This window comes from Salmo salar, chromosome ssa28 (assembly GCF_905237065.1).
Source record: "Salmo salar chromosome ssa28, Ssal_v3.1, whole genome shotgun sequence".
NCBI lineage: Eukaryota > Metazoa > Chordata > Actinopteri > Salmoniformes > Salmonidae > Salmo > Salmo salar.
The window spans coordinates 4,614,755-4,675,866 of record NC_059469.1 but is presented as its reverse complement, the minus strand read 5'-3'; the positions used below and the strand labels follow the sequence as shown (position 1 = coordinate 4,675,866).

At 43.2% G+C, this 61,112-nt stretch overlaps 1 protein-coding gene and 2 long non-coding RNA genes across 5 annotated transcripts; 1 reads left to right on the top strand and 2 right to left on the bottom strand.

Annotated features, from left to right (window-relative positions):
- Window positions 1-4,214: 4,214 nt before the first annotated feature.
- Window positions 4,215-7,725, bottom strand: LOC106589223 (uncharacterized). Its single transcript, XR_001324803.2, has 5 exons — window positions 7,458-7,725; window positions 5,526-5,579; window positions 4,855-4,965; window positions 4,719-4,746; window positions 4,215-4,594 (listed from the first exon to the last, which is right to left on the bottom strand). It is a non-coding gene; the product is annotated as an uncharacterized lncRNA (long non-coding RNA).
- A 24,455-nt stretch (window positions 7,726-32,180) lies between these two features.
- On the top strand, window positions 32,181-45,920 carry LOC106589344 (uncharacterized). 2 transcript variants are annotated; one of them, XM_014179188.2, is made up of 3 exons: window positions 32,181-32,316; window positions 32,414-32,466; window positions 38,298-45,920. In XM_014179188.2, the coding sequence occupies exon 3, from the start codon at window positions 38,389-38,391 to the stop codon at window positions 45,148-45,150; it is 6,762 nt and encodes a 2,253-aa protein (XP_014034663.2). In that variant the 5' UTR covers window positions 32,181-32,316; window positions 32,414-32,466; window positions 38,298-38,388; the 3' UTR covers window positions 45,151-45,920. The 2 variants fall into 2 exon arrangements, with proteins under 2 accessions (XP_014034663.2, XP_014034662.2); XM_014179187.2 differs by having other exon boundaries at window positions 38,294-45,920.
- Window positions 45,921-46,960: 1,040 nt separating this feature from the next.
- LOC123731470 (uncharacterized) lies at window positions 46,961-47,983 on the bottom strand. 2 transcript variants are annotated; one of them, XR_006762614.1, is made up of 2 exons: window positions 47,753-47,983; window positions 46,961-47,405 (listed from the first exon to the last, which is right to left on the bottom strand). It is a non-coding gene; the product is annotated as an uncharacterized lncRNA (long non-coding RNA). The 2 variants fall into 2 exon arrangements; XR_006762613.1 differs by having other exon boundaries at window positions 47,865-47,983.
- Window positions 47,984-61,112: the final 13,129 nt, after the last annotated feature.

The following is a 61,112-nucleotide window of genomic DNA, read 5'->3' as shown; positions in this document are numbered from 1 at the left end:
CTAACCTCTGACCCCTGACACTGGACGTACTCATTGGTCCTGTCTATAGGCCAAGGTCGATTCCATATGTGGCTAAGAAGGTAGAGTACCAGGTCACATAAATGCTACCAAGTGTTTAGTAACAGTGCACATACTGGAAATAGTGAAGGTACTTGTATACATATTGTAAATGCTGCTGCAAGTTTGGCATAATGTTCTGGAATAAGGGAATAACCATGGAAACCCAGTGCCATAATCCCAGTCATTATGTTGTGGCCCCGCCCACCTTGGGGGAAAACAATCTGTGGTTAGCTTGGTTACCCGATTGGCTCACAGCAAAAACTTAACCTTTTTCAAACGCAATGGTACTTCTTATCTGTTTGTTTTAGTCAATTCCAAAACAAAATGTAAGAAAAGTACAACATATATGAAGATGATTTTTCAACATTGCCTGCTCCCGAGTGTTCTCGCTACTTAGAAAAAACGTACTAGAGTAGGGCTTCCCTAATGCCCCTTCAACCTGCCAGAAACGAGCTGGACTAATGACCCCACCAAGTGGCCAGAAGTCTCATATACCCCAACATCTACTCCTACCTGATATATCCAGGCCTTATATAATTGTAGGCAGCGGCTGGGGAACAGATCGTTTCGATTTCAGTCATTTTTCATGATGGTGCTAGCTACCGAGTGAGTGCTAGCTAGCTAGCCAAGACCAACAACACTTCAATGGATTATACAGCTACAAGTAGTGAGTAAAATAACAAACAGACTATACTAAACAAGTAAAACGTCTTATCTGGGAATAAATGTTTCCTGCACAGACGTGTACTTGGACACCGGGTCCCACAATTTCCCACTCTCCTCACGCCTGGTAATAGCCTGAAGCTAGGCTTTATTTCCCTACTTGGGAGCATTGCAAACCGTAGATCGTGATTTTTTTTTACCTGGTTTGATGTACATTGTATAACACAGCAGCTTTTCGGCATAGTTTTTAATTTCTGTATATAACAAAAAATCTACGAAGTAGTTGGCTCTTTTTCAATAGGGAAGATGGTTTGTTTTCCCCAATTTGTTGGCGTGGTTAAGGGAATTTCTTCTTATGCCCTGAATATTGACTAGAGCAGGCCTGGGCAATTATTTTCCATGGAGGGCCACATTACAATATATTTTTGCCATCGCGGGGCAGAATCATATTACAGGATTATACATCATGTGTATGACGGTGTAGACAGATATATCTACTGTAAATCACGTCCAGATATGCTACTTATTTTCATTTTTTAACATGCACAGAAACAAACCACATCCATGTTCTCCTTTTGGTAGGTATTTTCATTACTAAACATGCAATGAACTACACGAGGGGAAAAGTACACTGTGTATTCAGCACCACGGACAGAACTATTGTTAATGGGTATGCACAAGAACACAAGAAAGAGAGAGAGCTCAACATTACATTTAAACTACTCAATCAATGTGAGGAGTGAAGTCTCTGATGGGCATTGACTAGAGCAGTGAAGTCAGGTATAGTTTCTGACATCGCTATGCGCAGGATTGCTGAGAGGTGAAAATCAGTAAGAGATGATCTGTGCCTTGAATTGTTATATTTCATCACTGAAAATGTATGTTCACATACATAGGTTGACCCAAACAGTACAAACATCTTCTGCGCTTGACTCCTAATCTTTGGAAAGTTTTCTTCATCGAGAGATGCATAGAACCTCATCAGTGACATTGTTTTGAATAGTTCTCCAATCACTGCATCAGACTGAAGATCGATAAGCTCAAGTTGCAGGTCAGTGGGAGTGTTATCCACATTGAAAGTGAAAGAAGAGGAAACCAACAGCATGTCATTTTCCAACACTTTAAAATCCTCAAAACGATGAGAAAACTGACTGTTCAAAGCACACAGCAGCAGCGATGTATACTTCTCCTGCTGGTCATCTGATAGGGAACAGACTAGTAGTGTTGGGAAGGTGGGTGTCACGGTTGTCGTATGATGAAGGAGCGGACCAAAACGCAGCGTGTGTATCGTTCCACATTTTCTTTATTTAAACTGTGAAACTATGCAATGCATACAAATAAACTAAAGAACAAAAAAACGTGACGCAGAGGTTAAACATACACTAACTCAAAAACAATCTCCCACAAACCCAGGTGGGAAAAACACCTACTTAAGTCTGATCTCCGGTTAGAGACAACGATGACAAGCTGCCTCTAATTGGAGATCATCCCAAACAAAACCCAACATAGAAATACAAAACTAGAACGTAACAACATAGAAAATCTAAACTAGAAAACCCCCCTGTCACGCCCTGACCTACTCTACCATAGAAAATAACAGCTTTCTATGGTCAGGACGTGACAGTGGGTGAGATTGTTGGCATCTACTCGGCAGGTCAGGAAGAGTAATTTCCCGTTGAAGGCTTTGACAAGGCTGTACATCTGATGTGCAAAAAGGCCCTTCCCTTGTAGTTTGGAATTCAATTCATCAATAAGTGCCATGATGTCCACGGTGGAGACAGAATCAGTCAACCATTGTTTATCTTGCATTTGGGGGAAATCCACATATTTTCCTCCTTTCATTTTCAAAAACTCAGCAATCCTCCGACTTCAGGTCCCATAACCCTTTAAGCACCTTCCTCAAACTCAGCCATCTCACGTTTGTGTGGTAGGGGAGATCTGCATGACCCGACTCTGTCTGGTCATGCAGTTTGTCTCAGTGAGACAAACTGCCTGTGGTTTAAAGATTTTGCTCTTATTTCCACTTTAGTCACTATATTCACAACTTGGCTCATTTTCAGAACACATTTGCAGAGCATTTCCTGATGAATAATGCAATTGTCACGTCCTGGCCAGTATAAGGGTTAATTGTTATTGTAGTTTGGTCAGGACGTGGCAGAGAGTATTTGTTTTATGTGGTTCAGGGTGGTGTGTTAGTTAGGAGGGCGTTTGATTTATTATTTCCGGGTTTTGAGTTATGGTCTATGTTTATGTATTTCTATGTGTAGTCTAGTGAGTGTTTCTATGTTGAGTTAATTGGGGTGGACTTCCAATTGAAGGCAGCTGGTTGGTGTTGCCTTTGATTGGAAGTCCTATATTAGTTGGGTGTGTTTGTCTTGTATTTGTGGGAGATTGTTCTTGGATTGCTGTGTTGCCTTCAAGACTGTCATTTTGTCGTTCATCGGTTTGTTATTTTTGTATACGTGTGTGTTTGTTTGGTTTTTCCTTCTTTTCCCGTAAATAAAGAAGATGAGTATACACATACCTGCTGCGTTTTGGTCCTCCATTTCTAACGACGAGCGTGACAGCAATGCAGGAAAATAATTTTCTGATCTGGGTTCAGCTCAGCTACTTGATCTTGTATCCTTTTGAAAAGGCCAAGTTTTTTCCTGTCAGGTTTGGGCACCCATCAGTGGTCACACTGGAGAACTTTTCAAAACTCAGTCCCAGCTTTGCCACACTTATTAACCTCCTCCAATAAATCTTTCCCTGTGGTTGTGCTCTTCATTGACTACACTGAAGCAAGCTCCTCTGTCATTTCAAAGTCTGGGGTTATGCCTTGTAAGAATATCAACAACTGCCCCATGTCATGTGCATCACTGCTCTCATCCAGGGCCAAGGAGAAGTAGGTGAAATCCTTTACCTTGTATTTCAAGTGTTGTGCCATTATTCTCTGCGATGTCCTCAACTCACTGTTCATCTTGACAGGGAAACATTTTCAAACAGCTCTTTCTTGTCGGGGCAAAGTATTGCTGCAGAGTCAATTTAAAAATTCTTTAATGAATTTGACCTCGGCGAATGGCTTACTATGTTTAGCAATTGGCAAGCTCTCACAATTCAATCGTTTGCTGAATGCAGTTTTGTGAAAAGTCCTTACTGCTTTTGCAACTGAGAAAGCAACTCTTTCGATGCACTTGCCTTCTGCTCAGAAGACATATTCCTATATTTCTCTGCATGCTTTGTCTGGAAGTGTGCTCTTTGCACACAGCTTTCCCTGATACGTCAAAGAAATATTTCTTGCTGGAACACCCTACGTTCATGGTCTACTTTCCTTTTCTTTGAAATCTTTGAAAAACAAATTTTTGGAGCAAATTTCTAGCTAGCTACTATTTGTAACTGTGACGTGTGTGTCAGCCTGTCAGTCACTGTCTGTCCTCATGCAGATGTTATTTATACGTGCCTTCAAAATACATGTCCCTCAAGCGGTGGGAGTTAAATCATTACACAAAGGCGAGTCTTCATTGGACTTTTAATTTGAATAACAACTACGTTTTAAAAAACTTTACCATTTCAAATTCTTTATGTGATCTGAGCATGATTCCACGGGCCGCATTGAATCAGATCGCTGGCCGCGTATGGCCCCCGGGCCGGCCATTGCCCAGGCCTGGACTGCAGTATACTGTATAGCTATCCTTGACCACAGGCACACCAAACACTAATGTCTAGACTCCACTTTCACATGTTTATAGACACTTCCAATACACACATCATGCAATTGTTATTTACATTTCCATGCCCAAAACATTTAAATTTATCTTCAAATTCTTTGGTATCCTTGCCACTTCATGCATCGCTTACTCTTCTTAAGTCCTTCATGTCCACAAAAGCAGTTCTATTAGCAAAGGGAATAAAACCACACATTGTAAGTTTAGTACAAATTTGTATATCGATACCACAATCATGTCAGATTTTTTTATATGACAACACCGAAGGACTACTTATTTCCAAGTACTTACTGATGAGATGGAGTTTTTACGGTTTCCTCTAAAAAAAAGTAAAGAATACTTTTCAGTTTCACAAATATCATGAATTCATGTTCATTGTAGAAATGTGGAAAAGTATGTAGGTATGCTACTATGCTTGTGCACTTACCTGAAGCTTCAATATCAAGCATGTATTTTTTTATAATGTAGAGCTTGCTGCCAATAAAACATATGGCAAAGAAGAGCCCAATTCCTGCTCCAATCAAAGCATACGTAGCATCTAAGAAACCAAACACAAAGTATAAGCCACCAACAAGCCACCAACAGCCTGTTGTGAAAGCAGCAATAGACAGTACATATCCAGTTCCCTGTTTTGCTCAATAGGCCAGTTCACACGTGAGAATTGTTTGATGCAATCTATTGCAATGTGTTGACTCGTTCCTCAGGCTGATGAAAAATATGTCCAGTCATGTCCCCACCCACTGGGCACAGACGTCAATTCAATGTCTATTCCACGTGGTTTAATGTAATATTGTTGAAATGACGTGGAAACAGCACTGATTTAAACAGTGTGTGCCCAGTTGGCAGTCTCTGTCTGGATCTGTGTTGACTTGAAATATTGCAGTTGCATTAGTTATGCTTGGAATGGAATTGTAAGGCCTTGGATTGTAATAAGTGTGTGGCTTGGTTGACATGTCAGTGTTTGAGCTGCATCAGTCACTTACAGAAGGAGCCTTTTACATTTTCTCAACTGACAGTCTACTGAAAGTCAAAGGACTCAATATCGTAATAGATATGATGACTTTGAGGTAGCAACATATTTCATAACTACTTTTTTACCTGGTTCATCATTGCTTTCCAGGTCATTTCCTCTCACATTTGTCAACATACACTCTGAAACACAGGGATCATCTTTGTTATAGAACAAGCTAATGCACATCTCTAATATGTCTTAGACAGTCACCACAACTTCCTGTAAGTATGAAACTGATCTTTGAAAATAGGACGCTCGTGTAGACAAGACAGATAAGACCAATGAATTCGCACCCAAAATGAAACAGAGCAGACAAACGCTTGCACTGTATGCTTCTTTGTAGCTTGAACTTGATGATGTCTGTAGTAGTAGGTAGCTTAGCGGTTAGAAGTGTTGGTCCAGTAACCAAAATGTCACCAGTTCGAATCCCCAAGCCAACTAGGTGAAAAATGTGTTGATGTGCCCTTGAGCAAGGCACCTAACCCTAATTTCTCCAGAGAAGAGTATCTTCTAAATGACAAACTTTTAAATTAAGTAGTAGTAGCACTTAAAAGTTAAATTGTTACATTTAACTCCAATATTTGATCAAAAAATAATCACAAAAATAATGAATATATCTACTCAACTGCTAACTGCTTCAAGATCTCTCAACACATACACTATATATAGAAAAGTATGTGGACACCTTTCCAACAAGTCAGTTCGTAAAAATTGTGCCCTTCTAGAGCTGCCCCGGTCAACTGTAAGTAGCTGTTACTATGAAGTGGAAACATCTAGGAGCAACAATGGCTCAGCCGCGGAGTGGTAGGCTACACAAGCTCACAGAACGGGACCACCGAGTGCTGAAGCGCGTAGAACGTAAAAATCGTGTTTCCTCGGTTGCAACACTCACTACTGAGTTCCAAACTGCCTCTAGAAGCAACATCAGCACAAGAACTGTACGTCGGGAGCTTCATGAAATGGGTTTCCATGGCCGAGCAGCTGCACACAAGCCTAAGATCACCCTGCGCAATGCCAAGCATCGGCTGGAGTGGTGTAAAGCTCTCCACCATTGGACTCAGTGGAAATGCATTCTCAGTGGAAATGCATTCTCTGGAGTGATTAATCACGCTTCACCACCTAGCAGTCCGACGGACGAAACTGGGTTTGGCGTATTCCAGGAGCACGCTACCTGCCCGAATGCATAGTGCCAATTGTAATGTTTGGTGGAGGAGGAATAATGGTCTGGGGCTGTTTTTCTTGGTTCGGACTAGGCCCCTTAGTTCCAATGAAGGGAAATGTATAAACAGAGCTCTAATTTAGAGCCTTGTTGAGGCCGAATCTGTTGACAGCTTGTGATTGCCAGATAGATTGAACAATAATCTTGCAACATGGGGCACATGACAATACTCCACCACCCAACACCAGACACACAGACCCAACGCTGTCACTGTCACACCACTAGCACTGGGAGACTGGATAGTCAATACCGCATACAGCAGACTCTCCTTGGTCACATTCTATTGGCAGCCATGAGAGGACCAAGATCTCTGACATAACATGCTCACTGCAGCTGAGATTAGTGGTACTTAACGCTCATGGAAAGTGCATGCCGTAGATCGACCATTACCACAAGGAAACAAAGCCTTGTTTAAAATCACTCTCAGAGCTTGTTAAGGCAATGCACGTCTCAAGAATTATGGAAGGCAATCACATTATGAAGATATTTGTTATCAATCTGAGGGTGGTGGTAGTTGATTCTCTCTGCTCAAAAGACAAGTCAATGCAAGAAGTGTCTGTCGCAAATCGAACAAAACAACAACAAGGCTGTTTTAAAAGCACTCTCCAACCTTGATCATTTAGGCTAATTTACTCTAAAAATATTCAAGACACCCATATTAAAGTTATTTGCTATCAATAAATTATGCAAATACGGTTATCCAGTTATTGAATCATATAATATTTTTCATACATTTTAGAACACGTTTTTTCAGTGATTCGAAATACAATCATACAGTATTTAAATATACAGAACTCACCAATTGTAAAGATAATTGTGATGACAGACAAACATCGACTGTTCTGAAGCATCTTCATCTCATTTGTCTTTCTTTACCATTTTCTCTTGTTCATTCTGATAGCTGCTTGGAAGGCGCTGTCACACTGAAAAATAAACATTTCCTGTATCTGGCTCAGAACGTGGTTGATAATGAGATGAGATAATACGCCTGCAGCTCAGCACATTTTATTGCATCCAATTATCACTTGCACTAAGTATTTGAGTGTAAGCCAGTGGTTGAACGTCAGGATATGGCAGTCTGTTTCTGTTTGTCTTTCTCTTTCCAAACAAGGCAAGGTGGGGTTTCAAGTTTCAAAGTTTATTCGCCACGAGCACTGGATACAACAGGTTTAAAACAATACAGTGAAATTCTTACCCTGTGAACTCTTTCCCAACAATGCAGTGATCATAATAATATGAATAATATTGTTAATAATAGAAAATGTAACAAACAAAATAGAAAGGGAAAGTGGGATATCTAGTCAGTTGTACAACTGAATGCATTAAACTGAAATGTGTCTTCCGCATTTAACCCAACACCTTTGAATCAGAGAGGTGCGTGGGGCTGCCTTAATCGACATACACGTCATCGGTGCCCTGGTAAAATAGTAACTGGTAGCAGGAATATATAAATACTTATGGTCCTCTACCAATGGCAGGATAAACAGATAAATCAAAAATCAATGGACAGCAGGGAAATGGAGTAATACATCAAATCAATAATCATTTTAGCATAGAGTCAGTGCGGATAGTCTGTGGGAGGGGAGAGCAGTAGTTGTTAGCAGTCTTATGGCCAGGGGATAGAAGCTGTTTCGGAGTCTGTTTGTCTGAGTCTTGATGCACCGGCACCTGCAGGGCGGGAGCATGGAGAACAGCTCCCTTCTGGGTCTCCAAAACAAGCTCAAATCAATCTTCACCCTCTAGTTTTCCACATCAACCAGTTACATGATTAAAACTGGGAAGTGGATTTCTGGGTCAAGCCTAATGCATTCATTTGATTCAATGAACTGTTATCAGTGATCTACTAACCGAAGAAGCATCTCTGAAACCCAATGAGTTTCAGTAGCTAATGCATTAGGCTTGACCCAGAATTTCACTTCATTTATGCTTGATAATGGCAAGTTTGTTTAGAAATATAATGCTGCGTATGATTATGAAAATACAGGCGATGATCTTGTTTGTAATTCTTGGCTAGCCTGTAATGTGTGATGCAAGACCTTGACAGAGCTCCCAGCTGCATGTTATGTAACAAAGCAGTCAATGCAGGGATATAGATTCATGTTAGCCAACGGATCATCAAGTTACATCTTGACATCTGTTGTGAAATAACATTGGTTCATACTGGTGTGGTGCAAAGGAGGTTGGTGACACCTTAATTAGAGAAGGCAGGCTCTTGGAAATGTCTGCAGCCAATGAGTGGAATGGTATCAAATACATCAAACACATGGTTTCCCATGTGTTTGATCAAATTTTATTCGCTCCGTTACAGCCAATATTATGAGCCGTCCTCCCCTCAGCAGTCTCCTGCGGTGTGGTGTATATTGCAATAATATGGGTTAGTGTTTAACTGGATCAAAATCTACATGCCTAGCCAACAATTGTCAAGTCTTGCCATAGATTTTTATGCAGATGTTAGTCAAAACTGTAACATTGGCCACGTCGTTTCAATGTAATTATGTTGAACCAAAGTGGAATAGACGTTCCTCTAGGATTTTGCCTGTGCTGAGCTCCTTCCCGTTTCTTTTTTATCCTGAAAAACTCCCCCGTCTTTGCCGACTTCAAGCACACCCATACCGTGATGGCGCCACCACCATGCTTGAAAATAAGGAGGCAATTACTCAGTGATGTGTTGTGTTGGATTTGCCCCAAACATACTGTAAGGCTTTGCATTTAGGCCAAAACAAAATATTCCTTACATGTGTTTTTTTTGTTGCAGTATTACTTTAGTGCCTTGTTGCATACAGGATTCATGTTTCTGTATATTTGTATTCTTTTTGTACTCTGTCATTTAGGTCATTATTGTGGAGTCAATGTTTCCTTCCTGTCCTATAGCTCAGTTCAGAAGGATGGACTGTATCTTTGATGTGTCTGGGTGGTTTAATACATTATCCACAGCATGATTATTAACTTGACCATGCTTAGAGATATTTAATGTCTGATTTGTTATTGATACCCATCTACCAATCACTGCCCTTCGTTATGAGGCTTTCCAAATCTCTGGTCTTTGTATTTATTTTATTTATTTAAACTTTATTTAACTAGGCAAGTAAGTTAAGAACAAATTCTTATTTACAATGACGGCCTACCCCGGCAACGCTGGGCTAATTGTGTGACGCCCTATGGGACTCCCAATCCCGGCCGGTTGTGATACAGCCTGGAATAGAACCAGGGTCTGTAGTGATGCCTCTAGCACTGAGATTCAGTGCCTTAGACTGCAGATGTTAGGTGTTGTAGGTCTGGGGGACAGAGGAAGGGGTAGTCATTAAAACATTTGTTAAACCACATTTTACTCCTGAACAAATTTAGGCTACTTAGCCAACCTCTATATTTTTGTTATTTAATTTAATTTGTAAACATTTGTATAATTTTCTTTTCACTTTGACATAATGGAGTATTTTGTGTAAATCAATGACAAAAAAAAAAATCACAATTAAATCTATTTCAATCCCACTTTGTAACGCAACAAAATGTGATACATCCAAGGTAGGTGAATATTTATGATACCCACTGTAGCTGATATGGTCTGTCATAAACACAAATTAGGCTGTTAGTAGGTTAATTCATCACTAATTTATTTATCACATGCATAGACCGAAAGAGCCTATTTTGAGCCCGAATGCCACCTGTGGCGCAGCAAGAGCTCACAGCTCATCAAACATCCCTTTTACCCTATAAAAGGTCAGACGCAGCATCTGGGAGTCATTCAAAAAAAGTACATCCTCTTCCTCGCTCAATGCAAGGAGGGTGGTGTGGTGAAATAACTAACTCATACTATCAGAGAACCGGGGTTACGATGGTAACCTAAAGTTCTCTTTCAAGTATTCGTTTCGGTATTTCACTTATGGGATATATTGACTCCCTTGTTGTCAGACAAGCTTATCCTGACGACTGACTGCCCTGTGCGATTTATCACACAAATGGGCCCTGCCCCTCAGAAGATCTGGGGTCGTTGCAGTGAGAAGCCCAACTCGTTGCTGAGCAAATATCTTGGATAGATGCCCTTAAATAAATCCCAGGACGTAGCCATTCCTCTAGTTGAATGAACCTGTACGCCAGCAGGAGACTGAAGACCCTTACTTGTGTAGGGCAAAGTGATAGCCCCCACTTTCCAGCGGAAGAGGCGTTGTTTAGTGAGCGCTTTACCCGTGTAAGTTTTTGCCCAGGCAACAAACAACTTAACACATTATCTAAACCCCTTAGTCTTGTCCATTTAGATATGAAGAGTGCATATTGGACACAACATATGCAACTGTTGATGTTCCCGGAGAGAAAAATGGTGGGGGATGAAAAGCTATCAGCTCAAGGGGAACTCACATCAAAGATGGCTTAATCACTTTAGGGATAAAGGCAGGGTTAGGCCGCAATGATACCCTATCGTTACCGGGTGCAAACTGTGCACATGACGAGTGCAGTTAGAGTGAGTGAATGTCACTTACACACTTGGCGGAGGCCATTGCAAGTAATGGCGCTGTCTTAAATGAAAGCATCTTAAGATCCACCTGATCCAAGGGCTCAAAAGGTTTTTGGCATAGAACATCCAAAACAACTGGTAAGTCCCATGACGGGGCAAGCTGTTTGGACGCCGGATGCAAAAGATGTACTCCCTTCATAAAACGGGTGACAAGGGGGTGTTGCCGCGCTGTCGTGCTCCCAAAACCCACATGACAAGCCGAAATAGCTGCCAGATATACCTTAATAGTAGAAAAGGCCTTTCCTTTGTCTAATATTTCCTGTAGAAACAAAAGGGTTATCGGGACAGAGCACTGGAATTACACTGCCTGTGACTTAATGCACCGTTCCTCAAACACATGCGATTTACAATCATAAATTGACCAAGTGGATGTGGCTCTGGCACTCTGAATATTCGAAATTACATTTTGGGGAATCCCCGCAGTGTATAAATTGAACCCTTCACGGACCGAGCCCAGTGTGCCAATCGTTCCGGGTGAGGGTGGCACAGTAGGTTCAGACACAGAGGGAGGGTCCACCGTTGACTGCATAGTAGTAGAATGATCTCAGCTAGCCAGTGTTTCTCTGGCCAATGCGGCGCTATTAGTATGAGAGAGACCCTTCTCCTGCACCCTGGCTAGGGTAGGGGATATCAGGGCCAGTGGGGGGGAATGCATAAAGGCCAACTCGTGGCCAATAGTACGCCAACATGTCCACACCCATCGTTGCATTCCAATCCCTCAGGGAAATAAACAGTGGACACAGTTTATTCTCCATCGATGCATAAAAATCCACTGCTAGAATGCCGAAGTGCATTCAAACCTGATTTGGTACCTCTGGGTGGAGCTTCCACTACCCATATAGAGGGTTTCCCCTGAAGAGTAAATCTACCCCTAGATTCAACTCCCCGTACATGACTAGCTCTCAGTGACTGGGTATACACACTGCTCTACACAATCAGTCTGTGTGCCAGTTTGTGTAAGTGAGGGGATCGCAGTCCCCCTTGTCTGTTTATGTAAGCCACAACGCTGGCATTGTCTAATCTGACTAGAACATGACGAGAAACAACTTTAATGCTAGGGACACTGCAAGCCTTTCAAGGCTGTTTATATGAGTAGAACGGAGATGGGGGTTCCCACAGAGATGTGTCTGTTGTGACTACTTTTCTAGCTAAAACAGTGCCCATCTGGACACGCTGTGAGTGAAGTGCTACCATGCAATCTATGGAGATTTGTACCCAATGATGTTTGTGACGTATTGGGCTCAGGCCTAGAGAAGAGACCCAGCGTTGGAACCCTCTCATGTTCAAGCGTCCTAATGAAATGACTACTAAAGCCGGTGCCATCAAACCTAGCAGCCTTAGGCATGTTTTAAAAGAGACCAGGTTCCCTCTGTGAAAACAGTGCTTGGCAATTCTGGAATGTTCTTAAATACGTTCTACTGAGAGGCGAGCTTTGAATGATACTGAATCTAAGGTTAGACTTAGGAAAGAGATTGTCTCCTTGGGAATCAGAACGCTCTTTATTGTGTTTATTCTGAAACCTAGAAATGTCAGGTGTTCCAAGAGCAGCTGACTGTGTTCTAAGACATCCTGTCTCGATTGAGTGCATAGCAGCCAATCGTCTATTAGTGGGGCTATGGCTACCTCGGTACACTTCGTAAAAACCTGATTGACAGTGAGAGGCCGAAAGGGAAATAACGCCTTGAAAAGCGAATCTGAGAAATTTCCTGTGAGGAGGGTATATTGAGATGTGAAAGGAAGCGTTCTTCAGGTCGACGGACACGAACCGATCGCCTTGGTGCACAAAACGTAACAGAACAGTGTGTGTCCAAATTCTGAACTTGAACTTTTTCATGTGCCTGTTCAAAGCACGTAGATCTAGGATCGGGCGTATGCAGCCCCCCTTTTTTGGAACCAGGAAATATCGGGTAAAAACCACAATGGCTTTGCTCAGGAGGAACAATTCTTATTGCCCCTTTTCCCTATTAGCGATGTGATTTCCTCCCGGAAGCCACACACTGATTTCCCCTGAGCCTGAGTATGTATGATTCACTTGAATCGAGGCGGGGTGACAGCGAATTGTAGTCTGCATCCCATGTCTATTGTGCCCTGCATTCAGTTTGACACTGCATATACCTGGCTTCCCCCCCTCTGTTGGGGGGAGTGTGTACTACAATCCACGATGTACTGCGCATGCGCACTGGCCCGCACCGAAAGAGTGCTTATGTGGCCTATCACCACCAGAAGTAGTGGTGGCTTCCTCTGGTGGCGATATAGGGAGGTACCCTGTTTGTTTTGATTTTGTGAGAAACAACATGTCTGACTACACCTGGTTTTGCTAGTGGTAACATTTTTAATGTGAACTGTCATTGTCTCTTCTCCTCTTTGGCTGTACTCTGTGACCACTGACTTGGGTCCGGTACGCAGAAAAGAACACTGAGGTGCCTGGGAACTTGCACCCTGGAACAGGCACAGGATTGGCGCAAGAGATAGAACGGCACTTGGGGGAGGCCGTTCTCGCCTCTCTGGCAATGGGGACACTGCTAGGCGATCAGTTTCTTCCTCCTTACCCCCTGGGTGGGGTTAGGGGCCAAATGGCTCCTTGGGACCATGGGTGGGAAGGGAGGCTTCTTAGACCAGGAGCCTTTAGGGTCTGAGGTTCTCTGCTGCCTTGGGCTCGCAGCCTGGGGGCCTGGGCATTTTAAATGTTGAGGGAGGTTGACCTGCTGCAGCCTGGGTGAAGAGCTGGAGGGTTTCACCCTCCCTCTTCTTCTCCCCGCACTGTTTCTGCATCATCTCGACTGTGGGACCTAATAGGCCTTTTGGGTCTACCGCAGCATCCAGGGTGTTCAGCTTCTCACTGTCAGACACTGTGGGAGATGCTTTTGTCACCATAGCTGGGATGCTATGTTTTTAGCTGTCCGAAAATCTAGTGTGGTAGGCTAGTCAGGTAGCTAGCGATTAGTGGGTTATCCTCGACGGTGTCAGTCTGTGTTATGGCCGGATACCATTTCGGAAAAGACTGATTATAAAAGATAGCTTGTGTAGTTAGTAAAACACTTTTCTTGTCAAAGTTAAACCACAGAAGCTAGCTAGAGTGGTGGCTAACTTGCTAATGACTAGTCACTGTTTGGATACAGCTAACTTGGTTGTGAAATGAGTTAGTCATGTCAAAGCTGTACCTGTTCCTCCCTTGAATAATATTTGAATGTATCGAATAACAGCTTGCCCCATCATGGGACTTGCCAGTTGTTTTGAATGCTCTATGCCAAAAGCCTTTTGAGCCCTTATGGTGAAGGAAAAGGACAATTACCACAATGTACAGTTCAGAGAATAATGCCCAGCGAGTGAGTTGTAAGCTCACGTCTGTGGACAGCTAGCTAATTCCAGAAAATGCAGTTGTGTCGAGGTAAGCTTTCTGATGAAAAGTTAGAAGAGGTGTTTGAAAGACTCTGCACCTTTTATAGGGTAGGAGGGACGCCCCTCCCCGACTTACACGTCTCGACGTCCAGCCAATCAAACCAGCATTTCTCTCTTGTTCTTTTAATTTTCATATCAACTTTCTTTCATTGTCCAGAAGCCAAAGGCACAATCCTAGTCATATTAGCAACCCATCCTACTTGTTGCATCTTTAGATTCCTCCTCTTTCTAAGTTTCTAACAGGGATTTTCACCTCTATCACATGTAACCGCTTGCATCAGTTGCACTTTAAAACGGTGTTTTCCCGCTAATTGCATTTTGGAAAATGTTTGAAAATGACGTAGCTTATGTTTGCCTGCTTCATTACAGTACTTACATGTTCAACAATGGCCTATAATAGCTTCTTGGCTGTGAAACGGATGAACATTGAAAAGGCTTGGCTAAACAATCTGCTTAATTTCTTTTATAATTTTCTGGAAAATGATTTAATCTTGCTTTGATACTGTATGAAGTAGGCTATTAGTAAGACACCAAAAGTAGTTTAAGTTTTAAGTAAAATAACAAACTTACTAAATAAATAAATCATGATTTTGAAGACCCTGGTCCCTAACAGCAGCAACAGACAAAATAAGCAACACCAGCTCAGACCAATTCCAGGATTTAATGAAATTATATGATATATCGTATTATATATACATTTTGCCATGGCCCTCGCACTAGCTCCGCTTCTGGTTCAACCATAACATACGTACATAAAACCCAAAGGCTAACACAACTGTGGAACATGCCACCCACCAGAACAAACCTCCTTGGCACTAAACAATTTTCTGAGCTGTTTGCTTGTGTTATGCTAAACAACAACCAGACCGGCAGACAATCCACCTGGGGGGGGGGTTATAGTGTTAGGTTCTAATTTTCAGAGTAAATAAATCACAGACACTAGAGAAGCTTAACCAAGTTTATTTCTTCCCAAAGGGTCGATACAGCTGCATTCAGACAAACAACTTTTCACACAAGCACTGATATTAAACTGTTCCTCATATGCTGAGTCTCCTTCTATAGTTTCTTACGAAAGTATTCACCCCTTTGGCATTTTTCCTATTATGTTGCCTTACAATCTGGAATAAAAATAGATTTTTGGGGGGTTTGTATCATTTGATTTACACAACATGCCTACCTCTTTGAAGACGCAAAATATTTTTTATTGTGAAACATACAAGAAATAAGACAAAAAAACGGAAAACTTGAGCATGCATAACTATTCACCCCCCCAAAGTCAATACTTTGTAGAGCCACCTTTTGTAGCAATTACAGCTGCAAGCCTCTCGGGGTATGTCTCTATAAGCTTGGCACATCTAGCCACTGGGATTTTTGCCTATTCTTCAAGGCAATACTGCTCTATTTCCTTCAAGTTGGATGGGTTCCGCTGGTGTACAACAATCTTTAAGTCATACCACAGATTTTCAATTGGATTTAGATCTGGGCTTTGACTAGGCCATTCCAAGACATGTGAATGTTTCCCCTTAAACCACCCGAGTGTTGCTTTAGCAGTATGCTTAGGGTAATTGTCCTGCTGGAAGGTGAACCTCTGTCCCAGTCTCAAATCTCTGGAAGACTGAAACAGGTTTCTTTCAAGAATTTTCCTGTATTTAGTGCCATCATTCCTTCAATTCTGACCAGTTTGCCAGTCCCTGCCGATGAAAAACATCGGCAGGGTGTTGTCGGGGTGATGAGAGGTGTTGGGTTTGCACCAGACATATCGTTTGCATGGATGGACAAAAAGCTCATTTTTAGTCTCATCTGACCAGAGTACCTTCTTCCATATGTTTGGGGAGTCTCCCACATGCCTTTTGGCGAAGACCAAACATGTTTGCTTATTTCTTTCTTTAAGCAATGGATTTCTTTCTGGCCACTCCTCTGTAAAGCCCAGCTCTGTGGAGTGTATGGTTTAAAGTGGTCATATGGACAGATACTCCAATCTCCGCTGTGGAGCTTTGTAGCTCCTCAGGATTATCTTTGGTCTCTTTGTTGCCTCTGATTAATGCTCTCCTTGCCTGTTCCGTGAGTTTCGGTGGGCGGCCCTCTCTTGGCAGTTTTGTTGTGGTGCCATATTCTTTCCAATTTTTAATAATGGATTTAATGGTGCTCGGTGGGATGTTCAAAGTTTCTGATCTTTTATTATAACCTAACCCTGATCTGTACTTCTCCACAACCTTGTCCTTGACCTGTTTGGAGAGCTCCTTGGTCTTCATGGTTCCGCTTGCTATGTGGTTCAGAACAATCAGAACAAGTGTATATGTACTGAGATCATGTGACAGATCATGTGACACTTAGATTGCACACAGGTAGACTTTATTTAATTTAATAGGGGGCAGTACTTTCACGTCCGGATGAAAAGGTCCCGTGTGGCTCAGTTGGTAGAGCATTTTGTTTGCAACGCCAGGGTTGTGGGTTTGATTCCCACGGGGGACCAGTACGGAATAAAAATTTTTTAATGAAATGTATGCATTCACTACTGTAAGTCGCTCTGGATAAGAGCATCTGCTAAATGACTAAAATGTAAATGTAAAAGCATGCCCAAAGTAAACTGCCTGCTACTCCAGCCCAGAAGCTAGGATATGCATATAATTGTTAGATTTGGATAGAAAACACTCAAAAGTTTCTAAAATTGTTAACATAATGTCTGTGAGTATAACATAACTTATTTGGCAGGTGAAACCCAGAGGACAAACCATCCAGGAATTATTTTGTTGTTGAGGTGACTGTTTTCAATTGGTTTTCTATGCGAACCTAGATTACTGTGGCACTTGGTTGCAGTTCCTATTGCTTCCACTAGATGTCAACAGTCTTTAGAAATTGGTTGATGTTTTTCTTTATGAGAAGTTAAGAAGTACGGCTATTCAGAACGAGGGTCCAGCCGAGTGGACTATACTGTTTTGATGCGCGCTCCAGGTCACGTGCTTCACATTGTTTTTATCCGGTATTGAACACAGTTTATCCCGTCTTGAATTTTATTGATTATTTACGTTGTTTGAAATGTTTGGACAGCGTTTACAGGTAACTTATTAGATATTTTGTAGTCATGCTGGGTGAGTTGGAACTGTTGTTTTTCTGAATCAAACACACCAAATAAATGGACATTTTGTAGATATAACGACAGAATTAATCGAACAAAAGGACCATTTGTGATGTTTATGGGACATATTGGAGTGCCAACAGAAGAAGTTCTTCAAAGGTAAGGCATGAATTATATCGTTATTTCTGAGTTTTGTGTCGCGCCTGGCTGGTTGATATGTGATTGTCATGTGTTTGTTTGATGGGGTGCTGTCCTCAGATAATCGCATGGTTTGCTTTTGCCGTAAAGCCTTTTTGAAATCTGACACGGAGGCTAGATTAACAAGAAGTTAAGCTTTAATTTGGTGTATTGCACTTGTGAATGTATGAAAGTTAAACATTTCTAATAATATTTTTTTTATTTCGCGCTCTGCAATTTCACCGGATGTTGTCGAACCCCCAGCCATAACAGGTGTTTAACTAATTATGTGACTTCTGAAGGTAATTGGTTGCACCAGATCTTATTTAGGGGCTTCATAGCAAAGGGGGTGAATACATATGCACGCACCACTTTTCCAATTATGTTTCTTTTGAATTGTTTGAAACAAGTCATTTTTTTTCATTTCACTTCACCAATTTGGACTATTTTGTGTATGTCCATTACATGAAATCCAAATAAAAATCAATTTAAATTACAGGTTGTAATGCAACAAAATATGAAAACCGCCAAGCGGGATTAATACTTTTGCAAGGCACTGTCCCCATCTGTACAAACATCGTTCTTTACTGCTAGGCAGGACACTAGTGATACGGGCCATAAACTTCTATTTCTCCCTTAAGGTGACCTGACCTGACCTCAACCCCCCTCCATCACTACCACATGTAATCGCTTCCCTGCACTCAACATATTCCGAGCTTAGTTGAACACACTATATATCTTCCTCCTATAACCATTAACTTCTGGTGTAGACCCTCTAAACCTTAACACTCTATCAGTTACCTGAATAAGTATATTTCATATTCTCAAAACCCAACAATAGTAACCCAATAATGTAACAGCCTTACCCAGGCCCCCTCTTAACAGTCCCCTTCCCTTCACTTCTCCCTGAGACTTGGAAGTCTGTCACTGGAGAGGCCCGGGGTGTCAGGTTCATAACAAGGGCCCTTCAGGGTGCTCCAAAGAGAGCTTGGCCCTTCTCAGTGCTCAGATTATGGTTGGGTTTAATAGCTGGCAGCCATGTTCAAACTCCCCCAGTTTTGACATGTAAAAACACAATCTACAGCTTCATTAAAAGCAGCGGCCTTGCCCGTATCACCAGGCTCCTGATGATTATTTTGGAACTGCTGTGTACATTTTGTAGAGGCGCAGACATGTACAATGGCAGTGGTCGCTTTGTGCACCCAGCTGCCTAGCATGCCTTGGCACGGGCCCAGAGTACCCCCACTCCCCCTGCCAGCCAGCCAGCAACGCACACCAACCTCAACACTGGAGAGGTGTGGGAAAAAAGGAGAGCAGACAACGTTAACACATGATCTAGGTCTTTGTAGGTTGTTAGCGGGTACAAGGGGGGATTTTGGAAGCCATGATTAATGAACAAACAGAGAGGCGTGCCGTACATTGAATAAACATAGGCTCTAGGGCACTGGTTCTCAATCCTGGTCCTGGGGACCAAAGGGTGCACACTTTTGTTTTTGCCCTAGCACTACACAGCTAATTCAAATTATCAGGTGTGTAGTGCTAGGGCAAAAACAAAATGTGCACCCCTTTGGGTCCCCAGGATGAGGATTTGGAACCACTGCTCTAGGGAGGAATTCCATAAATAAGTAATTATGTAATGTTTACAATCATGTTTCCCAGCCTATCATGGAGTCTTACAGAGCACAATTTTCAGCATACAAAATGTGGGCTTTATTTTGCTCATATAAATCCATGAATTACACTGAGATGGCAGACACTGCAACAGGCTACGTCAATACCTATTAAATGTTATTTTACCCATGTGGATCCTGGCTCCCATGTTCACATGCCACTTTATAGGCCATGGTCCTCCTAAACCATGGAGGTCAATGGGGCTTCCTCAAACTGTGACATTGTGTCATTGGCATAGTGTACAGTATATACAGTATCTGTTGCATCTTCCAGGAATTATGATGGTCTCCAGTGTGAATTGAGACCGAGACACAAGCCACAGTATTACACTGGAGCCCTGTCTCACTGGAGCACTATCTCCTCTGCTCTACACACACTTGTGAGACCGTATATTAAATTAGTTTGAGTTGAGCATGCATTTTAGTATCTTGATCATTGAAACTAAAGGAATGAATAAGGTATCATGGTTTCTATGGATTGTCACACCCTGATCTGTTTCACCTGTCTTTGTGATTTCTCCACCCTCCTCCAGGTGTCGCCCATCTTCCCCATTATAGGGGGATGAGTGGAAGACGGCCTTCAACACGGCCAGCGGCCACTACGAGTATCTGGTCATGCCTTTAGGCCTCACCAACGCCCCTGCTGTGTTCCTGGCTCTGGTAAATTATGTTCTCCAAGACATGTTGAACCGGTTCGTCTTCGTCTACATTGATGACATCCTCGTCTTCTCCCGCTCCCCCCGAGAACACGTGCTCCACATCCGGCAGGTTCTTCAACACCTTCTGGAGAATCAGCTGTTTGTGAAGGCGGAGAAGTGCGAGTTCCATCACTCCACCATCACCTTTCTGGGTTACATCATCTCTGCTGGGAGTGTCCAGATGGATCCCGGGAAGGTGAGAGTGGTGGTGGATTGGCCTCAGCCTACGTCCAGGGTACAGCTGGAACGTTTCCTGGGGTTTACCAACTTTTATTGCCGCTTTATCCGGGGTTACTGCACCCTAGCTTCCCCCCTGTCTGCACTCACCTCTACCAAGGTTCCGTTCACGTGGTCCTCTGCCGCTGACTGGGTTGTTCCGGGACCTCAATCACCGCTTCACCACTGCTCCCATCTTGGTTCATCCTGACCCTTCCCGTCAGTTCAATGTGGAGGCCGATGCTTCGGATGTTGGAGTGGGGGCTGTCCTGTCCCAACGTTCTGTCCTGGACCTTATGTTACGGCTAGACGTTTCACTAGCGGAACAAACACATGAAAATCATACACTGCTCAAAAAAATAAAGGGAACACTTAACCTCTCTAGGGTAGGTGGGATGAAATCGTCCCGCACTATTCAACAGCCAGTGACACATCAGAGCGCCAAATTTAAAACCACAAAATGTCATAATTCAAAGTTCTCAAACATAGGACTATTTTACACATTTACATTACATTTAAGTCATTTAGCAGACGCTCTTATCCAGAGCGACTTACAAATTGGTGCATTCACCTTATGATATCCAGTGGAACAACCACTTTACAATAGTGCATCTAAATCTTTTAAGGGGGGGGTTTGAAGGATTACTTTATCCTATCCTAGGTATTCCTTAAAGAGGTGGGGTTTCAGGTGTCTCCGGAAGGTGGTGATTGACTCCGCTGTCCTGGCGTCGTGAGGGAGCTTGTTCCACCATTGGGGTGCCAGAGCAGCGAACAGTTTTGACTGGGCTGAGCGGGAACTGTGCTTCCTCAGAGGTAGGGGGGCCAGCAGGCCAGAGGTGGATGAACGCAGTGCCCTTGTTTGGGTGTAGGGCCTGATCAGAGCCTGAAGGTATGGAGGTGCCGTTCCCTTCACAGCTCCGTAGGCAATCACCATGGTCTTGTAGCGGATGCGAGCTTCAACTGGAAGCCAGTGGAGAGAGCGGAGGAGCGGGGTGACGTGAGAGAACTTGGGAAGGTTGAACACCAGACGGGCTGCGGCGTTCTGGATGAGTTGTAAGGGTTTAATGGCACAGGCAGGGAGCCCAGCCAACAGCGAGTTGCAGTAATCCAGACGGGAGATGACAAGTGCCTGGATTAGGACCTGCGCCGCTTCCTGTGTGAGGCAGGGTCGTACTCTGCGAATGTTGTAGAGCATGAACCTACAGGATCGGGTCACCGCCTTGATGTTAGTGGAGAACGACAGGGTGTTGTCCAGGATCACGCCAAGGTTCTTAGCACTCTGGGAGGAGGACACAAGGGAGTTGTCAACCGTGATGGCGAGATCATGGAACGGGCAGTCCTTCCCCGGGAGGAAGAACCGCTCCGTCTTGACGAGGTTCAGCTTGAGCTGGTGATCCGTCATCCACACTGATATGTCTGACAGACATGCAGAGATGCGATTCGCCGCCTGGTTATCAGAAGGGGGAAAGGAGAAGATTAATTGTGTGTCGTCTGCATAGCAATGATAGGAGAGACCATGTGAGGATATGACAGAGCCAAGTGACTTGGTGTATAGCAAGAATAGGAGAGGGCCTAGAACAGAGCCCTGGGGGACACCAGTGGTGAGAGCGCATGGTGCGGAGACAGATTCTCGCCACGCCACCTGGTAGGAGCGACCTGTCAGGTAGGACGCAATCCAAGCGTGGGCCGCGCCGGAGATGCCCAACTCGGAGAGGGTGGAGAGGAGGATCTGATGGTTCACAGTATCAAAGGCAGCAGATAGGTCTAGAAGGATGAGAGCAGAGGAGAGAGAGTTAGCTTTAGCAGTGCGGAGAGCCTCCGTGACACAGAGAAGAGCAGTCTCAGTTGAATGCCCAGTCTTGAAACCTGACTGATTAGGATCAAGAAGGTCATTCTGAGAGAGATAGCAGGAGAGCTGGCCAAGGACGGCACGTTCAAGAGTTTTGGAGAGAAAAGAAAGAAGGGATACTGGTCTGTAGTTGTTGACATCGGAGGGATCGAGTGTAGGTTTTTTCAGAAGGGGTGCAACTCTCGCTCTCTTGAAGACGGAAGGGACGTAGCCAGCGGTCAAGGATGAGTTGATGAGCGAGGTGAGGAAGGGGAGAAGGTCTCCGGAAATGGTCTGGAGAAGAGAGGAGGGGATAGGGTCAAGTGGGCAGGTTGTTGGGCGGCCGGCCGTCACAAGACGCGAGATTTCATCTGGAGAGAGAGGGGAGAAAGAGGTCAAAGCACAGGGGAAGGGCAATGTGAGCAGGACCAGCGGTGTCGTTTGACTTAGCAAACGAGGATCGGATATCGTCAACCTTCTTTTCAAAATGGTTGACGAAGTCATCCGCAGAGAGGGAGGGGGGGGGGGGGAGGAGGATTCAGGAGGGAGGAGAAGGTAGCAAAGAGCTTCCTAGGGTTAGAGGCAGATGCTTGGAATTTAGAGTGGTAGAAAGTGGCTTTAGCAGCAGAGACAGAAGAGGAGAATGTAGAGAGGAGGGAGTGAAAGGATGCCAGGTCCGCAGGGGAGGCGAGTTTTCCTCCATTTCCGCTCGGCTGCCCGGAGCCCTGTTCTGTGAGCTCGTAGTGAGTCGTCGAGCCATGGAGCTGGAGGGGAGGACCGAGCCGGCCTGGAGGATAGGGGACAGAGAAAATCAAAGGATGCAGAAAGGGAGGAGAGGAGGGTTGAGGAGGCAGAATCAGGAGATAGGTTGGAGAAGGTTTGAGCAGAGGGAAGAGATGATAGGATGGAAGAGGAGAGAGTAGCGGGAGAGAGAGAGCGAAGGTTGGGACGGCGCAATACCATCCGAGTAGGGGCAGAGTGAGAAGTGTTGGATGAGAGCAAGAGGGAAAAGGATACAAGGTAGTGGTCGGAGATTTGGAGGGGAGTTGCAATGAGATTAGTGGAAGAACAGCATCTAGTAAAGATGAGGTCAAGCGTATTGCCTGCCTTGTGAGTAGGGGGGGAAGGTGAGAGGGTGAGGTCAAAAGAGGAGAGGAGTGGAAAGAAGGAGGCAGAGAGGAATGAGTCAAAGGTAGACGTGGGGAGGTTAACCTCTATGGGCTAGGTGGGACGCTAGCGTGCCACCCGTGGTGCACTCCATCAACAGCAGGTGCATTTCAAGAGCGGCAAATTTGAATCCAAATAAATGTAAAAATTCAAATTTTTCAAACATACAACTATTTTACACCCTTTGAAAGATAAACATCTCCTTAATCTAACCACGTTTTACGATTTCAAAAAGGTTTTACGGCGAAAGCATAAATTTAGAGTATGTTAGGACAGTACATTTACAAGAGTTGTGTGTAATGTTTTGTCAAGTCAAAGACAGGGTCACCAAAACCATAAAACCAGCTAAAATGATGCACTAACCTTTTACAATCTCCATCAGATGACACTCCTAGGACATTATGTTAGACAATGCATGCATTTTTAGTTCTATCAAGTTCATATTTATATCCAAAAACAGCGTTTTACTATGGCATTGATGTTGAGGAAATCGTTTCCCTCCAATAACCGGCAGTCAAGTCAGCGTCACAAATTAAATAATTAAAATTAGAAAACATTGGTAAAATATTATATTGTCATTTAAAGAATTATAGATTTACATCTCTTGAACGCAATCAACTTGCCAGATTTAAAAATAACCTTACTGGGAAATCACACTTTGCAATAATCTGAGCACTGCGCCCAGAAAAATACGCGTTGCGATACAGACTAGACGTCATGTTGGGGAGATCTAAAATCGAAAATACTATGTAAATAATCCATTACCTTTGATTCTCTTCATCAGATGTCACTTCCAGGTATCACAGGTCCATAACGAATGTAGTTTTGTTCAAAAAAGCTCATCATTTATGTCCAAAAATCTCCGTCTCGTTAGCACATGATCTAAGCCAGCCGGACTTCTCGTCATGAACGAGGGGAAAAAATATATTTACGTTCGTTCAAACATGTCAAACGTTGTATAGCATAAATCATTAGGGCCTTTTTAACCAGAACATGAATAATATTCAAGGTGGACGAATGCATACTCTTTTATAACGTATTGGAACGAGGGTACCCAACATGAACTCGCGCGCCAGGTGTCTAATGGGACATCATCGTTCCATGGCTCTTGTTCGGTCAGATCTCCCTCCAGAAGACTCAAAACACTTTGTAAAGGCTGGTGACATCTAGTGGAAGCAATAGGAAGTGCCAAAATATTCCTCAGCCCCTGTGTTTTTCAATGGGATAGGTTTAAAGGTAATACAACACATCAGGTATCCACTTCCTGTCAGAAAATGTCTCAGGGTTTTGCCTGCCAAATGAGTTCTGTTATACTCACAGACACCATTCAAACAGTTTTAGAAACTTTAGAGTGTTTTCTATCCATATATAATAAGTATATGCATATTCTAGTTACTGGGTAGGATTAGTAACCAGATTAAATCGGGTACATTTTTTTTATCCAGACGTGCAAATGCTGCCCCCTAGCCCTAACAGGTTAAAGTCACCCAGAACTGTGAGAGGTGAGCCATCCTCAGGAAAGGAACTTATCAAGGCGTCAAGCTCATTGATGAACTCTCCAAGGGAACCTGGAGGGCGATAAATGATAAGGATGTTAAGCTTGAAAGGGTGTCAGATTTTAAAATAGCTTTTCGGCGAAAGCGCATTTTGCAATATTCTGAGTAGATAGCCCGGCCATCACGGCTAGCTAATTTGACACCCACCAAGTTTGGCCCTAACCAAACTCAGATTTACTATAAGAAAAATTGGATTACCTTTGCTGTTCTTCGTCAGAATGCACTCCCAGGACTTCTACTTCAACAACAAATGTTGTTTTGGTTCGAAATAATCCATAGTTATATTGAAATAGCTCCGTTTTGTTTGTGCGTTCAGGTCACAATCCGAAGGGTGACGCGCGAGCGTATTTCGTGACAAAAAAATTCTAAATATTCCATTACCGTATTTCGAAGCATGTCAAACGCTGTTTAAAATCAATTTTTATGCGATTTTTCCCGTAAAATAGCGATAATATTCCAACCGGGCGACGTTGTATTAATTCAAAGACTGAAAGAACAAAATGGAGAATTCACATGAACGCGCATCTCCAGTGTCACTGTCCTCAGCCTGACCAGCAACAAACAGAGCTGCTGTACTTAGCCCAGAGACTGCAGACATCTCATTACACTTTCTGGCGCTTTCTGAGAGCCAATGGAAGCCTTAGAAAATGTCACGTTACAGCACAGATGCTGTATTTTCGATAGAGAGGCTAAAGAAGGACAATAAATTGTCAGACAGGGCACTTCCTGTATGGAATCTTCTCAGGTTTTGGCCTGCCATATGAGTTCTGTTATACTCAGACACCATTCAAACAGTTTTAGAAACTTTAGAGCGTCTACTAATTATATGCATATTCTCGTTTCTGGGCAAGAGTAGTAACCAGTTTAAATCGGGTACGTTTTTTATCCGGCCGTGCAAATACTGCAACACTGATTGACAATAAATTTCACATGCTGTTGTGCAAATGGAATAGACAACAGGTGGAAATTATAGGCAATTAGCAAGACACCCCCAATAAAGGAGTGGTTCTGCAGGTGGTACCACAGACCACTTCTCAGTTCCTATGCTTCCTGGCTGATGTTTTGGTCACTTTTTAATGCTGGCGGTGCTTTCACTCTAGTGGTAGCATGAGACGGAGCCTACAACCCACACAAGTGGCTCAGGTAGTGCAGCTCATCCAGGATGGCACATCAATGCGAGCTGTGGCAAGAAGGTTTGCTGTGTCTGTCAACGTAGTGTCCAGAGCATGGAGGCGCTACCAGGAGACAGGCCAGTACATCAGGAGACGTGGAGGAGGCCGTAGGAGGGCAACAACCCAGCAGCAGGACCGCTACCGCCGCCTTTGTGCAAGGAGGAGCAGGAGGAGCACTGCCAGAGCCCTGCAAAATGACCTCCAGCAGGCCACAAATGTGCATGTGTCTGCTCAAACGGTCAGAAACAGACTCCATGAGGGTGGTATGAGGGCCCGACGTCCACAGGTGGGGGTTGTGCTTACAGCCCAACACCGTGCAGGACGTTTGGCATTTGCCAGAGAACACCAAGATTGGCAAATTCGCCACTGGCGCCCTGTGCTCTTCACAGATGAAAGCAGGTTCACACTGAGCACATGTGACAGAGTCTGGAGACGCCGTGGAGAACGTTCTGCTGCCTGCAACATCCTCCAGCATGACCGGTTTGGCGGTGGGTCAGTCATGGTGTGGGGTGGCATTTCTTTGGGGGGCCGCACAGCCCTCCATGTGCTCGCCAGAGGTAGCCTGACTGCCATTAGGTACCGAGATGAGATCCTCAGACCCCTTGTGAGACCATATGCTGGTGCGGTTGGCCCTGGGTTCCTCCTAATGCAAGACAATGCTAGACCTCATGTGGCTGGAGTGTGTCAGCAGTTCCTGCAAGAGGAAGGCATTGATGCTATGGACTGGCACGCCCGTTCCCCAGACCTGAATCCAATTGAGCACATCTGGGACATCATGTCTCGCTCCATCCACCAACGCCACGTTGCACCACAGACTGTCCAGGAGTTGGCGGATGCTTTAGTCCAGGTCTGGGAGGAGATCCCTCAGGAGACCATCCGCCACCTCATCAGGAGCATGCCCAGGCGTTGTAGGGAGGTCATACAGGCACGTGGAGGCCACACACACTACTGAGCCTCATTTTGACTTGTTTTAAGGACATTACATCAAAGTTGGATCAGCCAGTAGTGTGGTTTTCCAATTTAATTTTGAGTGTGACTCCAAATCCAGACCTCCATGGGTTGATAAATTGGATTTCCATTGATTATTTTTGTGTGATTTTGTTGTCAGCACATTCAACTATGTAAAGAAAAAAGTATTTAATAAGATGATTTCATTCATTCAGATCTAGGATGTGTTATTTTAGTGTTCCCTTTATTTTTTTGAGCAGTGTATTTCAACCAAGCAGGTGCGAGACGAAAGTCAGAAATAACGATATAATTCATGCCTTACCTTTGAAGATCTTCTTCTGTTGGCACTCCAATATGTCCCAGAAACATCACAAATGGTCCTTTTGTTCGATAAACTCCTTTATATCCCCATTTATTTGGCACGTTTGATTCAGAAATACACTGGTTCCAACTCGCCCAACATGACTACAAATTATCTAATAAGTTACTTGTAAACTTGGTCCAAACATTTCAAACAACTTTCCTAATCCAACTTTAGTTATCCTAAAACATAAATAATCGATAAAATTTAAGACGGAATATACTGTGTTCAATAGCTGATAAAATCAAAGTGGAGCGAGCCCCAGGTCGTGTGCGCAAAACAAGAGTCCACTTGGCTTGACACTCACAACGAACAGCCGTACTTCTTCATTTCTCAAAGGAAAAACATCAACCAATTTCTAAAGACCTGTTGACATCTAGTGGAAGCCATAGGAACTGCAACCAGGTGCCTCATAAATCTACTTTCCCATAGAAAGCCAATAGAAAACACAGTGACCTCAATTTTTTTTCCTGGATGGTTTCTCCTCAGGGTTTCGCCTGTCAAATAAGTTATGTTATACTCACAGACATTATTTTAACAGTTTTAGAAACTTTAGATAGTTTTTTATCCAAATCTACCAATTATATGCATATCCTTGCTTTTGGGCCTGAGTAACAGGCAGTTTACTTTGGGAACGCTTTTCATCCGGACGTGAAAATACTGCCCCCTATCCCAAAGAGGTTTTAAGCTGCATCCCTGCGCCTTCTTCTCCCACCGCCTCAACGCCACGGAGAGGAACTACGATGTGGGGAATGGAGAGCTTCTCTCGGTGAAGATGGGGTTGGAGGAATGGAGGCACTGGCTGGAAGGGGTGGAACAAAAACCTGGAGTTTCTCCACACCCCCATGCACCTCAACTCCAGGCAAGAGAGATGGGCCCTGCTGTTCTCCCGGTTTAACTTTTCCCTCTTTTACTGGCCGAGGTCCAAGAACATCAAGCCGGATGCCCTGTCTCGCCGCTATAGCCTCACGGTGACTACCCTGAAGCCCAAGACTATCCTTCCGCCCCGTGTATGGTGACGGCACTCAGCTGGGGTAAAGGGAAACAGGTCTGGGAGGTGCAGCGGTCCCAGTCGAACCCTGGGGGAGGGGCCCAGATAACCGGATGTTTGTGCCTGACTCTGTCCGCTCCACGGTCCTGGAGTGGGACCATTCCTCCAGGCTTGCCTGCCACCCGGACTCCGGTCAGACACTGCTCTTCCTGTGACAACACTTTTGGTGGCCTACCATGGTTCCGGATGCTGCCGCGTTTGTCGCCGCCTGCATGGTCTGTGCTCAGAACAAGACTCCTCGGCAAACTCCGACTGGTCTTCTGCAACCACTGCCTGTCCCTCACCGTCCCTGGTCCCCCATATCCCTGGATTTCGTCACGGATCTCCCCCTGTCTGAGGGCAACACTGCCATGCTGACTTTGGTCGACTGGTTTTCCAAAGCTGCCCACTTCATTCCTCTCCTCAAACTACCCTCGGCCAAGAAGACGGCCCAGCTCATGGTGCAGCACGTCTTCCGGATCCATGGACTTCCCGTGGACATGGTCTCTGACCGGGTCCTCAGTTCTCGTCCCGGTTCTGGAAGGCGTTCTGCACCCTCATTGGGTCGTAGGCCAGCCTGTCCTCTGGGTTCCACCCCCAGTCCAATGGCGAGCCAACCAGGACCTTGAGACTACTCTGCACTGCCTGGTCTTCACCAATGCCACACCTGGAGCCAGCAGCGTGTGCGGGTGGAATACGCTCGCAACATACTTCCCTGCTCTGCCACTGGCCTATTGCCATTTGAGTGTTCCCTGGGGTATCAACCCCCGCTCTTCCCCAAGCAGGAAGAAGAGGTCTGCATTCCTTCTGCCCAGATGTTTGTCCGCTACTGTCGTCATGGCTGGAGGAGAGCCCGGTCAGCCCTCCTCAAGACCCCCCTCCAGGTATCGACGACAAGCGGATCGCCATCGGATCGACAAGCGGATCGCCGATCGCTCCTCGGTATCGTCTCGGCAGAAGGTACGGCTATACACCCGGGATCTGCCCCTCCTTGTAGAATCCCGCAAACTCTCCCCATGGTTTATCAGCCCGTTTCCCATCTCTAAAATTATTAGCCCCTCTGCTGTTCGTCTTCTGTTGCCCCGTACCCTTCATATACACCCCACCTTTCATGTGTCCAGAGTTTAACACACAGCCCTTTGTCTCCTGTTTTTGTCTCCATCCCCCCTCCGGGTGTCGCCCATCTTCCCCATTATCCCCTGTGTATTTATACCTGTGTTCTCTGTTTGTCTGTTGCCAGTTCATTTTGTTTTGTCAATCCTACCAGCGCTTTTCCTTCTGCTCCTGTCTCTCGATTGTTCCTGTTTTCTAGTTTTTACCTTTTCTGCCTGGCCTGACCCTGAGCCTGCCTGCCGTCCTGTACCTTTGCCCCACCTATCTGGATTACTGACCTCTGCCTACCCTGACCCTGCCTGCTGTCCTGTACCTTTGCCCCACTTATCTGGATTACTGACCCCTGCCCTTGACCTGTCTTTTGCCTGCCCCTGTTGGATTAATAAACTGTTATTTCAACGTTATCTGCATCTGGGTGTTACCTTGAAACGTGATATGGATAGTGCAGTTAGCTTGAAAGTCAGAGGTTTGTTTTGTTTGCCCTATTCAAACATATCTATTTTGATATAAAGTGTCTCTGTAAAGGTACAAAATGTGTTTATAACCTCATACTTTCACTGACCAGATCCAACTTGCTTTAGACAGTAATGGTGGCCTGATTCCCAGCTTGTCATACACTCTTAGAAGCAAGGGTTCCAAAAGGGTTCTTCGACTGTTCCCATAGAATAACCCTTTTTTTGGTTGCAGGCAGAACTCTTTTGGGTTCCACGTAGGGTTCTACATGGAACAAAAATGGTTCTACCTGGAACCAAAAAGGGTTCTTCAAAGGGTTCTACCATGGGGACAGCCAAAGAACTCTTTTAGGTTCTAGATACACTTACACTCTGACAACAAAAGGTGCTATGTATTTCACCTCAGAGGTGTTGGGTCTGAATGTGTGGGCTGTGTCCTGATTCAGAACACTGTATATGAACCAGGGAGCCATGGGCCATCTGTATGAGTGCCGACTTGATGTATCCGAGAGGAACAGGCTAACAGGCTAGCTAACCCCAGGTGTGCTAGCAGCATCAGCGGACAGGAATGAGCGTCATTCCACCAGCCGTGCACCTCGCCCACATACTGCGACCAGCCAAACAGAAATGCCTGCATTTACTGGGCTGCCATGACAATCTGTCAGTTAGTCATGTGCCTGCCTACATGGTCCCCAATGGCTGTGACTAATAGCCACCCACCCAGCCAGCCAGCCCCCCACTGCTGTCCAGCACAGGCCCATGTGTGGATGTCCATGAGATAGGCTATGGGCCCTGCCTCCCTGCATGATTCCCTGCCTGACTAACTGCCACACTCCAGGGGAAAGCGGCCCGCCACTCCAATTTCCTATTATAGAGTTGGCTGGCTGCAGGGAGAAGGGCGACGGGAGGAACTGACACAAGAGACCGTTTGGATCTGGGTTGGAAGCTGGGTTGCTAGGGGGAGAGACCCTCCTGCTGACACCATGTGACCTTATTCTGGGTGAGGTGAGTGGCTGGCTACAGATAGTAATTGGGAAATGCACTCGGATTGCACTCTACTTTTAAATCCTTCCATGAGTGCTGATGGCAAAGTAAAATAATCTCTCCAAAACAATGTAAGGACTTTATCTCTCTAAGAGGGATACTGCATCCAGTATATTCTGTCTTCCATCTAGGTTAAAAAAAACTAAAATGCACATTATATTGTCTAACATTTAGATAAAAGTCTGTGTCACTCTAGCTTGCAAACAGAAATGTTGTCAAAGTCAAACATGTCTCCAATTATCCTTGACATACTGCTTTTTCAAAGATACAATACTTCCCTGTCTCTATACTTTTGCAACAACCCTTTACTCTGTATCTGTCAAGTCAGCAAAGGGATTGAAGCCTCTTTTTCCAGACCCTAGAATCACACTGGACCTTGCTTGCTGCCAGTAACAGGTGTTGGCCTGACATTTGACTGATTAGCTGAGATATGAAAGGTGTGACAGAACGAGAGACAGGCCATTACTGTATGAAATACAATGTGCCAAAAATAGACCTGCTTAAATAGAGCACATTGGTACAGTAAGGAGCAAATTCAATGAAAGTGTATATGGAAAATGTCTCAATGACAGAAACGAAAGGCAATAATCTTCATTGGAGTATTATAATCTAAATCTGTCTGCAGGATTTCAGCATATACAGCAGCTTCAGTGACAAAGACAGACCACACAGCTGATCCCAGACAGTAAACAAAGCATGAATAGTGTGTGTTGGAAAACCAGCACTAACCCATCATTGTAATCAGATGCCACTTGACTCTCATTCTACGTTTTAATGAGTGTGACACTTGTGTTGGTGATGCAATTAGGTATTTTTGATACCTTGTTTGCATGGAGAGACCATGGGAGAGACAAGTGAGTCACAGGCCAAAAGTTAGCCAGGCACTAAGCCACAAACCCATGAGTTCACCAGGAGCTAGAGACTGTCTCCACCACTCAACCCCTCACATGAATAGCCACTGTTAGTCTTTGAAGGCGTTTAAAGGCAAAGCTAGCGGGCTGCTATGGGCCCCATGCTCCTAGATACTAAAATTAGCCAATGAGCGTTTCCATTTCATGGGCCTGCTGCCACTCGACACCAACATGGTTACTCCAATATGTGGGGTAGCTAGCTGCTTCCTGTGTTGCTGGTCAGTTTGGCCACACCGGCTTCGGCATCTATTTCGGTACAGACACTTTTCTGTGCTCAACGTTTAGTGTCCTTCGCCCCACTGCATTTACCATATGGATCTCAGGGCTTGAGTAAGTTCAAGGACTTCTCTTTGGCTATTTCTTTATTACAACAAAACTTTTTTCCTGCTTGTAAAGTTGTTGTTACTCACGCCTATGTTTTTTTTAGCAGGGGCCGTGGATTCATCTCTCTACCCCAAACATGGAATACACAATCAAAAGGTAAAGCAGCATTTTATCTTCATATGTGTTAATAACTGTCCAATGCATGGACATGTGAGGGGATATTTGGAACACACAGTAAGGATCCTTTTTTTATGTTTGGGGTGAAGAGCTCACAATGTGGACCTTCTATAGTAATACCTAAACATCACATATGTCACAGGTACATGACAAACATAATGTTATCCTTTGCTGTCAATATTCAATATTTTTTTTTTTTTTTTTGTAGTACCAGTCAAAAGTTTGGACACACCTACTCATTCAAGGGTTTTTCTTTATTTTTTAATATTTTCTATATTGTAGAATAATAGTGTATACATCACAACTATGAAATAACACATATGGAATCATGTAGTAACCAAGAAAATGTAAATAAATCCAAATATATTTGAGATTTTAGATTCTTCAAAGAAGGCACCCTTTGCCTTGATAACAGCTTTGTACACTCTTGGCATTCACTCAACCAGTTTCACCTGGAATGCATTTCCAGCAGTCTTGAAGGAGTTCCCACATATGCTGAGCACATTGGCTGATTTTCCTTCACTCTGCGGTCCAACCCATCCCAAACCATCTCAATTGGGTTGAGGTTGGGTGATTGTGGAGGCCAGGTCATCTGATGCAGCACTCCATCACTCTCCATCTTGGTCAAATAGCCCTTACACAGCCTGGAGGTTTGTTGGGTCATTGTCCTGTTGAAAAGCAAATAATAGTCCCACTAAGCCCAAATCAGATGGGATGGCGTATCGCTGCAGAATGCTGTGGTAGCCATGCTGGTTAAGTGTCCATAAGTCCATATGTGTTATTTCATAGTTGTGATGTCTTCACTATTATTTTACAATGTATAAAATAGTAAAAATAAAAATAAAAACTTTAATGAGTAGGTGTGTCCAAACTTTTAACTGTTATTGTGTATATATATACAGTATATACACTACCTTTCAAAAGTTTGGGGTCACTTAGAAATGCCCTTGTTTTTTAAAGAAAAATCACAATTTTTGTCCATTAAAATAACATCAAATTGATCAGAAATACAGTGTAGACATTGTTAATGTTGTAAATGACTATTGTAGCTGGAAACGGCAGATTTTTTTTATGGAATATCAACATGTCACGTTCACTGTCTTCAAACTCCCTATCATAAATAAGCCAAGGCGCAGCGTGCATGTAATTCCACATCCTTTAATCGAAGTGAAACCTTACACACACAAACGGAATCAGAACGTGCCGCAACCGTGGCGCACACAAACACTCACAGAAATAAATAATTACCAACAAACACAGGTGGGAAAACGGCTGCCTCAGTATAATCCCCAATCAGAGACAACGATAAACAGCTGCCTCTGATTGGGAACCATACTAGGCCAACAAAGAAATAGAAACATAGATATGCCCACCCAAGTCACACCCTGACCTAACTAAATAGAGAATTAAAAAGGCTCTCTAAGGTCAGGGCATGACAACATAGGCGTACAGAGGCCCATTATCAGCAACCATCAATCCTGCTTTCCAATGGCACATTGTGTTAGCTTATCCAAGTTTATTATTTTAAAAGGCTAATTGATCATAAGAAAACCCTTTGCAATTATGTTAGCACAGCTGAAAACTGTTGTTCTGTTTAAAGAAGCAATAAAACTGGCCTTCTTTAGACTAGTTGAGTATCTGGAGCATCAGCATTTGTGGGTTCGATTACAGGCTCAAAAGGGCCAGGAAAAAAGGACTTTCTTCTGAAACTCGTCGTTTCCAGCAACAATAGTCATTTACAACATTAACAATGTCTACACTGTATTTCTGATCAATGTGATGTTATTTTAAAAATTGACAAAAAAGTGTGTGTATATATATATATAATTTGATTGTATGTATGTATGTATGTATGTATGTATGTATGTATGTATGTATGTATGTATGTATGTATGTATGTATGTGTGTGTGTGTGTATATATATATGTGTATATGTATGTATGTATATATATATATATATATATATATATATACACACACACATTTTAATAAACCAACTAAAGGTTTTTATCAAATTGTGCAATTTTATGAAAGTCCGGACATTTTATGAGAGCTATGAGGCAGAACTTTTAAGACAGTGTTTGTTATGTTGCTGGCAGTAATGTTACATTTACTGTTTATTACTATACGCATAATGCATATTCCTGTACATTGACTGTATATTACTGAATATTTACCTTGGGGTGTGATAGGTGTGATAGATTGCCTCTGTGCTGTAGTTCCTTCTCTGCTATTAATAAACCAACCAGATGCTGGGAAATCACCGTCTCTCTAACTGGTTTCAAATTATAAGCACTGGAAAATAGCTCACTGCCGGCCAAATTCTTCTGAAAGTGGATGCATTCTTTCATCTTAAGTCATGAATAGTGGTTACAATTACTTAATACAGTATATTGTTTTATATTGAGGGTAAAGGACTGAAAATGCATGTGTGACCTTCGTTAAGTTGTAATGACCGTCCGCAGAGAGAGGCCTATCATTGGCTGGATAACTGTTATTGATCTTGGCATGATCTTTGAACTTGGACATGAATCTGAATCATGTCTCTTGTGTTGTTTTGAATGAAGTTTTACTCAGGGTGTTTTATTGAATACAACTCTAAGGCTTATTCTATACATACAGTACCCTCACTCTGTGTGTATATTTATCTCAATCAGCTGTAGCTAGTTTTAAGGAGTGTCCCAGTTTTTTTGTTGTATTTTTGTTTTTTAAATTTGATTATATATTTTTTTCTCCCTTTTCTCCCCAATTTCGTGGTATCCAATTGGTAGTTACAGTCCTGTCCCATCGCTGCAACTCCCGTACGGACTCGGGAGAGGCGAAGGTCGAGAGCCGTGAGTCCTCCGAAACAAGACTCAGCCAAGCCTCACTGATTCTTGACACAATGCCCGCTTAACCCGGAAGCCAGCCGCACCAATGTGTCGGAGGAAACACCGTACACCTGGCGACCGTGTCAGCGTGCATGCGCCCGGCCCGCCAGCAGAGTCGTTATAGCGCTATGGGACAAGGACATCCCGGCCGGCCAAACCCTCCCCTAACCCGGATGACGCTGGGCCAATTGTGCGCCACCCCATGGGTCTCCAGGTCGCGGCCGACTGCGATAGAGCCTGGACTCGAACCAGGATCTCTAGTGGCACCAGGATCTCTTTAGACCAGTGCGCCACTCAGGAGGCCCCCCCAGTTTTTTATTAACAGTGAAGTTGACCAATATGCCAATTGTTAAGCTCCCAGGTCAGAATATCAAAATGGGTTAATGAGCTATTCTAGGCACTCACCCAGATAGCTAAACTTAGCTAAGCAGCTGCTGCAAAGTGTACTGTGAATGACGCCGTGATTTAAGGGCATTCTCAGTTCCTGATGTAAACTTAGTCTCCATTTAAAATGTTTAAAGACCATTGTGGTGTGTGATTTCCTTATACAGTATCTCACAAAAGTGAGTACACCCCTCACATTTTTGCAAATATTTGAGTATATCTTTTCATGTGACAACACTGAAGAAATGACACTTTGCTACAATGTAAAGTAGTGAGTGTACAGCTTGTATAACAGTGTAAATTTGCTGTCCCCTCAAAATAACACAACACACAGCCATTAATGTCTAAACCGCTGGCAACAAAAGTGAGTACACCCCTAAGTAAAAATATCCAAATTAGGCCTAAAGTGTCAATATTTTGTGTGGCCACCATCATTTTCCAGCACTGCCTTAACCCTCTTGGGGATGGAGTTCACCAGAGCTTCACAGGTTGCCACTGGAGTCCTCTTCCACTCCTCCATGACGACATCATGGAGCTGGTGGATGCTAGAGACCTTGCACTCCTCCACCTTCCGTTTGAGGATGCCCCACAGATGCTCAATAGGGTTTAGGTCTGGAGACATGCTTGGACAGTCCATCACCTTTACCCTCAGCTTCTTTAGCAAGGCAGTGGTCGTCTTGGAGGTGTGTTTGGGGTCGTTATCATGTTGGAATACTGCCCTGCGGCCCAGTCTCCGAAGGGAGGGGATCATGCTCTGCTTCAGTATGTCACAGTACATGTTGGCATTCATGGTTCCCTCAATGAACTGTAGCTCCCCAGTACCGGCAGCACTCATGCAGCCCCAGACCATGACACTCCCACCACCATGCTTGACTGTAGGCAAGACACACTTGTCTTTGTACTCCTCACCTGGTTGCCGCCACACACGCTTGACACCATCTGAACCAAATAAGTTTATCTTGGTCTCATCAGACCACAGGACATGGTTCCAGTAATCCATGTCCTTAGTCTGCTTGTCTTCAGCAAACTGTTTGCGGGCTTTCTTGTGCATCATCTTTAGAAGAGGCTTCCTTCTGGGATGACAGCCATGCAGACCAATTTGATGCAGTGTGCGGGGTATGGTCTGAGCACTAACAGGCTGACCCCCCACCCCTTCAACCTCTGCAGCAATGCTGGCAGCACTCATACGTCTATTTCCCAAAGACAACCTCTGGATATGACGCCTGAGCACGTGCACTCAACTTCTTTGGTCGACCATGGCGAGGCCTGTTCTGAGTGGAACCTGTCCTGTTAAACCGCTGTATGGTCTTGGCCACCGTGCTGCAGCTCAGTTTCAGGGTCTTGGCAATCTTCTTATAGCCCAGGTCATCTTTATGTAGAGCAATAATTCTTTTTTTCAGATCCTCAGAGAGTTCTTTGCCATGAGGTGCCATGTTGAACTTCCAGTGACCAGTCAGTATGAGGGAGTGTGAGAGTGATGACACCAGATTTAACACACCTGCTCCCCATTCACACCTGAGACCCTGTAACACTAACGAGTCACATGACACCGGGGAGGGAAAATGGCTAATTTGGACATTTTCACTTAGGGGTGTACTCACTTTTGTTGCCAGCGGTTTAGACATTAATGGCCGTGTGTTGAGTTATTTTGAGGGGACAGCAAATTTACACTGTTATACAAGCTGTACACACTACTTTACATTGTAGCAAAGTGTCATTTCTTCAGTGTTGTCACATGAAAAGATATACTCAAATATTTACAAAAATGTGTGGGGTGTACTCACTTTTGTGAGATACTGTATATGCTTGACCATCAATCACAATAAGAAAATATATAATAAGTAAAGTACTGTATGTCCATTGTAAATGTCACCACATGTAACGTATTAATGTGCAAGCAACATGCTACCCACATGGTTGTACACAAACCAATGCTGATTTATAGGAATGGTGCAAACAATAACAGTGATTACAATGTGATGGCCTTCTCCGATAATAACACGTATATGTATGTGTACACACACACAAGACTAGCATGTAGATACAGGGCAGAATGGGCATTAGCTCCTACAAAATCTCAGTATTTATGAGACATAGGGTCAAAAGTACTTTTTCTCATGCTGTTCATAGCCATTGTCATGCTTGGTGTTTAGTAAAGGGCCTAAAAGCATATTCCTTTCCTTAAAATAGCCTGCGCTATGGTATGTGTTTGGGGTGTACATAGCTACGAGATAGTTGAGTTCACACGTCATATACACAAAGGTCTGAGCGAAATATATGGTATGCCAAACAATTTAAAGTGCTATCAAAATGGACACAGTCTTTTTTTATACCGTTAGGAGGAATCGCATAAAATAAATACCACAATGTCTAGCTGGTAATGTATTAAAATGATTAGGCTGATGAAATGTAAACTCTTGCTTCTCAAAAAAAGCCCAGAACTTTCCTTCGGCAAATACTGTACATGCTTCTCTATACAATCTGCATAAAGCAATGACGTTATGAAGTTCCAGTGTTTCCTCTTTGATTGTGACACTGTATCTCTTTCCCAGGAAGATGGTGAGCTGACGAAACTGGGGACCATATAGACTCAACCATCTACAACCTACTGCAGAGGTGTGATTGGTGTCAACCGTCAGCCTTCACCATGACCTGCGTGGAGAAGCGTCAACACGTGACCCACCGGAGCACCATGCTCCACCACCGCTTCCCCAACGGCTTCACTGAGATCTTCATGGACGAGACGGATCGAGAGGTCAGCACGCTCACCGACCGCGCCTTCCGGAGCCTGTGCATCGGAGACGAGGCCGCCTACAACGATGAGTTCTCATACGGATACCCTTTCAGCTGTCACAAGCCCCTAGTGGAGGAGCCCCTGAAAAGGAGTAAAGACACTGGTAAAAAGCACCAAATCAATGGTGCCATTGGCACTCAACCCTGGAAGCAGCAGAAGAGCATGTCCAGTTTGACTCTCCTCAAGGCATTTAGTGCTACAGAGGAGAAATGTGGAAAAATTAAAAACGGTGATTTTAAGGACACTAATGGAGACTCTTGGGATAAGTCGGCCCTCCTCAGCATAGAAAGGGAACTATCGGAATTCTCCTCAGATTATAACAACCTCCTAGCCCAGAAATCAGGCAAGGATGCAAAGTTCTCTAAGACAAAAAACTGCATATCCAACTTCAAGCTGCGGAAACTGATAATCAAAAACTGTTTCCTCCACAGCGAGTTCAGCCCATTCCAATCGTGGAGGGATTTTAACCGCTTTCCATTCGGCCAGGTAGACATCACCTCCATTCCCCATGTGGTGAACAACCTCCCTAAGTGGTATGACTCCCCTTTATACAAAGAGCTGACTGAGGCACATAGAATAGAGACTTTGCGTGCAGATGAGATGGAGCAGCAGTGCCAGAAACCAGTTGAACCACCTCCTCCTCGTCCTCCACCCAAGGTTCTGCCAAAACCCTCTGCCCCTGAGAAGAGGTGTGCATCAGACACCTCTTCTCAGGGTGAAACCAACACCCCCTGGAGAAGAAACAGAGTGAGAGTCAAGAGTGCTGTGCCTGTCAACCAACCAGGACTACTTTGCACTCCCACTGAAACCCCCAAACCGGTGGAGGAGAGTCCTCTGCCATATAAAAAGGATGGAAAGTCGATAAAGGTGAAAGAAGTGGAGGAGCGGTGCTCTTTGACCTCTACTCCATTCAGCATTTCTCAGCTGATGACACCCATAATACCATCCAGACAGGCCACAGACACCTCAGAGATTCTGTCAGCAGTGCTCTCTCCCTCTCTCCTTGATCTCACTCGCCTAGACTTAGAGCATGTGTCGCCAGTCAAATCAAGGTCGACCCCCGAGGTCATCAAACGAGATAGCTACAAATCCATTGCGTCCAGTTTGTTGTTCAACCTCAAGGATAACAGGAAGAGGGTCAAGAGCAGGTACAGCCCGCCAAAGTTCAAAACCGAACAGGCGGATCGGCGTACTCTGTCTCCAAAGCTGCTGGAACAGAGACTACTCAAATATGCACAAGCTCCTTCTGACGTTACAACTTCTGGCTTCAGGACACCTGCCATTCTAGCCTCTGGCTTCAGTACACCTGCCATTCTATTAGATGGACTGCCAATCTGTAGCCCTGATGTTTCGGAATCTAGCCATGCTCGTCTTAGGAAATATCTAGATTCTGATATATCAGACGATTACTTGATATCCAACTTATTGCAAACCAAAAGAGAGGCTGCGGGTAGCAGGAGCCCCGGGTCTCCCTTTTCACACCCAAAGGTGAACAAGAGCCCTCTGACTAAGAAACAAATGTACCCAACTCTGAACTTGTACAATAGTCTTGTAGAGCCAGAGATGAAACACTTCTCACCGTCAATGAATAAGGATACTTTGTCCAATACCACACCAAACAAAGGGCTTTCTCCGAATATGTCAGACAACACAAAATACCATCCTACTACACAAAAGGAAGGGATTTCTCAGAATATATCAGAAAAGCCAGTAAAAGAGATGTCGGAGCTAAAGGAGAAAGGCGTTGGTGACCAGCCTGTACATACAAGAATGAATAGGGAAGCATTACCTACAGCACAAAACAAAGTGTTACCTCCAAATATAACAGACAATGCGAAACAGCCATCAAAAGACACAGTGGAATTTAAGGAAAAACATATTGATGAACAGACTGCAAATACAAGAGAAGCCATCACAGCAACTAGGGACACATTAATAACAGCTCAAAATGAAATGCTGTCCTCAAATAGAACATACAACACCAATAGGTCAACAAAGGACATGATAGAGTTAAATGTCAAAGACAGTGTTGAAGAGGTTATGAGAGCTGGTATGGAAGCAATATTTACCACCCGAAACAAACTATTCTCTCCCAATAGAACAGAAGCTGTTGAAGCATTAACCAATAAGAACAACATTGTCAAAACAGAGGCCCCTCAAGTGAAAGATGAAAACGGAATTGTAGCAGAGGATAGACATTCGTTTTATTCATTTTCAGTGCCAAGGCCAAGCTGCAGACAGATAGAGCCACAGACAACAGGTGACATTTATCCAATGGAAAACATAATCACCAACGGATTAATAGAAAGTGCAGAAAAAGAGAAAGAAAGTATTGTGGCAGAAAAAGAGAAGGAGCCTGTTAAAAAGCAAGGCAGGTTTAAACACATATTTTCAGCGAGACAGAACAACTATATTAAAAGCCAAAGATATGCAATGATGGAAAATGGTGATGAAGAGCAGGAGGAGGAAGATTTAGAACCTAAAACGGAGGTGAATAATAAGGAAGACATGGATAAGGAAGTACAGGATACAGAGAAGTCAGTGCACAAAGAAAAGAAAGATAGTGAAAATATTGTAAGTGACTTACATGCACTTAAAGAGCTGGAGAAGGCCAGACTTGGTGGACGCCATATCAAGGACGGTGAGAATTTGAAGCCCAAACCAATGATAGATGGGGAGGCAAAGGCGAAAAACTATTTAATTTCAAGGGAGCTTAGGAACATTAAAAGGGGTATTCTTTCTATGCGAGGAAACACATTCGCTAAAAAAGAGGTATTTGCGAATAAAGAGAAGGAGCAAGCTAAGCATGATGTATTCTCAAAGATAGACAACAACGTTGTTGTAAACAAATCCTTGATCAATGACAATTACAACAAGGCTAAAATGGCACTTGAGGAAATCATATCGGATAGAGCAGAGAAACGTAAAAATAAAGTATTTAATAATAAAGAACATGAAAACAATAGAGTCCCTGATGAGAACCCTGATGATAGTTATAATGTTAGAGTCCAAAAGAGTAGACCAGCTAGACAAGATTATATTAGGAAAGCAACAGAGAGGAAACAAAATGAGGTGAGAGAGAGGCTAGGGGATCTGAAGGATCATCATCAGATACAAGAAATTCTTTCCCAGACTGAGACAAAACTTGGTGAAAATCACCGATTAGGTGCCACAATCTATACTGAACAAAATAAACTGGCAACAAGATATATCAGGGAGGAGCAAGTGCAAGAAAACATCATCAATAATGTCAGTGACTCAGCAGAGGAGAGTGATAGAACCGTAGCTAAACAGTTATCTGTTGAAACAAGAGATGACACCTCTAAAAATTATGAGGTAGTCACAGAGGAGAGTCAACCAGATGCACCAGTTATCAAACCAAAGGTACCACCGAGGAGCAAGAAGGGGAACACTAAAAAAGAGGACAGCTCAGAGAAGGTGAAAGAATGTGCAAATGTAATGGATATAATTGAGGGGGATATAAAGAACAAGGACTTTTCAATTAGGGATAGTAAAAATTATAACATTCTACTAAAAGAGAACACACACGCAAGGGGCAAGGTCTCAAATACGGAGGCCCTTGATGCAAAGATAAAAGCTGATAAACAAACAGATGCACTTGAAACAGAGAAGACAGCTGAGCAAGAGAAGCGCTTTATACAAAATAAACACCACGTTGGTCTGCCAGGAGAGTACTCAAAATATCCACATGAGGCAAATACCTGTTTTTCCCCCAGTGAAGAGAAGGAAAAAGAAATTAAGGCTCTATTAAATGAAAGGAAAACTAACACACTTCCTCTGAAGAAACTCAAAGCAGAAAAAATACAACACAATATTGAACAACAGGAACAACTGTGTGTGAGAAGGAAGGCCCCTTTAAAACCAGACAAGTATCATTCAAAACCTTCAAACCAAGTAAACACCAGTACTGAGGATGAATCAATTATGAAAAAAGATAGCATGAAAAAGAGTCAAGCAACTGAAGAGTCTGACAAATCAGTTAGGATTTGTGAAGATATTGTACATGTTGATGAAGTACTTGACCAAGATATTAGAGAAACATTAGTGTCTCCGTTGTCAAATGGCAGTAGTATAAATCCAAGTCAACAGAATCAAACCAGTATGTCCTCGAAGTCATCATATTTCTTTGTTGAAAATACATTGCAAAGAAACCTTAAAACTGACTCAAACATCTATCATTCTTTGGAGAATTTGATTGCAAAATTAGAGGAGGTTGAGGAAGGAGTAGAGGATGGTCCAGAACGTGTGAGAGGGGATTTGGAGAGGAGGACAGAAGTGGAGTATTACTCTGTAAGTGATCATGAAAATGAGGACGTTGAAGACAAGCCAGTAGTCCGTCCCAGGCGAGACAGAGAAACATCCCTGAAGGAGGAACACGAGCCGAGAGCCAGAGAGATGGACAAAAGAGGATGGTTCCAGAGCCCGATGGACAACACAAACAATCAATCGCCAACATCTCAGTCCAATGTCTCTTCGCCCGTTCTGGGAAAACCGGCTCTATTCAAAGTGAAAGACAACATATTAAATGATCATGTCTCGCCTGTAACCAAGACAGTGAAACCGGTTCTGGACAAGACAAACCATGACCCATTGCAGCGTGCGCCGTGGTCACCCAGGGAGAGCTTGAGTGGCTCTGAGAAAAGCGAGGAAGAGCATCTCGATCATCCAAAAACATCCATTGAAATGCAGTCACCCGATAATGCCGTCACCAGACCAGACAAACACTTCAAACCCAAAGAGACGGCATCTCCCCACTCTTCACACTCACTGCTGTCTCCCTCAAAACTAACCCCCGAGCACAATCGGAAAGTCCAACGTGCGCCGTGGTCACCCAGGGAGAGCTTAAGTGGCTCTGAGAGGGGCGAGGAAGACCATCTGGAAATCCCTGAACTCCATGCTGCTACCATCACAACAGACAAACACCTCAAAACAAGAGAGACTGCATCTCACCACTCACCACTCACCCCACTGTCTCCCTCAAAACTGACCCTCGTAAACAGCCAAAGAGGCCAACAATACGGGTCTTTCCTCACAGTCACACAGGAATATATCAAACATTCAGGGCTAAGCCCATCATCAGAAGAAGGGACAAGCACAATGGATACAGCTGATGACACCCCAGAAGTTTACAAGGTACCCAGCGAGAGGCCTGGTTCTGTCTGCAGCGGCAACAACACCCAAGGCCCCAGCAGACCTCCCGTGGTTCCTCCCAAGTCCGAGAAGGCCCTCTTCAAAGCCTTGAAGCTGACCACCAGGAGGATCCAAAAGGAAGAGAAGGAAAGTCAACCGCAAAAGAGCCGCTATAGTAGTAGAAGTGACAAAAAAAAGAGGGATAAATCATCGGAGCAGAAAAGTAGTAGTAGTGATAGTAGTGAGAAACATCGTACTAGAGAGAAGCAACATCAGGAAAGGACAGAACACAGCAGCCGTAGCAGTGAGAAGCACAGCCATGGTGAATCAGAGCATCAAGGCCGTTGTAGTGAAAAGCACAGGCACAATGAATCTGAGAGCCAGGCCCGTAACAGTGAGAAGCACCACAATGGTGTATCCGAACATCAGAGCCAAAGCAATGAGAAGTCCAGGCAAGAAAGAACAGAGCCCAGCAGTCGTAGCAGTGAGAAACACAGGCATGGGGAATCGACGCGTCAAGAATACAGCAGTGACAATCAGAGGCATGGAGAATCCGAGCGTCAAAGCCGTAACAGTGAGAAACAATGTTGTGGCGAATCAGAGCGCCATAGGAGTGAGAAACACAGCTGCGAGAAGCCAGAACAGAGAATCCGTAGCAGTGACAGAGCCGTCAGTAAGCATAAAAGTCCGAACGGTGAAAGATCCATGACTGGGAGACAACAGCGCCATAGAGCTCAGAGCATGGACAGACACATTGGTAATAAAGCAGAAGAGAGAATTCGTAGCAGTGAGACATCTCCTAGGGAAAGACCGGAGCCAAGGAGTCAGCGTATTGAGAAGTCCATTAGGGAGGAGCTGTCTCAGAGGGGCCGAGCCCGAGAGAGATCCAACAGAGAGAAACTAGAACACAGAAACCACAGTGTTGATTCCTATGCCAGTGACGTTATAGACTTGACATCACCTCACCCTAATCTATCCCGCCAGTCAAGTTACACCAGCCAGTTCTCCCGTCAGTCCAGCATAGAGCACTGTTATGCCTCCTTCCCAATGACCCAACGGAAGTTGTTGCAGGATCCAGACTCTGGGCAGTACTTCATAGTCGACATGCCCGTCCAGGTCAAGACGAAGACCTTCTTTGATCCAGAAACTGGGAATTACGTGCAGCTTCCTGTTCAACCTCCAGAAGGCCCTGTGCCTCAGGCCTCCACCATGGAGGTGATGAACGCACCAATGGTGGTCTACCACGGTTCCTTTGTCCCAGTGCCTGTCTCATCCATCCCATCACAGAAATCCACTGTCCACCCCTCACAGCTGGACCAGGAAGACTTTGAACAGATTCGGGAAAGGCAGCGATATAAACACAACAGCGAAGGCCATCCCTACCTAGAGCCAGTGTATGGCTCACAAGACCACATGCTAGGGGAGTTCTTAGGCACTGAGGACCTTTATGACTGTATGAACTGATAGGGCTTTTATCAACTTTGTGAGAAAAGTTTAACAGTGTTGAAGTGGAGTGTTAATTTGCATTTGTGGTCAATACGAGCTACTGTAGAGTTAATATATAAATGGCATTTGGGAGTGTCTGACTTCAGGGATTTATGTATGATTAAGATATGATTCATAAATGTTTTTGATGGAAAATGACAGCATAAAGAAAAAGACATGGAAGTTCTATGTACATATGTATTTTCACATGTAGACAGGAAGTTTGGTTGTAAATCTTGAGAGGATTTTTATGAATATATTTGAAGTGGTGTTCCACCTCTTTTCATGAATTGTTGTAATGTTTTATTGATATGTCAAGTTTTGCTTTTTGAGACTTTTTTTTCCCACAAAGCTGTTTGCCCTCACAAATAACACAATTGTGACAGATTTTTATTTTTATTTAAACAAAAAGGACACATTATGTTTTGATCTACGTTTCAGTAGTCAATACCAATATCAATTTAGTTATTTTCATTCTAATATACAGTATGCACTGTGTTTTGCATGCACGAGTTTAAATATTTAATGCAAATGAATATTGAAAGTCGCATATTCTGTTTCATACTAATATCATAAAATGTATGGTATTTACATTTATTGTAAGTGGCAATAATTGATAATTGTAAAGTGATTGGAAATACTTGGAGATACTTGGAAATATGTTTGGCAGTATTTTGGATTTAATGACTAGATAAAGCAGGGCTGCATTTTGTTTTTGTAAATCATTCCAATAAAAAAACTTCTGAAGATCTAGGGTTATCCTTTGTTGTAATTTCATAATCTTGATGTTGTAAAAATATATATTTTTTACATTTCAAAAAGGGATTTTTATCAATTTTAAAATGGCTTACCTTTTCATAGGTACCAATACTTGATGATCAGGCCTGCACTGCACTTATTACACCACATTGTAATGCTTTTCCATTTTGTTTTGTTCATCTCAATTTATGGTGAGAGATTTTTTTTTACTGTGAATGCAAGATTGGCTTTTTATAATGTGAAACTCAGCCCTCTGGCGTCATCTAGTGTGTATTGTTAATTATATTGAAGAAGGAAATCACAAACCTAGTGTAAGATATAGCAAACAAACAACAAGATGAAACCACATTTGTAGGCCTACACGATATAGTTACTAGGACATCAGACTTTCATATGAACTTTCATATAGTTACATATCCATCCCATAACAGTGTTTCTTAATCCTGGTTCACATTTTTGTTTTTGGCTAGCACTACACAGCTGATTCAAATGATTAACTCATCATCAAGTTGTTGTGATTTGAATCAGGGGTGTACAAAAATATTGGATCTTAATTTGAGCCAGTTTGCAACAACAGGAAAATAATCCTGCAGCAACAGGAAATGTGAATTATTATGTGGATTATAATGGACCTTTTTGCAGGGGTTCATACATTTGTCAACCCTTAAAATCTGTAAATTTTAAATGTCCTGCATTGCAGGAAAGTTATTCTGCAACAGGGTGATCAAATGAAGATCCTACATCGGTAGTGCTAAGGCGAAACCAAAAATGTGAGCCCATTGGGTCCCCCCCCCCCCTCATTATGACAACCATGACACAGAAATAGGTTGATAATGCATGTGCTTGTAAGGAAGGCCAGCATTCGTAATTTAGCAATACCCTCTAATTGTTAAAGGTTTATCTTTCAGGGCAATTATAAACCACCCGGAAGCTTAATTTCAGCACCTAAGGCCGGTGACACGGTGACTTCCATTAGGTCTACTGCCATTGCCCGGCCTCAAATCCTTATCAAATATCAATATAAACATGATCAATTGCAACAACCAACTTTTATTTCTTACAAAAACATCAATTTATACATGAATCACTGGACATACTGTTAATATTTTCAATTCAAGCAAGATTTCTGAAAGCTATTCGAAATGAAACCATATCGTCATACTGTTTCAGAACCACGTTATCCTCGTCGTTGTAGAGCTTTAGAGCGTGCATGACGGACTGCACAGTCGCATGATTCGTGGCATGGAAACTCTTTCAGAGTGGGAACGGACAGGAGCCCTTGCAGTGGTAAGCATTGTAACCCCGTGGAGAAATGATCCAGCCAATCTCCTCGAAGTCCACAAAGAGGGGGATCAGCTGGCATGACATGGGGCGGCTGCGGGGATAACAAGGTGCTGCGCGTTTCCACCTGCTCCTGCTGTCTTGAGGCGATACCTTCGCAGGACTGTCAGGTGTTGTGGCGTGGCTGAAATGTCCTACAAAAATTTAAATGACAAATATATCAGTATTTTAATCATCTTTGACGGTTACAACAGCAAACCTCCACATTTCTCAGAATATAATTTGATAATTGACAGCCTAGCAATATGGTTGTAGAAATGTTTGGGCTAAACGTTCTATGATGAACGAAGTCCAATTCATAGCAAAGAATCAGAGAAACATTTATTTTGAAAATGTAATTATCCCTGTTTGTTTCATTCAGACCTGGAAATAGTCATAGGCACATTATTAAGTTTAAACATCCCGCACACCAGATTATAAAACATGTAATGAACGAAAATGAAAGACAGCAACAAAAGTTAACGTGGTCGAAAAGTCGTACTCAAAAAATATGAGGTCATTTGGCGTTCCATTACGCCGCAAATGACTCCAAAACCTATAAAAGCCCGACATCGCGGATTGTCTTCATAAATCCATCAGACAAGGACACCTACTGCATCAACTTGTTTAATTCGGTGCTGCAGAAGGCTGAAACGGCCATTGCTGAGAAGATGGCCTGGGCTGTCCCTGCTCAAACCCGAGAGAGCCCTACTGATAACATTGACAAAATGGTGTTCAGGGCAGTGGCGGTTCTAGACCATTTCAACTGGGGGGGCCAAGCTGGGGCCAGTTGTACTGTTAGAGGGGCCAGTTACATTAGAGGTTATTGTTGTCATATCGTTTTCTTCACTGCATTAGCAGGCAAAAGACCATGTTCATAATCATCATCATTGCCACTGTCTAATAACGGATATAAAAAAAGAACAATCGCAAAAATGAGTTATGTAAAAATGATTTCATACTCCACATTTAGGGTGGGCCACAAGGGGGTCCAAAATTGTTGTCACAGGGGCACTGCCCCCCCCCCAGAACCGCTAGTGGTTCAGGGTCGTGGGGACCGTCTTGGAGAAGACCACCAGACCTGAGGATTGGATCTTCGAGGTCACACTGCCACCTGCAGTGGACCCAGTGCATCTTCAGAGACCCTCGCAAAGGGCCTTACTAAAGAAATCCAGCAGACGATTAAGGAACTGCTGGACTCCGGCGTGGCCACTGACAACTAGCGCAGCTCCCAATGTCCACGACATGAAGCTCACTCCAGAGATCCTGGTGGTGATTGAGACCCCTGGTGCACGTGGAACCGGCACCCCGCCCAAGAAGGTCCTGCCCAGCTGACCATTCTATGTATTGCTGCGGCTGCCCTGCTACTATGCGCAGACTCAGATGTACTACCAGACCTAGAGCTGGATGAGCTACACCGAGCAGGCTACGTCTAAGGACGAGGAGGGATGATAACTATTAATCGGAAGCTACTGAAACTATATTCATCAAGCCCGGTGTTTTAAATCCATTATTTAAAAAAAAAATCTATTGATGTGAGGTTGAAGGTCTGTAGGCCTTGCACATAGTGGGGTCCATAATGAAATAAATAAATAATACAAATACTGAGCTATATTGTATGCTAAAAAACATATTAAATAGTATTTTATGCTAATACAATTGCTCAGAGAAAGATATTTAAGACCTTAACAAATAATTTTAAAAATCGCAAAAAGACGGTGGTCAAAATTATTGACACTCCTATTTTCAATACTCTATAGCAACAAAAAATAGTTTTATTGTCACATAAACTAGATAGATGCAGTGAAATGTGTTGATTTCCAAGGTCAGCCACAGTAGTACGGTGACCCTGGAGCAAAGTATGGTTAAGTGCCTTGCTCAAGGGCACATCGACAGATTTTTCACCTTGTCGGCTCGGGTATTCAAACTAGCCACCATTCAGTTACTGACCCAACGCTTTAATGGCTAGGCTACCTGCCACCCACTCTTCACCAAGTACCAGGACATGTTATCCAAAAAACCTGGTTGCCTCTGCCAGGAGGCTGACACTTGGCCGCAAGTGGATCTTCCAGCAAGACAATAACCCCAAGCACTAATCAAATTACACAAATAAATGGTTAATTGACCACAAAATAAACATGTTGCAATGGCCATCTCAGTTTCCGGACTTTGAAAACCCCATTGAAAACCGGTGGTCTGAATTGAAAAGGGCAGTCCGACTAAGGATATCAAGGATCTGGAAATGATCTCTATGGGGGAATTTCCCTCCCAATGTGTTCTCCAATCTCATAAAACATTTTAGAAATAAGATCAGGGTTGTTATCCTCACAAAAGGAGGGTGCTTGAGTATTGAAAACAATTTCCCCCCATTTTGGGGGGGGCATACAATATAGCTCAGTATTTGTATTATGTATTTTATACAGTACATTTTGCTCATCTTTATCAAGGGTGTCAATAATTATGTACCCCACAGTTATTCTGTGTCTGTATATATTTTAAAAAAAACTGAAATTCTGACCAGCTAGTTTACCTTGATTTAGTGATCGAGCATCTTCCATCGTTTGAGAATATAACTACTGTAGGTAGGCATTCTCCTCGGGTGATTCTCCCTGTCTCTCAGAAGACGGCAGGACTGACTCAATCCACTTACCCGATGGCAGCGTAATAACAACCCGAATACCATTATTCTCGTAGCTGTTGCGAATCCTGCAAATCCACTTGGACACCTGTCAATGGGAAAACATTTTTATGTGATTAAAATATTGAAAAAGTCAAGTTTAAATATGATTTGCTGAGATAAAACGTGACGAGATGTTCTTACTGTTTGTGTGACGTTGAAGACTTTTCATCCCTGAGTGTATAAAGGCAACAGTCTTGACGTGATTAGATTCCATCTCCAAGGTTTCACTCTGCTGTCCAACACCTCATAGAGGTCTACCTGTGCGCAAAACATGCATTAGGCTAAACAGTACAATAATGATACCGAGTTATTTCAACACGGTTAAAAGTCTATATTTCCAACTAACCTTGTAGAAATGGGGTCCATATGACTTCCCAAGGAAAAGTCGTTGTTTTTGCCTGAACCAGTGAAATTATACATAGATCATTCTCTAATCTCTGCCAAATGAGAATACATTAAAACAATTAAACCTTCCACCAACATGCCCTGCGTAAAAATATAATTAATTGTGTTAAAATAACAAGTCTGCAAGTTTTCCCCTTTAAGATAATTCAAGTTTTTTTTTCTTCATTATTTTCAAACATGCTTGGGCACAAAAGTAACATCAGCCGTGCGTAATTATGCGTTTGTTGATTACGCACGTCTGTCCTCGAAGCTCCGCACCGCATTGCCCTCTAGTTTTTCCTGGTTCCCGGGATTCCATTGGAGTCCACTGTTCCACTGCGTTGAACAAGTCCAGCATGATCTGGGGGTGCCTTTCTATGAGGCACTGTAGAACTCTGAGGCAAATCCTTCGGATTTAACAATTCGTCCATCTTCTTAGCCGACTTTATTATATACAAACGGTTGTCTTTCCCAACAGTTTCGCTGAATTCTTAGTCTAATGATATAATGAACATGGCCACGGTTCTAAGCTGTAATATGAGAACGAGACAGACGCATAAAGCTTGTAATATCATTCAAGCGATAGCCTACTGAGCCCGAATGGTTATGGGTCAGTGATTAAGCTATCACCGCTGTTGGTAGGCACTGTCCTGACTGTGATGGACGATTGGATCATTGGAGCTCTATGAATTCATGTGTAACGGATTTAAATACTGAAGCAGCACCCCCTCAAACAAACAATGAATCATTTGACCAACAAATTGCAGGTTGCCCCAAATAAGAGGGTAATTTGACATATTCGTCTGACCCAACCGCTTTCCCTTTTCACAAAAGACACATTATTAAAATGTTATGAAATCGAATGGAAATGGAAAACTAAACTTGATAGACACGACGTGATAAGTCAATTACTAGGCCTATTGATCTCTCAAATTATATCTTAATTTTAAGATATCCTATGGTTTAAAATATTTAGTTTAATGCACGTTAGGAGTAGCAAAAAGACCGATGAAGTCCTCGCATCATGAACTAGAAGACATCTTTTTTTTCTCAGCATGTCCTCGCTGATTTCTGTAGTGTGTTTTCAGTTATCTGTATGAGGCCAGTTGGCCCTCAAATTAACGAGAGTACACAAACCGATGACGCAAATGAAAACGAAGGTTTACTTGTTCTTACGCGGACTCTCCGTTGGGCATTGTTTGTTGATTGACTCACACGATGAAATACTAATGAATGGAGGTGTCACCAAATCCAATGATCTGTGCATTCGCATTTTAAATCATTCGTGGATTGTCTTCAATCAAGGGTGAGAAGAAAACAAATTCTTAAAATAATCTCACTGATCAATGGGGCTTCCACTTATAGTGTATTTAATCAATTCAAAATCATCTGCTACAAAATGATGATCCCCTCATTTGGAGGCAATTATTATTAGTCACGGGCCTTGTTATTACGCACTTGGACCCGCACGAGGCCATCCATGGGCAGATGACGTCTATGCGAATTTATTGAATTGGATGTATCCCTCATTTCACCGTGTGCATATTTTCCATTATGCATATCGATCATAATACTGAAAAGCATATTTGCCACGGGCATAAAAACGTTTAAACAGCTGTGAAAGTGGACGGTTGCACATACAGGGGACCCTGCATGTGTCTCATCGACAGCGCATGGTAAATGGAACCCTCCTTTGTGGCCAATAAACTTGAGTTTGTGGGATCACCTCAAATGTTTTGATTGACCATGTGCCTATTACTGATAAACTTGAAGAGAAGCCATATGACGTGGATAGTATCTCATAGCACGTTATTTTGCATTGTATCGTATAATAGCGACCTTATCTCTGCCTTGTTTCTCGGTTGAATGCAGTAGTCTCATGTATGCAGTAGATGGCGCCATTGGCCAAAGCATAAATTGGTACTTGTTATCCACTTTGCATGAGCCTCTGACGTAATCATATTAGTGGATCCTTGTCACGGAGTGAGCAATAACTTTGTAAAAATATTGCACATTTCCCTCATTAACCATCTGTCAATTCATGATCATTCATGTTAATAACATAACTCTTTATTATTGGAAATTAGCATATTTTAGCACATTTGAATGGCCTGCTTGTAGGAGAGATGAGATTGAAAATGAACAACAGTTGCAGACCTGCCTATGGCAAGGTCCAAGGTGAGGGTGTGGGCCTGTAACAGTCAGGAGTCTCCCACAGGGCTGCAAGGTCTAACCCCCCAAAATAGGGGCACTGGGGCAGGGTGCTAGAGGCTACATCTAAGAGCACTACCCATGTGTTAATGACCTCCCCTGTCCCCTCTATGTTGAACACTTCTGTAGGCCAACCAAAAACACATGGAAATAATTGTAAAACTAATGTGAGCGCTGATGTTGTTCTATTAGATATGTGAGTAGAAAATACAATCGTTGCTAAAGTGGAAACATACCTTCATGGCACGGTGTTTTGTGTTCTTAGTGACTCCATTCTCTGTGACCTAAAAGTGAGTGCAGGACAGGGGTCTAGAGGTCAAATGTGGTTCAATGCGACGAGGGAAGCCCATTAGGTTACAGAAGCTACAGACCCTTTTCCTCATTGCTCTTTGTCACAGTTTTCCCCTTTTGTTTGTAATTTGAGCAACTTTCCTATGATTAGTCTCCCTCTTATCATATAAATGTGTTTATATGTTTATGAAGGTGTTTCCTATGAGTATAGACATACTGTGTTTGTGACTGTGTGAAAAGGGTAACGTAAACTAACTCGCTTTTGTACATTGTGCTGGTCCGTACAATTGACCTTATTTTAGCGCCCAAAAAACATAATACTTCCAGGTCAACTGTAATATGAATACCATTGTAAAGCACAATTTCTCCCCTTTCCAACAAAATCAGTAAGGAGACCTTCATGATGCCCATCTCTGCATGATTCAAGAAGGTAATGAGCTCCGTCGGGTCTTTTTTAAAAATGGCGGGTGGGGAAGCTAAACCTATTGCGTGATAGTGAGAAGGAGCGATGTCGTGTGGGGAAACGGCTTTTTTCACTCGATCTGTCCAACTTATCACCTTATTGCCTCTAAAATGTAAATAAAACACTATAAAGAGTTTATATAATGTGTCATTACATACCTATTTGAAGGTTTGTGTCGAATTTGAATTGTTTTTTTTTGGGTGGTGATCTTCAGAAGTAAACAGCGGCTTTTGAGAGTCATGATAGCTTGCAGTGATGATGCAAAGAATGACTAGGTATCCCCCACTTACCCGGTCTCTGTCCCTTTCTTGTTTTTAAACAGTGAGAGAAGTCTTCCCTGTGGCTCATTTGATAGAGCATGGTGTTTGCAATGCCAGCATGGTGTGTGCAATGCCAGGGTTGTGGGTTTGATTCCCACGGGGGGCCAGTACATGCGTGAAATGAAATGTATGCATTCACTGCTGTAAGTCACTCTGGATAAGAGTGTCTGCTAAATGACTAAAATGTAGAAGTGCTACACCTGGTGGAGAGAGGCTGTAAGACAGAATTAGTTTCTATGCGTGCTGTACGTTACGTCACGATGTAACGTACAGCGTTGGAGGGGTTCAACTTTTCTCCAATACTATAGAGCCATTACCATGTCAATCAACGCTTCAATAGAAACATAATTCACACCCCAGATTTGGATGTCTACACAGTCGCTACAGTCCCATTAGTTTTCTTTGCAGCCTTGTTTGAATGTTGCGCTTGCGCACATTTGTACGGAATGGGGTTAGCGTACGTTAACGTCTCTGGGCATGAAGCAGCGAAGTTATAGAATGCAAAATCAGGTGTAGGTTTATTAAATGAGGTGATACAAAATTACGCTTGGCAAAATTATTTTGGAAAATGTTCAAAACAACAGACAAAACAAACCTAAAATACACAAAAAAAAATTAATGGATTAAGCCTAAAATAGGCATTCCTGCCAATACATGTGGGGCCTACCAGGACCTGACCAGCTTCCCCATGGGGAACTTATATTTTACACTGGTAAAGGCCAGATAACAGCAAAACACAGGTATATATATTTGGACCCAGCCATTATACCAATGTGCCCACAATCTAATTACATATTTAAAAATATACAAACTAGCACAATCCCATAATACACAATTATCATAATAAGTTGTCTAGACCATACACTGGGTAAACACATTTTCATCATACATTTAGAGTACTCTTATCACACTAATTAGTTTCACATAGGCTTAATTTCAAACAAAACAGAGTGGGGCGCGCACCCGTTTTGGCCACAAATACTGGCACGCATCCGCGTGCGCTCCAGACACGGTGGAGTGGGCCTACAGGTCCGGCACGCCGGCAACAATCGACAATACAGTATATAAGGAGATGACATGAGATAAAGGAAACCTCTCCCTGGTAAGTGTTTGGGAATGTTATTGAGCCTTTAAACACCGCATCCACTCTGATAATCAAAAAGGCAGATTAAAATGGCATAGAATAGTGAAAGAAACAAACGTTTGCTCAACAAAATAAACTGGCAACGTTAGCGAGCTGAAAACATGTAACTTAAAATGAAACAGGGCTGTAAATAATGTCTGGCATTTGGGAAAACGACAATGATCAATGCATAACGTGCAGGGGGAAATGAATAGGCAACAGAAAGTGCATTAAACTATTTAGAGGGAGAAATACACACCAGGGGTAGAGTGGCTAGACCTCAACTTGCATTCTCACCTCCAATCGCCCAAATCAGTTCATTTGAATTTGAGAAAGTGGCCAAGCCCCAGGTTAACATCTCTATTGTCTATGATTTATGATTTATTTACATTCATTACTACACCACATCCCCACACCTCTGACTAAACAAAGTCAAGCACATGTAATTGCCTTGTTATGGTAACATGATAGGCTACTTGAGATGCCTCCAAAAACCCCTCTGCATTCCCCAAATATCAGCGCTAGCAGGGGTGCTGCTGTATTATGGGGGCTTTCTGGCATTAGGTAACCTAGTTTCACTAAGTGGGAAAGCATATCTCTGTGTATTACCCCGACGCTGCACCACATAAATGAAGAAGAGACATTGGATCCAGACATCATCCCTAATCCCAAAAATGTTCTAGTCCCCATTAATCTTGATTATACTGAAGAGGGAAAGGCAGGAACACGGTGTGTCTGAAAGCAGACAGAAGTGGAGAGGGGTTGTCGTTTTTTTACAGGGCTACCGAGACAGAGTTACTCTCTCCTGTCTGTCTTTAGCAGCAGACTCTGGGACAGCCATGGGGATCAGCCTTGCCACCTAATACGGCTATATTTAAGGCTGGGACCAGCCACTGACACTTTAATGAGATAGAGATTAGGAGTATTTATTATGTCTAAACAGCCTGGAAATGGAAAAGAGGGGAGACTGTGGAATGACCGTGGAATGATGGGTTAAGAGTGAGACAGTATGCACCTAGTATCTCCATTTCAGAAGAGCCCTGGAGTAACCCCTATAACCCTGTTAACCCTTGCCCACCTATACTAATCGAAGGGGACAAATGCGGACTGTCAGAGAGTCTTCTAAAAATGTTGAGGCTGTCTCGTCTCCACCTCCCTGCTTTGAATAGTTCCTCTGCTTTCGACAGACCATCTGCTCCAGTGGGTTAGAGTGGACCCACTGGTATCTCTGTATCTGACCCACCTTTCAACACCTCGTACCTGGCCAAAAAAAACCACACACACACACTTGCTGCTGACCACCCGGTCACCGATAGACACGACGGCATATGGTAAACAAACAACCCTGAGCGATGTTGACAGAGAAGTGCTGGGCCTCCGCCAGGCTGAGCGGGTGACAAGGTGTGTGTGAGGTGTGAGGGACACCGGTCCTGTGAGACCCTCCCTTACTTCTCTCTGAGGCCTATACTCACTGCTGCCACTGTGGAACACCGCTCATATCTCACCATTCACTAGAGCCAGCATTGCCATGACGTAGAGATACATGTTCTGTATTTATTGGCTGTTTGTTGGTGAATTCAGGAAGGAGGGAGATGGACTATTTTATCTGTATGCTGATTACTGTTTGTTGTTGTGGATGACACTTCTTCAGCTTCTACACTGTCCAGTGGACATTTTTGCATGTAAATGTTAGTGGGGCAAACTCCCCCCAATTGTTTTTTACATGCATGCCAGCAAAGCCAGTACACAGTACAACACAACACTAAACAATACATTAATTGCACTATAACGGTAACAAACAGTGCCCACAAACTATTAAGGCCTACAAAAAGCTCCCAACAGCAGAGCTTTCTTTTCAGTGAATCCTTACCACTGCTACACCTGGCTATCAGCGGAGCATTGTCTTGCAGCAAAACAGTTCATTCAGTCTCATTTACTGCCTTTTAAAAGACATAGCTGATATGGCTGACTTGCTTAAACACGTGGATTCTACTGACAATTGAGATGTACAAACTATGGCATAAGGGGACAATAAGTGTGTAAGAGGAAATCCGTAATTTTTATTAATTAATGAGCGAGCTAAGATGGATGTAGTCAATATAACTATTTGTTAAGCACTTTTGAAATGTACAGCAACAGAATTCAGAACATGGGCCGTTCTTACAGTGTTGTTCCTGTACACCAAGTCAGAACCATAGGATAAATAAAGGGGGCATGTAAGCAGGCAATGAAAGCTTTTACAATATTCAATGATTACATTTCTCTAAAACAGGCTATAGGCTACATGTGCACCACCAAGTCAGAACAGTAGGCTAAGTTATTAGAGGGAAAGGGACCAAATGATTAGGGTGAGGCACATGGGCTACTAACAGTTTAGTACACAACATACACTTAGTATTACTTTCTTAGCTATAGTATACATATCTCCCTGGCATGTTACATCATTTACAGTGGATTTGGAAAGTATTCAGAGCCCTTCACTTTTTCCACATTTTGTTACGTTACAGCCTTATTCTAAAATGGATTAAATAAAAAAATGTCCTCGTCAATCTACACAGGATACCCAATATGACAAAGTGAAAACAGGTTTTTAAACAGAAATACCTTATTTACATAAGTATTCAGACCCTTTGCCATGAGATTCGAAATGGAGTTCAGGTGCATCCTGTTTCCATTGATCATCCTTGAGATATTTCTCCAACTTGTTTGGAGTCCACCTGAGGTAAATTCAATTGATTGGACATGATTTGGAAAGGCACACACCTGTCTATATAAGGTCCCACAGTTGACAGTGCATGTCAGAGCAAAAACCAAGTCATGAAGTTGAAGGAATTGTCCGTAGAGCTCTGAGACAGGATTGTGTCGAGGCACAGATCTGGGAAAGGGTACCAAAACATTTCTGCAGCATTGAAGGTCCCCAAGGACACAGTGGCCTTCATCATTCTTAAACAGAATACGTTTTGGAACCACCAGGACTCTTCCTAGAGCTGGATGCCTAGCCAAACTGAGCACTCGGGGGAGAAGGGCATTGGTCAGGGAGGTGACCAAGAACCCGATGGTCACACTGACAGAGCTCTAGAGTTCCTCTGTGGAGATGGGAGAACCTTCCAGAAGGACAACCATCTCTGTAGAACTCCACCAATCAGGCCTTTATGGTAGAGTGGCCAGACGGAAGCCACTCAGTAAAAGTCACATGACAGCTTGCTTGGAGTTTGCCAAAAGGCACCTAAAGACTCAGACCATGAGAAACAAGATTCTCTGGTCTGATGAAACCAAGATTAAACTATTTGGCCTGAATGCCAAGCGTCACGTCTGAAAGTAACCTACAGTGAAGCATTGTGGTGGCAGCATCATGCTGTGGGTTGTTTTTGAGCGGCAGGGACTGGGAGACTAGTCAGGATCAAGGGAAAGATGAACGAAGCAAAGTACAGAGAGATTCTTGATGAAAACCTGCTCCAGAGCGCTCAGGACCTCAGACTGGGGCGATGGTTCACCTTCCAACAGGACAACGACTCTAAGCACACAGCCAATACAACGCAGGAGTGGCTTCGAGACAAGTCTCTGAATGTCCTTGAGTGGCCCAGCCAAAGCCCAGACTTGAAGCCGATCGAACATCTCTGGAGAGACCTGAAAATAGCTGTGCAGCAATGCTCCCCATCCAACCTGACAGAGTTTGAGAGGATCTGCAAAGAACCCAAGAAGACTCAAGGCTGTAATCGCTGCAAAAGGTGCTTCAACAAAGTACTGAGTAAAGGGTCTAAATACTCTGTTTATTTTATTTAATACATTTTCAAACATTAAAAAAACCCTGTTTTTATGTGTTTAGATTGATGAGGGAAAAAAACGATTGAATAACTTTTTTAATAAGGCTGTAACCTAACAAAATGTTGACAAATTCAAGGGATCTGAATACTTTCCAAAGGTACTGTATGCAGCAGCATACAATATATTTTTGGACTCACCTTGTTGTGCAGGAACAGGAAGATGGTGCTGCGGTCCTTGTGTGCAAATTTTGTCATCAAACTTTGTCATCAGACTCTGTCATTCTCTGGATTTATATTGCTTTCTAGACAACTGGGAACTCGGAAAAAACAAGGCCGAATCATGATGTCAGTGATCTTCAGGTTGGAGCTCTAGAAAGAGGCCTGAGTTCCCGACTTGGAATTCCGAGTTGGATGATTGTTTAAAACTTATTTCCCCAGTCGGACCTCGTTTTTTTCAGAGTTCCCAGTTGTCTTGAATTCACTGAAGTCTGGGATTTCCCAGTTCCGAGTTTCCAGTTGTTTTGAGCGCGGCAGAAGTCATGCTGGATTGACAGCATGGCCAATGTATTCAACCTTTTCTGGCCAATGGTGTTGAATGTTTATCCTTTTAAGCTTGGAAAAGAGACCAAACCTCTAAAGGATAGGTGGGTCTCCTGCGAGATGGTTGAGCTAACGTAGGCTAATGTGATTAGCATGAGGTTGTAAGTAACAAGAACATTTCCCTGGACATAGTTTTAAAGGGAGTTTGTGTATGTGTGAGAGAGACTGTTTTAAAGGGTGTGTGTATGCGTGAGAGAGACTGTTTTAAAGGGAGTGTGTGTATTTGTGAGAGAGACTGTTTTAACAGATCTGATATTGGCAGAAAGGTTAAATTCTTGTTAATCTAACTGCACTGTCCAATTTACAGTAGCTATTACAGTGAATAATACCATGCTATTGTTTGAGGAGAGTGCACTTGAACTTGAAAAGTTATTAATAAACCAATAAGGCACATTTGAGCAGTCTTGATGCAACATCTTGAACAGAAATGCAATGGTTCATTGGATCAGTCTAAACCTTTGCACTTACACTGCTGCCATCTAGTGGCCAAAATCTAAATTGTGCCTGGGCTGGAATAATACATTATGGCCTTTCTCTTGCATTTCAAAGATGATGGTACAAAAAAAAAATACAAAAAATGCATTGTTTTTTCTTTGTATTATCTTTTACCAGATCTTATGTGTTATTCTTCTACATTCATTTCACATTTCCACACACTTCTAAGTGTTTGCTTTCAAATGGTATCAAGAATATGCATATTTATGCTTCAGGTCCTGAGTTACAGGAAGTTAGATTTGGGTATGTCATTTTTGGTGAAAAAAAAGGGGCAGATTCTTAAGAGGATTATTACAGTTTTTTCTGATTGTTTAGGCACTTGAAACTATAGGCTATGTTTTGCAAACCTCTACACACTAACCACAAAACCTTACACCAAACTAGCAAAACATTATACATCTCTTGCAAAAGCAAACAATTCTTGGAAAACTCTTCAAACTCTTTCAAAAAATTGTGTTTTTGCATCAATACAGTACACACAAACCATCATTTTAATAAGCACTCGAAGCACCAACTACGCACTGATAGTATAAATGAAAAACACTTGTGGCTTTTGCTTTTTCTGTGTGCAGGGCATAGCAGTTTGCAGTAAAGTGTTGTCATACACGTAGTAAACACACATACACACAGGTATCCAAATGTGTAAAGCATGGATGTGTATTCCCGAACGTAACACACTATCAATACAAATAAGAGGGAAAAGTATTTTTTTTTATCTCAAAATGTTCCAACACTTCAAACAACAAAAGCGCAGTAGAAGAAAACAAAAACATTTGTGCTAGAAAAAAAAGAACATAAAAAAATTAGGCTACATCGCGCCTTCTTTGTGGGTCTGGCCATAAGACTTCACCCACATCACATGCAATGTTTTCTTGAACTAGGCTGCGTGGAAAGTATCGCCTGGAGTGCCGTATCCAACCCTGGCATGACCCCTGATTGATGTCTCCACAAGCCTCCTCCATTGCCTGTAGAAGGGGTATGCGATGGTGGGGCTGGCGATCATACACCTTCCAACGCCATGCAGAGAATAATTATTCAATAGGATTCAAGAACGGAGAGTATGGGGGGAGAATGAGTGAGATTAAAGTGGGTGACCGGTGAACCAATTGCAGACCACAACAGCCGGTGGAAACTAACATTGTTCCAGATGATAACGTACCTGGGCTGCTCTGGCCCCTGGTCATCAGGGATTAGTCTGTTATGGAGGGTGTCCAGAAATGTGATAATGTGTGCAGTGTTGTATGGGGCTAGGATTGCATGATGGTGAAGGACGCCGTTTTGACTAATAGCCGCACACATTGTTATGTTGCCACCACGTTGCCCCGGGACGTTGATGATGGCACGGTGTCCGATGATATTTCTGCCACGGCCCCTTGTTTTTGCAAGGTTGAAACCTGCCTCGTCCACATATATTAGCTCATGATGCACTGCATCTGCTTCTAGCTCCATGACTCTCTGAAAGAGACAAGACAAAACAATGTTGCACAGTACGAAAAGACAGGGATCAGTCAATATGATGTAGCACCATATA

Bases quoted from the DNA above. Each gene is read 5' to 3' on its own strand.
- LOC106589344 (XM_014179188.2), top strand. From the start codon at position 38,389: ATGACCTGCGTGGAGAAGCGTCAACACGTGACCCACCGGAGCACCATG.